This window comes from Fundulus heteroclitus, chromosome 22 (genome assembly GCF_011125445.2).
Source record: "Fundulus heteroclitus isolate FHET01 chromosome 22, MU-UCD_Fhet_4.1, whole genome shotgun sequence".
Taxonomy (NCBI): Eukaryota; Metazoa; Chordata; class Actinopteri; order Cyprinodontiformes; family Fundulidae; genus Fundulus; species Fundulus heteroclitus.
In genome coordinates, this window is record NC_046382.1 from 4,393,080 (window position 1) to 4,465,168 (window position 72,089).

General features: G+C 42.4%; 2 protein-coding genes across 2 annotated transcripts; one reads left to right on the forward strand and one right to left on the reverse strand.

The window, feature by feature from the left end:
- Positions 1-8,958: 8,958 nt before the first annotated feature.
- On the reverse strand, positions 8,959-30,947 carry LOC105925120 (G-protein coupled receptor 4-like). Its single transcript, XM_036125910.1, has 3 exons — positions 30,741-30,947; positions 9,650-9,819; positions 8,959-9,546 (listed from the first exon to the last, which is right to left on the reverse strand). The coding sequence occupies exons 1-3, from the start codon at positions 30,945-30,947 to the stop codon at positions 9,000-9,002; spliced, it is 924 nt and encodes a 307-aa protein (XP_035981803.1). The 3' UTR covers positions 8,959-8,999.
- A 10,132-nt stretch (positions 30,948-41,079) lies between these two features.
- Positions 41,080-41,923, forward strand: LOC118557034 (proteinase-activated receptor 2-like). Its single transcript, XM_036125911.1, has 2 exons — positions 41,080-41,273; positions 41,377-41,923. Exons 1-2 carry the CDS (start codon positions 41,080-41,082, stop codon positions 41,921-41,923), a joined length of 741 nt encoding a protein of 246 aa, XP_035981804.1.
- Positions 41,924-72,089: the final 30,166 nt, after the last annotated feature.

Genomic DNA, 72,089 nt, shown 5'->3' on the forward strand with positions numbered 1-72,089 from the left:
CTTACGGAATTCCCAGTCACTCCTTAAAACGGTCCGGCAGAAGACCGCCATGCTGAGCCTGGTTCTGCCAGAGGTTTCTTCCCAAAGGGGAGTTTTTCCTCTCCACAGTCGCTTCATGCTTGCTCATCATGTACAGTTCATGCAAACCTGTGTTTATCAAGTTGGACATCTAGCTCAAACAGTTCATCATATGGACTGAACAAACTTTGTTTATCTCCACTCCACCACCAGTTTCAGACCTGGGGGGAAATATCCCTATTCTCATACGCCTGCTTATGCATATTGAAGTATAATTCAGCGTGAATTTTCCTGCCGAGGTCTGAGCGCCAAACTCTTAAAATATTGTATCAATAAAATTATTCTAATTGCCTTTTCTTTCTGTGTGAGTTTTTCAGATTGAATTCCAAGTAATATATTAGAGTTCCTAGATTTAACCCCCCCCCCCCCAAACTACTGTCTAAATCATACAGGACACTGACTAAAATAGATGATTCAGTATCTCTTCCTATTATGAAATGGGAAGAGGATTTATCAGTTAGCTTTGAACAAAATTTCTGGGCTCAGATATGTCTAAGAACTTTCAAATTGACTAGAAACACCAACTTACAACTAATACAATACAAAATCCTTCACAGAGTACACTACACAGGACAAAGATTATTCAAGATGGGTTTGGCACAATCTAATATCTGTCCACACTGCATAGGCAATCATCCTAATAATTATATTCATGCGTTATGGTTATGCACAACAGTCCAGAGATTCTGGACACAGATATGTAAGGACTTATCAAAGTGCTTGAGCTGTAAAATTTCACCTTCCCCATCAGTTTGCTTGCTTGGTAATTTTGAGGAAAGCCCTCTGGGGAATAAAATAGTTTACATGGTTTACACTGCACTATGTATCGCAAAGAAAACTATCCTCATGAATTGGAAAAGTAAGGAGAATCTCAGTATCAATCAGTATAGAGATCTTTTGTCAACATGAATGTGCGTTGTCAAACATTTTGACAACGCACATTCATGTAGGCCACGATATGGGGGGGTGGGGGGAAGACGTCTGGGGGGGCTTATGTTGTGTGAGCATCTCTTCGGACGGCTCCCTTCACCCCTTCTTGCATTTAGACATTGAGGGTTCTGGGTAGTTGCTTGGAGGGGTGTGCTGGCACCAGGTTCCTTCCGGAGGGGGGTGGGCTGTGCCGTGCACCCCCTTCGGTGCTCCCAGTTTTAAACACACCTGAGATCAACATGCAACAACACAACATCTGAGCGGGCGTAGGGAGGATCGGGGGTCTTTTGTACACCCCCGATCTCCAATCGCGGCACGGAGTCCGGGGCCTGGAGGAGGTGCGGGCCACTGGGTCCGGGGTCTTGGCGGGGGGCTGCTGCGGGTAGCCAGCGGCTTGCTGGGTCTGGGGCTGACGCCTCTGCTCTCCCCAGTAAGGGATGCGGGGCAGGGGTGGCTAGGGTAAGGTCGGGTGGGAGGGGGTTTATAAGGTATATGTGGGACTCAAGTCTCCGATAGGTGCGGAGCCCATCCCCCCACGTCCTGCCCTCCTTCGCTGCGTTGGCGGGCGCCTTGCCCCTATGGCGCATTGACGGTCCTCGGGTTTGGGGCGGGTTCCCGGGTGGGCGCCGGCCCATTCCCGGGGGCGGCTTCACGGGGCCTGGCCCCCCCGGGGGTGGCCAGGACCACTTCAGCGTGGCTGGCTGCCGGTGGAGCCCACGGGCTCGTCCCTGCGGCTCTTGAGGGCGTCGGCATTGCGGTGGCTGGGGGATTTCCTTGGGGTCGTCTCTCCTCTTTCCTTGGGGGGGGGGGGGGTTGCAGATTTCCTGTGATGGCCCCTCTCGGGCGCACTGCTTTGGGGGCCCCTTTGGGAGTCCGGGGTTATGGGTCCCCTGACCCCTGCCTCTGTGCTCGGGGAAGGTGGGTCTTTGGTTCTCCACAACCACTATCGAGCTATTTCCTTCTGTATAATTTTCATCTAAACTAGTGCACTCTCACAAACTCCCACAAGTGCTGGGTCCCAGGTATTAAATGTTCACTTATATACAGAAAGCCTATAATTAATTTATTTATATTCTTTCACTTTCTTTTTTAAGGTATCACATTACACATGTCAGCTTAAATAATAATACATATGATTTAGCAATGGTATCAAGGTGTTACTCGATTGTATCTGTTGCTTTATGTCTGTTGGTTGTGCTGTTCTTTTTGCGTCTCTTTCCAGGTGATGGAGCAGACAGAGGACGTTTTATCATTCTCTTCCTTTTATCTCTTCTTTCTTTCACCTCTTCTCTTTCTTTTTTTCTCTCTTCTTGTTCTTCCTTTACTCTCCCACTTTCCCATTGTAGTGTCCATATAATTTGAAATTCTCCCTGCAGGAATCACAATAAAGCTATTTACATGCACAAATCAAGCAGAGCATTATGGCGAAAGCTGTTTGCTCCACTTGTGAAAGCAAAATCTGTCGAGCTCTATTTGGCATTTAGACATCAATTCTTATTGCCACATTGCTAGACAGGACACTGGGGGGGGAAAAAAAAAAAGAAATACTTCAATAATCCCAGAGGGAAATTGCTGTTTCAGTACAACCGCCATCACAAACAAACAAACATCACAAACATTTCAGGGGGAGACAATTTACTGAGGCCTTGCTGCCAAGGACAACCGCCTTACATAGTGCCCACTCTGTGAAAAGATAGAGGCCAAAAAAGAAAGGTGGGAGGGAAAAAAACTTAACTCATACTTTATCCTATAACAGCATACAGTTTGAGATATCAAAAAACCTCTTGCATAAAAAGCACAAAAAGACGAGACATATATAGCAGAAGGTAAACATTTGAGACTAGTCGCGTGTAAGTTCATCAGTTTATGTGAGCATCAGTTATGTGTGTCTGTATGGGTAAAGTATTTATATTTCCATGAACACTCTCCAGAGGCCATTGTCCTTGATGTTATCAGCCGGCCAACGGTTCAGGAAGCATCCGCAGATGTCAGCAGGGGAAGAGGGAGCAGGGGAGAGTTCTGAGCAGTCTCAGCCATAACAATCCAGGAGTAGAGATAGGGAGGGCATAGACAATAAATATGTTATTTGTTATGAGACAAGCTGCACTGACTTTCCTGTCAGCTTTAAGTCTTTTTCTGACTCCAAATGGTGAAATCCAATATTCCAAATTGTTGGGCTTTTCCACGTTACACTTCCAGATTTTATCCCATCTCCCCTTGAGTTCAACCACCGAAGCCAGTCTGCGTTCCAGCGCATCCAGCTTTCGGCTCTGCTCCTCCACCTTCCAGATCTGTCCGTTCACCGCCTTAGTGAGCGCGTCATATGCAGCCGGCAGACTGATCAAGGCCAAATGTCTACCAACATCTGCTGTATTTGCTGATATATCAAAAATCCACCAAATCCAATAAGTAGAAATCCAAGTGTCCTGAATCCAGACATGCAAACGTTTCAAACGTCCAGGAATGACCAAGCTGAAAGACACACTGTTTTCCATCCAAGAATTTAGGGTGTATCCCACAAAATGAGTCAATCAGGACTGGACGGGTCCCACTTTCGTTGCCTACCCGTCGAAAAAATGTATCAATAGCATTGAGAGACCAGCTTACCAGATCCATGTTTTTCAGAGTTCAGTTGATATGAAGAAAGTGCTCAGAAAGACAAGACATAGCAAAGCAGGGGAGGGGGAGGGGGAGGGGTAGGGGGGGGGGTGGGCGGAAGCTGGAGAGGAGAGAAAGACACGGCCGACGTCAAAGAGAGACAGAACGGAGGGGGGGACTTACAGGACGCACAGGAGTACACAGGATACAAACAGCCCAGGATCAGGAACAGGCTTCGACCTGAGGCTGCAACACAGAATCAACAGAGCGACCCGACAACAGGGAAACAAACCGAGAGAACTTAAATACCGCTGGGAATTAAACATCAACAGGTGACTCCGATCAACTAATTAGGTCCACAGTCCAGGGATCCTGACACATGATTAAAGGTGTTTCTTAGGGACAGTATTTGTGTTTATGGGGCTATAACTGACATTTGGTCAAAACCACAAAGTTATTTAAAAAGTCTACAAGAAACGGTTAATAGTCTTTCATCTTCACTTTTATCATTATCACAATAGTACAACAATATGTCATGTTAAAATGTATAGTTTATATCACCCACCCCTAGTTTGTCCTCCTAAATATCTGCCTTTTAAACAGGACTATAGTAATAAAAGTTAACTTAATGATTTATCTGCACTAAGCTTGCTTAGAGTTAAAATCATTCTGTCATATAACTGTAGGCTTTGATGGACGCAACTCAAAAACTGTCAAGAAACGGGCACAGATGGATCCAGTATTCAGCCAGACAAGCAGGGTGAGTGAAAAAGCAGGTTTAATGGAGGCAGACTTGACAATACAGGGAAAGGCAGGCTCAATGGTCAGTATGGCAGTCCAAAAAACAGTACACAAAAAGCAGCCCAAAAAGAGGCAGGAGTGCAGACAGGGATAAGGCAAGCTCGGATAATCCTAAGGCGGATTTGTAATGATGTTACGTGATGTGCCGAGGCTTCGAGGCGTGTGTCGAGTAATGGAGGGGGCGTTTCCGTAAAGCGCGTATCGAAGCTTGCTTCATTTAGGGGAGGAGCCGAAAACGATGACGTCCGAAGCCTCGCTGCCCGGCTGTACCACGTGACTGCTTCAGGAAGTGGCTCAGAGTTTGCCAGATGACCGGTTCATTCAGAACCAGCCATGGCTGCACGGTGGATCATAAAACAGTTCTGCTAACCAGATGCAGTTTAAAACGCCACTTGGTCTGTTTATAAGTTTCATTTTTATTAATTCTGCATTTTTTAACTACATGCACCGTATTTCTGTGCCTCAGCGCTTGCTCCTCTTCCCCCCTCCTTTCCCTCCGAGCAGGTGCTTTTATCACCGTTCACCATTCAAAACGTGAATCACTACGTTTAATGTCCTCACATCGGTAGCAACGTGTGCCAGTTAAAGTCAATAGGAGATTCTAGCTGTGTTTCATGCTCTTTTGTTTTTAACAACATAGAATCAGTGGGTCTTCGGTGGGCTGCTGCCTCGCGCTTTAATTCAGGTGCTGGAAGTAAAACTGAAGCTGATTGGATGGTGACTTGAGAAGGGGAGTGACAGGAAGACAAAAGAATGCTGGCAGGTGAACTGAATAAATATATACTACTACTATATTTATATCACTACTAATCTGAATAAATAAAGGCTGGTGACAAAAGTGTTCAGAGCAGGCCAGAAGAAACTGATAATATAAAACAAAGTACAAAATCAAACCACATTAAAACCCAAACTATTCCATTAACCAAAACTAATACAGAACCTAAACCTAAGACAGAATCGATTACATGAAGAAAATCACTAAACCAAAACAGAACTTAAACTAGACTAATCCAGAACCAAAATCACCATAAAGACCAAACCTACGACTAAACAGAACATAAGCAATTAATAAAAACCAGAGCTAATACTAAAACAGGAGAGTGAACTAATTAATTAAACAACAAACATAAACCATAACAAAACCCAAATCATGACAAAAACATATATATAAAAAAGTGTGTTTTATCATATTTAGTTGTTATTAGCAGTTATTTATATATCTGGTTGATATTTATTAGGTTGATAGAAAGCAGTGAAAAATATGGGTTCACTTTTCAAACTGTGCTGCAGATTACTTGCTGCAGTATTTCAGATGCAGCCTATGAGTTTGAATGTGAAAGGTGTCAGGGTTCAGTTTGTGCCTGTTTTATTTTGGACAATTTTCTAGACTTTTCCACCTCTCATCCAGCCCAGTTTTATTCACTCATCACTCCACTCCAGATTACTGCCACCTGCCGCCTCTGATTAGGTGAATCTCAGTCCACCTGTCAACCAGCCTACTTAAACCCTCCTCAGTCTGCTCATCCCGGCCGGAACGTCTTTCTTCCATCACCTTCCTTCTTCCCTCGCCGTCTCCTTCGCCTAACACCTGCTTCACTCTCCCTCTTTGTGCCCAGCCTGCTTCTCACCAAGTGCCGAAAACTCTGGCTGCTGGGCTGCTGGTTCCCTGCGACCCCAGCGCTCACTCGCCTGCCCAGGAGGCTTCCTGGCTCCCTTGGCCTACCCGGCTCCGCAGCTCATCACTCACTGTCCTCCTGCTCCTGCCGTCATCATCCACCTGATCCAGTCCGGTACAGCTCCCTGGTTTTCATCCTTCACAACCCATCACCTCTCAATAAAACTCTTAAACGAGGCTCTGTGTGTGGCTCAATTCAGGTTCACCAGATCAGTCCCTGTCAAAAGGTACCCATCCCTACATTAAATACACACACATAGTTTTATCTGTTAAAAAAGTGTTTTATCACGTTCTGCTCCTGCAGGGCGTCGTTGCTGATCTATATTTAAGCTGATGTGACCGACAGTCCGGGGCACTCACTTCCTAATTTTACCTTTTCCTGCATCGCCCCGTGATCAATATAAGAGTCCAGTAGTGAGCTGTACTATTTCTCTGGCTTGTTTGGATTAAATATGTTACAGAATAATTTCTGTCTCAAGACTCATTGGGAACATTGAGTCTGAATGGACCATGTTCCACGCCTTTATTGTTAAGGTGAATAGTCGGAGCTGTGGCCGCAAGGTTGTCAGTGCATGTCGCTGGTGGACACCAGCGGCGAGGGAAGCCGTCAAGCTGAAGAAGGAGTCACTATCCGGCGTCTCAGGAGGGGGAAGCAGTGCAGTACCAACACTGTTTATAGTGGGGGTGGTGTGCTGCTGACTTCGACTTGGGCCGTCGTGCGTTGGTGGGCGGAATACTTCGAAGACCTCCTTAATCCCACCAACACGTCTTCCATTGAGGAAGCAGAGCCTGAGGACTCTGGGTTGGGTTCTCCCATCTCTGGTGCTGAGGTTGCCGAGGTTGTTAAAAAGCTCCTCTGTGGCAAGGCCCCAGGGGTGGATGAGATTCACCCTAAGCCCAACAACTCTGGGTGTTGTGGGGCTGTGTTGGTTAATGTGGCTCTACAGCATTGCGTGGAATTCGGGGGCAGTTCCCCTGGATTGGCAGACTGGGGTGGTGGTCCCCCTATTTAAAAAGGGGGACCGGAGGGTGTGTTCCAACTACAGAGGAATCACACTCTTAAGCCTCCCTGGTAAGGTCTATTCAGGGGTTCTGGAAAGGAGGGTCCGTCGGATAGTCGAATCTCGGATTCAGGAGGAGCAGTGTGGTTTTCGTCCTGGCCGTGGAACACTGGACCAGCTCTATACCCTCAGCAGGATTCTGGAGGGGGCATGGGAGTTTGCCCAACCAGTCTACATGTGCTTTGTGGATCTGGAGAAGGCATTCGACCGTGTCCCCCGAGGGATTCTGTGGGGGGTACTCCGGGAGTATGGAGTACCGGGCCCTTTAATAAGGGCTGTCAGGTCTCTGTACGACCGGTGTCAGAGTCTGGTCCGCATTGCCGGCAGTAAGTCGGACTCGTTTCCGGTGAGAGTTGGACTCCGCCAAGGTTGCCCTTTGTCACCGATTCTGTTCATAACTTTTATGGACAGAATTTCTAGGCGCAGCCAAGGTGTTGAGGGGATCCGTTTTGGTGGCCTTAGGATTGCGTCTCTGCTATTCGCGGATGACGTGGTCCTATTGGCTTCATCAGGGCGTGATCTACAGCTCTCACTAGAGCGGTTCACAGCCGAGTGTGAAGTGGCCGGGATGAAAATCAGTGCCTCCAAATCCGAGACCATGGTCTTGAGCCGGAAAAGGGTTGGGAAGTATGTGTTACCCCTAGTGGAGGAGTTCAAGTATATTGGGGTCTTGTTCATGAAAAAGGGGAAGATGGAGCGGGAGATGGACAGGCGTATTGGTGCGGCGTCTGCTGTGAAGCGGGTGCTGTATCGATCCGTTGTGGTGAAGAGAGAGCTGAGCCAAAAGGCGAAGCTCTCGATTTACCGGTCGATCTATGTTCCTACCCTCATTTATGGTCACGAGCTTTGGGTCGTGACTCAAGGAACGAGATCCCGGATACAAGCGGCTGAAATGAGTTTTCTCCGTAGTGTGTCTGGGCTCTCCCTTAGAGATAGGGTGAGGAGCTCAGTCATCCGGGGAGGACTCAGAGTAGAGCCGCTGCTCCTCCACGTCGAGAGGAGCCAGTTGAGGTGGCACGGGCATCTGGTCAGGATGCCTCCTGGACGCCTCCCTGGTGAGGTGTTCCGGGCACGTCCCACCGGGAGGAGGCCCAGAGGAAGATCCAGGACACGCTAGAGGGACTATGTTTCTCTGCTGGCCTGGGAACGCCTTGGAATTCCCCCGGAGGACCTGGCCCAAGTGGCCGGGGAGAGGGAAATCCGGGCGTCCTTACTGAAGCTGCTACACCCGCAACCCGACCCCGGATAAGAGGAAGAAGATGGATGGATGGAGGGAAACTGCGGGTTAAATGATTAAAAGAACTGTAGTTATTAATTGGCCTGGGACTAATTAATAAATCAGATTGAAACATGGTTGCCACTCCTCCTCCTCTTCCCACAGATCTGGGAATATAGAAGTTTAAATAACTGGAAGGAGTGGACTCATTTATACTAACGTGGTCCTCTTGTAGCCAGGTTTCTGTGAGACAAAGTAAATTACAAAGTAAATCTGACTATCGGAAATCGATTCATTAACTAACAAAGTCTTTGGAGGGAGAGACATTATATTTAATATACCACATTTAATAGTTTTATTTTTTGGTTAAAGGTGAGCTGTATTGTTTTTTATTAGATTTTTATGATTTGTTCCTTATAGATACGTTTTTGATCTGTTAAGTTTTGGCCGTGGGAAAGACACCGTCTCAATAGGATAATGGGTGGGTAACAGTACAGAAGCTGCAGAGAGGTGTGTTAAACTACGACTCTGCTTCCTGGTCTGAACCCTAAACAGTTATTATTGTTTACAATTCCATCCACACAAGGCTACCCAAAAATCAGCTACAGTAGATTGTTGTAGAGGCTCCAGATATTAAACCCTAAACAGTCTCAGTATGTGGAGCAGTCGTGCTTTCAGTATCCTTGCTGCTCATCTCCTGATTGTCTGATGCTTTACAAGAACAGAGTGAACCCAGAAACTTATCCAGGAAGCTTTTCCGAGTTAACAAATACAGAGTTGGGTCTGCAAGGGGACTAAGTAAAAGACAAACTGGGAACAGTATATCAGGAAATAAAATAAATTCATACACCAGGAAAGAAAGAATCATGGGCAGGAAAAGAAGAGTGTAAATTAGCAGCACCACAACCTGAATGGCTGCGATTCGTCTTTTTTCTTCTGCTGGGACACTGAGGGCTGCAGACAGAGCTTTAATAGTCCCAACCAAGGATAAGATGAAGAACGGAAAAGGCAGAAGGAGCAGACTAGATATGATAGTTAGACTAAATGGAGTAGCAGTAGGATCAGTTGTCAGATACAAAGTTAGTTGAACAATAAGAGGAAGTGTCCAGACCACAACACAGACCACCACATAGGTCTTGATGTTTCTCCTGAATCTGTACCACAGTGGCTTGGCGATGACCAAATACCTGCAATAACAGATGGAGCTGTTTAGTCCATGGAGACTATCAGGTACTGACTAACGGGATTATATGAGACAATAAAGAATCTTAAAGGGAAAAACATAGTTACCTTTCCAAGGAGATACAGACCATGAATCCAACACTGGCTATGAAACCAAAATATGCGATACCACCACCGATACAAGGCCTAAATAAAGCCATAATTCTGCCGCAGAACTGAATGAGATCAGAAAAGAGAAGGTTGATGACGTAGACTGGGGCACCCTGATCCTTTTTCACCTGCAACAAAGACAACAGAGAAAAAAGTAACTAATGACACCATAATATTATTAACATGTAAAATGTTTCCTGTTTCAAACATTTCAGTGATTTCTAAAGGTAAGAAAAGGTAAACTTACACCTGAAATGAGAGAGAACCGTTATTTAAAGAGCAGACACAAAGTCAAACAGCACATTCATTGCTGCTGAACATTTTAATGCACCATGCTGGTGAAGATTCTCAGTCATCCAGGTCATGGTCATTCCAAAAAAAAGTAAAAAACAAAACAACTGGACTGTTTTCCGTAGTTTGAAGACGTTTCGCTTCCTATCCAGGAAGCTTTCGAAGATAGGAGATAAGATAGGCTTTATTGATCTCACGTTGGAGAAATTCACTTATCACATCGGCTCAGTAGTCAGTAATCAGAAGAAGGTGCCAAAGTAAGAAAAGGTGCATCAGTCATATACATTGTATCTTCATATATACAGTGGATTAAAAAAAAACAGAAAATGAGAAAAAAAGACTAAAAATACAAAGAAAACGGAGTAGGCAGATGATGTCTTATGTACATTCACACTGATATATATATATATATATATACACACACACACACACATATATATATATATATATATATATATATATATATATATATATATATATATATATATATATATATGTATTGACATATGTTCAGGTGGTGATAGCAGCAGAAGTCACCTCTTTCAGGATTATTGCACGGTTATAGTACAGTGTATTAAGTAGATTATTGCACATTAGTTATTACAGTTATAGTTACAGTTACAGTGCAGCATTGTATAATCTGGTAGCAGCAGGAATGAATGACCTGCGGTAGCGCTCCTTTTTACAGACAGGATGTCTAAGTCTGGCACTAAAGGAGCTGCTCAGCTCCCCTACAGTCTGGTGCAGGGGGTGGAAGGTGTTGTCCATGATGGATGTGAGCTTGGACAACACCCTCCTCTCAGCTACTTCCTCCATAGAGTCCAGAGGGCAGCCCAGGACAGAAGTGGCCTTCCTCACCAACTTATTCAGCCTCTTTCTGTCCCGCTCTGTGCTGCCAGGAGCCCAGCAGACGACAGCGTAGAGGAGGGCTGAGGCCACCACAGAGTCATAGAAGGTCTTAAGCAGGGGCCTGCTCACTCCAAAGGACCTCAGCCTCCTCAGGAGGTGGAGCCGGCTCCGGCCCTTCTTATACAGAGCGTCGGTGTTATGTGTCCAGTCCAGTTTATTATTGACGTGAACACCCAGGTATTTGAAACTCTCCACAGTTTCTATGTCCTGCCCCTGGATGTTCACAGGTGAGTGAGGTGGGGGTCTTCTCCTGAAGTCGATCACCATCTCCTTGGTCTTACTGGTGTTTAAGCACAGATGGTTCTTCTCACACCAGTCCACAAAGTCCCTGATGACCGAGTGGTACTCCAGCTCGTTCCCCTCAGACGCACAGCCCACAATGGCCGAGTCATCGGAGAACTTCTGAAGGTGGCAGCTGTCCGTGTTGTAGGTGAAGTCCGAGGTGTAAAGGGTGAAGAGAAAGGGAGACAGAACGGTGCCCTGGGGGGCCCCGGTGCTGCAAAGTGCCACCTCTGACTGACAGCCGTGCAGCCGCACGTACTGAGGGCGGTCAGTGAGGAAGTCAGTGGTCCAGTCAGGAAGATGTTTGTCCACCCCAGCGTCCTCCAGCTTCCCCCTCAGTAGCACCGGTCTGATGGTGTTGAAAGCGCTGGAGAAGTCAAAAAACATGACTCTCACAGCGCTCCCGGTGGTCTCCAGGTGGGTGAGCGCCCGCTGCAGCAGGTAGATGATGGCATCCTCTACTCTGATGTTGGGCCGGTAGGCAAACTGCAGCGGGTCCAGGGTGGGGCTCACCACAGTGCACAGGTGAGCAAGGATGAGGCGCTCCATGGTCTTCATCAGGTGGGAGGTCAGAGTAACTGGTCTGAAGTGGGCCGGTTCCCTGGCTTGCGGTGTTTTTGGAACCGGAACCACACAGGAGGTCTTCCACAGGGTGGAGACCACCCCCAGGCTGAGGCTCAGGTTGTAGATGTAGCTGAGGACCTCACAGAGCTCCTCTGCACAGGTCCTCAGCAGCCTGGGGGGGATGCCGTCCGGTCCAGGGGCTTTCCTCTGTTTCAGCCTCGTCAGCTGACCTCTCACCTGCATTGGTGTGACTGTGAGGGGGGAGGAAGGCAGGACAGACGGTGTGGATGGGTCGGGGGTTAGTGAGGGTGGCTGCAGGGGGGATGGTAGGTCTTTGGGTGGCTGGTGGTTGGAGACGTGTGGATGGTTGATGGCAGGGAGGGGGCCAGTGTGGGGGAAGTCAAACCGGGTGAAGAATGTGTTTAACTCATCTGCAAACCTGGTGTCACCATCTGCAGCCCTGCTGGTTCTCTGCCCAAAGCCGGAGATGTTCTTCAGACCTCTCCACACATCTCTGACATTGTTCTGCTCCAGCTGCTCCTCCATCTTCTTCCCATAGTCCTTCTTTGCTGCCCTGATCCTCCACTGGAGCTCCCGCTGGACTCTACGCTGCTCCTCTCTGTCCCCTGAGTAGAAAGCCCTCTTCTTCTGGTTCAGGAGGACTTTCAGCTCAGGGGTCACCCAGCCGGGGTTGTTTGCAAAGCATCGTAGCCGTCGTGTAGGCACAATGCTCTCCACACAGAAGTTCATGTAGCCAGTGATGCATTCAGTCAGGCTGTTGATGTCATCACCATGAGAGATTTGGAACATGCTCCAGTCTGTCATTCTGAAACAATCCCTCAGTCTCTCAGTGGCCTCATCTGACCAAACTTTCACTGACTTCTCCTCACCAGTGGAATGTAATGGGGGAGCAGGTAGACGAGGTTGTGATCCAAGCATCCGAGTGGGGGGAGGGGGGCGGAGGTGTAGGCGTCCTTAACATTAGCATAAAAAAGGTCCAGTGTTGTATTGTCCCTTGTAGCACACGTGACATACTGGGAGGGTGGAACGGAGAGATGCATGGTTGAAGTCTCCTGTGATCAGCAGATGAGAGCGGGGGTGCTGTGTTTGCAGTTTGTTTACCGCCGCATTAATCCGCTCAGACGCGGCGGTGCCGTCCACTGAGGGAGAGATATAAACACAACACGATCACGTGGCCAAACTTCCGCGGCAAGTAATAAGGTCCTAAAGTTACTACCAGAAGTTCAACATCTGAGCAATATATCTGCTGCTTCACGTGACCGTGACCCGCGCTGCACCATCGCTCATTCACAAACACCGCCCCCGTCCTCTCTTTTTTCCACTATCCGCCAATGTTCTGTCCGCGCGGATGAGTTTAAAGCCGTCTTGTGAGACTACCGAGTCCGGGACATTTTCATCTAGCCACGTCTCTGTGAAGCACATAATACTAGCGTCTCTGTACCTCCTCTGGAAACGGGTTAGTGCAACAAGCTCCTCGGTTTTGTTGCGGGGAGATCTAACGTTTCCGATGACAACCGATGGTAGGTAACTCTTCCTCCACCTTGTCCTTCCGCCCCTGCAGCCTCTACGTCTCCTCCGTATTTCAGCAGGTATCTCAGGTTTCTCAGCATGTTGATGAGCAGGGTCGCAGCGCGAAGAGTCGCGTAGTCCGAGAAGCTGAGACCCACGTGTAAACAATGGGCTTGGAGTCGCGGACAAAAGATTCTCCCTTACCGCTTCAAAAAGTGTCAAAAGTAGCAAGAAACTCAGCACTAAAGTCCCAAAATTATGCCTCTTCGGTGCACATAGTCCTGGAATGCCAGATACGGCATTCACTAATATAAAAACACCCCAAAAACACTATAAAGAAGAGAAAGTAGGAAAATAGAAGACACAGCCGAAGTGACTGGCAGCTGTACACGCAGCGCCATTTTGGAAAAAAAAAATCTCAATTAAAAAAGTCTAGAGTATTGTGGAGTATCAAGCTTTATACTACTGTCCAACAAAGGCCATGTAATGGCTTAGATAACATGCAAATTCAACAGAAACAGGTCCACCCCTTAGTAATGGGCGGTAGTTAAAGACATTAAACCAGCAGATTGGACCGAAACTGGTCCACACCTCTGTAACAGGGAGTTATTAGGGTCGTTATTGGCTTGGCTTAAAGGAACAATGTTTTGATCACCCAATTGGGGGTTAGAACTGAGGTGATGATTGGCCAGAATTAATCCTATAGCTGTGTTGTAAGTTTTTGGAAGTTGGAACCTAAGGCCTCCTCCTCTGTTTGAAATTGTTTTTTCTCTTTTAACGTAGATGGCTTCCTTCACACCCCTTTCAAACCATCTGTCTTCTTTGTCCAAAATATGAACATCTTGGTCCTCAAAAGAGTGTCCTTTGCCCTTTAGGTGTAGGTGGACAGCAGATTCTTGACCTGAGGTTTTTGAGATGAACCTGAACACAACCACACACATAGAGCTCAGTTTTGTGAGTTTATTGAAGATGCTGAATTGTGGAGGATGATGACCAGAGTTCAGATCAGGCTGGATCAGGAGGCTGTTAGTGGCTGGAGCTGGCAAGCAAGATGGAGCCGGAGCACGGAGGCAGCTAGACCAGCAGTATGGCAGAGTGGAGACTTGGAATCTGAACCACAGCAGGATTAGCAGTACGACTGGGAGAATACTTGATTTCGACAAAGGTGTTGTCCACATATCTAAACCAGTGGCTTGGTGGTGTTCCTCTGAAGGTTCCCAAAGCTCTCTTTTCCATTTCTTCCATCTAAAGATTGGCTTCAATTGGTGACACTGGAGATCCTATGGCACAACCATGCTTCTGTCTGTAAAAATGACCGCTGAACTTGAAATAAGTTGTAGGAAGACAAAGGTCCAATAGGGTACAGATCTGGTCCGGAGTGAAATTAGTTCTGTTGTTTAGGTCACTGATGTAGGTATGCAAGTGAAAAATTAAGTGACATCGAAAGACACCAGAGTTTCTCCTGGCGCTATCTTTAAATGTTTGACTTTTTTTTCAAAGTCTGTAGAATTTTCTATGTATTGTGGTGTGTTTCCCACCAGGGGGGCTAAAATACTAGCAAGCTGTTTAGCAATGTTATATGTTACTGAGTTAATTCTGCTGACAATGGGTCTGAGTGGTGTTCCTTCCTTGTGAATTTTTGGGAGTCCATATAAGCATGGAATGTCTTCCCATGGATATAATCTACAATAAGATGAACGATTGATTACCTTGTCCTTTTCTAGTTATTGGAGGCAGTCCGTGATTTTCTGTGATTTGTTATGTTTTTTACTTTTTTTTGGAATTTTAATGCGCCATGTTTTGGACCTGATAATTTAGACAGACAAAGAGCAGATTTAAAAGATTTATTAAACAACAGGTGTAGCTGGTGTGGGAAACTTCTGGAATGGGCTCAGGAACCACTGGAAGGTAGAGGGACATGTTAGTGACAGAGAGGCAGAGTCAGGAAACGTCCACAGGTCGGTGTCCAGAAACTGAGAACCAACAGGAGAGTCTGACAGGGACGAGGAAACAGGCAGGAATCCACAAAAGATCAGAGTCACTGACAGGAAGGCAGTCTAGGAACAATGGAAGGTCTACTCACACAAGGTAATCAATAATCTGGCACCTGGACTCTGGAGGAGACAGGTATAAATGGGGCGTTCTTCAAATTATGTCACATTACTAAATTTAGAACAGGCAGTGTGTCTGCGTCACTGCTGGACAAGCTGTGTAGAGGTGAAGCAGACAGCTCTGTCCTGAATATAGCATCAGCAAATATAACAGTAACAATGAAACTCTGCTGCTTCAGAGTCTGTTGGAGTGACTCTCCATGTTACCATGGTGACCATATGACAGGAGTTTGTTTCATTCCCTTTACTAAAGCCTGAAAGAATGCAGAGAAATGCCATCGCTGGATAAGAGCGTTTAAGTGGGAGGGCTTTACAGTTCAGCTATAACTTTTCATAATAATAATTGAACTTTATTGATCTCACAATGGAGAAATTCACTTCTGCATCTTAACCCTTCCCCTTGGGGAGGAGTGAGCTGCCACTGTGCGGCGCAATCTGGGGTTAAGGGTCTTGCTCAGGGACCCAGAGTGCCGGCACTGGGGATCAAACCGGGTACTTGCATCCTTCTCTGAGTGCAAGCGCACTGCTCTAACCACTAGGCCACGACCTCCCCTACAAGGTAATCAATCGTTCATCTTATTGATCACAAGGGATATTTTATATGATCCATTCATGCAGGTCTGTCTAGAAATAAAAATGCATGAACAAGTAGACAGCTGTGAGGGACTCAGGAAGGGGGATTTTTGGTTTCAGCAGACAGACACATGATAATCTAGTAACACAAAGCAAATATTATTTTTATTTGCTTTGTGTTATTGACGGATCAGTCAAATATAAAGATATGAGATTATCCATTAGCCAAACGTTCTCGTTCTTTTCAAACAACCCTGTACCGATGTGTTAAATCTTCAGGTTTAACCCATTAACTCAACGATAATGTAATGACCCTCTTCTTTTTCTCCTCTAATAAAAATAAAACATCTCTATTTTCATGTATAGATGAGACACAGAATCACAGCAGAAGAACGTTTAAGAAAACATTTTACATTTTTGTCTCACCTGTAGAGAAATTGCAACTATCACTGTTAGAGTCAAAGGAAGTCCAATGCTAGTAGTGATCAAATCCAACATTTTTAGGTTTTTGGAAGGTAAACATGAGTTGTTTTGAACTGAGTTGTTATGGTCTGTGAAGTTGTAGCTGGAACTGATCATGCTTTCTGAAGTCGTCGTGTCATTCAAGACTTCCATCCTTCAGTGAAGCAGAACTTTGAGGACAGTGGCACCTATAATCATAAGTGATGATGGTTAATGGACTGATCTTATAGCGCTTTTACAGTCGTAACTCATAACTTTATAATGGCGGGTTAAATTGGAGGCAACTGGACTTTTGTTCAGTTCTTTCTGAAAATGTTTCAACACTTATCCAGGAGACTTTGACAATTTTGGTGGTTCGCAGTTGAGTGACAGTGGAGAGGAAAACTCCCCTTTAACAGGGAGGAAAACCAGCACTCAGAACTTTCTATTGGCAGACAGGACTGTAAACCAGAGTGAGGTGGGACTTGAACATAATTAAGAAAAAGAACCACACACGTACATGGGTCAAAAAGATGCCAATTTAAGTTCTTTTACCTCATGTTAATATTCAAACAACTGGATCACAAGTACATTGCATCCGGTTGTGCTATGCTGTGCTGTAATGACCTCAAAACTGAAGTAAATTACTGGACTGAGAGATCTCTCTGTTTCCTTTGTGTTCTGACCAACACACCAGGGTCACAACTACAAATAGATAACTGTCACCTATACAGTCCACAGTTGGTCAACTAAACTCCAACTAATCACTATGAGCTACTGAAGCTAACCGTCATTAGCGGGTTAGCGGTTATTGTTCCCACTCGACCCCTTTGTTATGCGGCCTGTTGAAGTTACCTACCGTTAGCTTGTTAGTTTATTGATTTAAGAAGCTATTTCTAAACTACATTTTGTGCCTTAGTCCAAATTAATTTCAATACTGTTTCATCATACATCATTTTTAATTAAGTGAGGTTTAAGACAGAAAATTACTTAAAAACTGCCACATACACGATTAATATATTTTGCTGATTTTTCCTTTGTGTTGTGTTTATTTCAGTAGTTTTAATGCATCAAAGTATATCATCAAACAGAATAATTGCTTTAAGAGGGAATTATTGTTTGAGTTTTATCTAGTTAAAATTATTGTTTAAATTTTAACTAGATAAAGTGCGGTTGTAGGTGGTTATTTTCATATCAGGGATATACTTTTCTCTGATGTTAACTAGATCTTCTCTTTCAGAGTTAACAACAAGAAGGATTTTCTTTTTCTTGTGGTTAATGATTAGCGATTATTAATTCCAATTGTTATTTTGATTGAAGGCTAGTAGACCTTAATCACAACCATTTGATTTTTTTGTTATTGTTTCCTTTGATTAGAATTATACATTATTAATTCTAATATCCAGTTATAATAATTAATAATGTTAATAATAAAAGAGGTACAATTGCATAACAAAGATGATCATGAGCATGCAGACTGAATTACATACTTTAAGTTATTTAATGTTTGATCATATAACTCAGTTTGTCAGGTATTGTCCTGTGAATATCAGCTCAATTGGCTTTGATATTTGGACAAAAGGGGGAAAGATTTGATCACTAACATTCTTCTAACGGCAAACTCTGCACACAACTTCTCTGCAAATATAAGAATTTGACAGAAATAAATGTGCATCCAGTAAACATTACTATATAAAGTGTAGCAGCCAAGCCAATATTTTAAGTCGCTGAGGTGCTGCACCGGGGTAATAGAGTTGACGTGCTGATTGTTACCTTTTTGGGATGAATTAGAGTCCGAGTTGTCAGGGCATGTTGAACACTTCATCCATTTATTTTCCTCTTTGCATGTCAAATGTCCATCAAACACGAACAAATCTTCAGGCAACATAGAAAGCAGACTTGCTTACTTGTATTTATCTTTTTTGCGGTCAAAAACTGTTGGGCTAATTACCCAATCAATGCATTTGTGCTCCTACATAAAGTTTGCCTGAATTAAAAAGATCTTTCTTTCTTTCTTTCTTTCTTTCTTTCTTTCTTTCTTTCTTTCTTTCTTTCTTTCTTTCTTTCTTTCATTCATTGCATGCTGGGAGTGTGTTGGTGATAGTGAGGCTGCATGTGGTGAGTCTGATAGAGGAGTGGAAGAGTTGTCTGTAACAGTTTTTTTCTGATCTTTTCTTTTTATATGTTATTTTTCTAATATTCTTTCTTGTGCTGATTCTACGTATTGGGGTTATTTTGGTTTTATTAGAGCTAGCAGCGCTGTTTGTTTGCAGGGATGGCGTCTTTCGGGGCACCGCCCCTGTCTTTGAGGAACAGAATTTGGATTCAGCCTGACCCGTCAATCCCAGTTGAGACAGTTCTCCTGGCTGTTGGAGACATTGTGGGTCACATCAATTTAGGTTATGCTTCGCGAATGAATAAGGGAGTTGTGGTGTTTTTGAAAGAGGAGCGTTTTGTTATTCAATTGTCAGCGGAGTGACATAAGGTGGAGAGTCTTTACAGGTGTCCCAGCGTAAAGTGCCCTCCATCCGGGTTAATATTTCCGGTGTGCCAAGGTTTATTCCGAATGGCTTGTTGGAGAAAGAACTCCAGCGTTTTGGGAAAATTGCTAGCGGTTTCAAAACAGTGATGTCATGGTTTTCAATTGTTTGACCCACATGCAGAGCACACACACAAAAAGGAGAAACAGGAGAACAATTTAACAGATTTATTCAGGTCTAAGACAGTGAGAGCACAACAGGGCCAGAGCTAGAGCACGCGGGGGCACCGCATGGCCGGGTTAGACACACTATCTGCGGAAGAGATTAGAGAGTTAGTGTGGGACAAGGAGAGAGAAGATGATCAGCTGGTCGTGGTCCTACCGTTCGCGTAGAGTGGACTCAACCTGGGGGGAATGAGGAGGAGTGGACTCAGCGGGTTCTCCTAGAGGTGGAGCTCCCGAATACGGTGGCTAATTTACGTGAGGTGGTTCTGGAGGGGACGTCGCGGGTGGACAGCCAGACTCGCTGACCTGGCAGTAACAGGGTGCAGGAGTTTGCTTCCAGTCAGCCAATCAGTGGTTACGCTGGGCGGTCTGGTGGAGAGCCTGAATGGTTCCCCACCAGACCTGCCAGCAGCGACGGATGTGGTGTGCCAAAGAAGGAACCGAGATCTGCCTCTCGTCCGAGGGGAGGAGAGGAGGAGAGGAGGTTGGTACCCTAACGAAGCCTCAAAAGGTGAGTAGGCGGTGGCGGTGGAGGTGTGCGAATTGTGCGCGTACTCAACCCCAGGGGAGGAATTTACTCCAGTCCGATTGGTTGGACGACGTGAGGCAGCGGAGGGCCAACCCGGGAGGAAAATTGGGGAACCTGGTCAGACAGGATGTCTAGTAGAATGCCGTGCAGGGAGAAAACTTGCTTAACCAAGAGCTGAGCGGTTTGGAGAGCTGATGGCAGTTTACGGAGTGGGATAAGGTGCCAGGCTTTAGAAAAGCCATCAACAACTGTGAGAATCATAGTCATGCCTTGGGAAGGCGGGAGACCGGTAACAAAGTCTAAGGCCAAAAGAGACCAGGGGCGTTCGGAGATAGGCAGCGGCTGCAGGAGGCCCGCGGGGGCTTGGGTAGAGGGCTTGTTCTGGACACAAACTGGACAGGCTAACATATATTCCCGAACGTCCCTGTACATGGACGGCCACCAGAATTGTTGGGAAATGAGTGTGAGGGTTCTGCTAGCACCTGGATGGGTGGAGAGCTTGGATGAGTGGGACCAGTGGATCACTTGAGAACGTGCAGAACTGGGGAGATGAGTCAAATTTGGGGGGCCGGTTCCATGATCGGGCTCGTCGCGCTGCCTCTGGGAGATGATGTCTTCAATCTACCAGCGCAGCTCGCTGAAAGTGCAGGATAGAGGAAGAATGCGAGCAGGTTCTTCTTCTGAATTTTGAGGAGCAAATTGATGAGACAGGGCTTCCGGTTTTAGGTTCTTCGAGCTGGGGCAGTAGGTGATAGATGGAATAAACCGGGAGAAGAAAAGAGACCATCAGGCTTGTCTGGGGTTAAGGCGTTTGGCATTTTGCAGGTAGGCTAGGTTCTTGTGATCGGTCCAGATTATAATGGGTTGTTCGGATCCTTCTAGCCAATGGCGTCACTCCTCTAGCGCAAGCTTGACGGCCAGTAACTCTCGGTCTCCCACGTCGTAATTTTGTTCAGGACTTAGGTTTTGGAACCTAAATCAAACCTAAGTCCTCTGTTTAAGGTTGTTTTTTCTCTATTAACGTAGATGGCTTCCTTCATACCCCATTCCAACTCTCAAAAATGTATTATACAGCTATAGGATTAATTCCGGCCAATCATCAACTCAATTCTCACCCTCATTCGGGTGATCAAAACATCGTTCCTGTAAGCCAGGCCAATAACGACCCTAAGGACTGGACCGGTTTCAGTTTAATCTGTAGGCATACAATGATCTTAATGACTCCCCATTACTAAGGGGTGGACCTGTTTCTGTTCAATTTGCATGTTATCTAAGCCATTACAAGGCCTTTGTTGGGCAGTAGTATAAAGATTGATGCTCCACATTACTGCAGACTTTTTTAATTGAGAAAGCTCCCTGGAGAGGAAGCGAAACGTCTTCAAACTTCCAAATAAGTCCAGTTGTTTCGTTTTTTACTTTTTTGGAATGACAATAACCCAGATGACTGAGATCTTCACCAGCAAGGGTTCTGGTGGTTAATAACTTGGCTTCTTCGGCCTTTGGGCATAACCTGACAGTATTAACACAACTGACATCTTTCATACAAGGTCTTCAAAGGACTGTAGTGGATTTTTTCTGCTCTGGACAATATTGGGTGAGAGTTTCTGCCCTGTACTTACCAGTGGAGGAGGGAGGACAAGGACTCATAGACATCACGTCACGGATTGCAGCTTTCAGGCTTCAAACAGCGCAGAAACTGTTGTATGCTACTGGATTACCATGGTTGGATACGGCACATTTTCTTTTAAGGACAGCAGGATGTATTGGATATGATAAACATCTCTTTTTGTTATGACAAGGATCCTTGAACTTAACTGGTCTTACTCCATTTTACCAATTTGTAATTGATGCCTGGCAGATTTTCATTTTAGAGAGGACGGCTGATACAACACCAGGGATGTGGATCTTTGTAGAACCTCTGAAAACAATTTCATCTGAGATCTATGTGTTTCCCTCCATAATTGTCTCTCATGCAGTGGATCAATGGCGTGATGAGCCAGAAAAGCTGTTGTCCTTCCAAGTTTTGCCACTAGGTAATTTTGAAGGCTTGGGAAAGAAGGCCTTGTACAATATTTGTGTAAAGGTTCTGAATTTACATTCTCTGGCAGAGGTGAGGGTGTCGAAGTGGACTGAGATTTTTGACACCAGCTCTACCCCAAGAGGCTGTTAACAGTCCATGTATAAACCCCCTGTTGAAAAATGGGTGGGTGACCTTCAGTGGAGGATTGTGTTAACTGTTTTATTATTTGCAGGAGGAAACTTTGCATAATATTTTTGTTGAATGTTTAAAATTGAATCCTCTTTTTGTTCTTTTGGATTGTTTGTTTAGTGGTTTTGGTGTACAGTTTTCTAACTGTATATTTATTTATGGTCCATTGCACAAGGAAGAAATCTGTTCATTTGCTTTTAAATTTCATTTCTGGTATGGCAAAACTAGCAATATGGATATCCAGAAAGAACAAACCTAATGCTCATCAAACGGAATATGCTCTTGTTCTATTTCAGAGACTGATAATTGCTTGTGTTCGTGTGGAATTTGAGTTTTTTAAGTTAACAAAGACCATAGATTTCTTTGTAGGTAAATGGGGTGTTAATGGTGTTTTGTGTTCGGTGGATGAAGGTGGATCTTTAGTTTTTAATTTTTGATTTTTTTTCTTTTCTTTTATTAACATGATTTAGTTGTATTGATTGCTGTAATGTGTAATAAAGGCGATTTTAAACTCTTTCTTTCTTTCTTTCTTTTTTTCTTTCTTTCTAGGAATCCTAGAAGATTTTATTTTTCATTTAGGCTACAGACAGGGACTTCAGGTTTCATTGGATCCAATGATACAATCAAGACAGCTAACTAAATGCCAAAAACGTTTTAAGTTTTTCTTTATGGTTTTTCTGATAGATGTTGATGCTCCAAATTGTCATGATCTGCGATTTTGTTTCTTTCTTTGGATTGACGGATCCTTCCCATTTCTTCTCTCCATATCAGCGTCACCTGCTGCCACTAATTAACACCAAGTAATTTCTCTTGTGACTCTGCCTACTTATACCTGCCTCACTCTACCACTCCCTGCCAGAACGTCTTCACTCACTGTCTGCATGTGTTTCCCTGAATCTGCTCTATATCACCTGTTGATCCAGTGTTCCTGTGCTCCTCCTGCTTTGTCCTGTTGCTTTTTGGACACACTGCTCCTCTGGAAATCTCACCAACTTCTATTCTGGTCAGCCATTGCCTGCCATCACCAGCTGGTTCTACCTTCATCTGCCTGTCTCGTCAATCATCACACTCTCCAATAAAACTTTTCAAAAATAACCACACAATGTTTGGTTGAATATCGGGATCCCAGATTATTATTAATGATTGATTAAATAACTGCAATTACCAGTATTAAATAATTCTTATTCATGTCTAAAACAAATAAATTTCATGTATAGAATAAAATAGATTTTTACCTTAAAAGTTGAGTTTTTAAATGTTAAATCGTTCTGTGCAGCTGCAGTGGAGATTTTGTTCTCCGCGTTGTTCATTTATAGTTCATGTAACACATGCAAATATTTTCTATGATAGACATGTTTCTGACACGCCTGCTTTGAGTTTTTTTCCAAAGGGGCGTTGCTTTTCAGTTCATCAGGTAAGAAGTCTCTAGATCCTCCTTTCCATGCAGCTGGGAATTTAGAATCGTATCAAAATACCACTAATGTTCATAAAGCATTACACAAACTAGACTTGTCAGGATTTGTCTTTGATGAACCCAGAACCACACACACAGGACTAAAGTTGAGGAGTTTTATTGACAGGTTTGATGGGATGGTGGGTGATGTAACCAGTAATCCAGGAATACACAGGTACAGGGGTGCAGATGAAGGCAGGAGCTGACAGCCTGGAGAGAGAGAGTCCAAACGAAGCTGGGAGGTTAGCAGTTATCAGGAGACACCAGGACAAAAGGCAGAGCTTCACCAGGAACTAGCAGCATAAACAAAGTCTTTCAGAGAGACTGGCAGGACTGACCTTAAATGAGAAAGCAAATCAAATCAAATCTTCCAAAGCAAAAAACGAGGACTGGCATGGAGAGGGTGTAGAATGATGACGGACCGGCAAAGGAGTGACAGCAGAGTGAGGCTTAAGTAGGGAGGCTGGCAGGTGAAGTGAGTCTGGCTAATTAGTGGCTGGCAGGTGTGATTAACTGCAGTGGAAGGGAAGGGTGAAGTGAGGGGAAGGAGAAACTAAAAACAATAAATAAAGTCAAACCCTAACTAAAACTAAAACAAGGTGGAAAAACTGAAAACCAATGGCAACAAAAGCCGAATCAAAACTAAACCATGACAACACTATTTAAAAAAATGACAAAATACTCTATGGCTTATTTTTGAAAGATTAACGAAAAATCCCAAACTTTCACACAATCAGCTTCACATCTTTGATGTAATCAACAACTACACAGATATAAAGAAAACAAAAGAGACTGAAGAAATTATTTTGACCACATAAACACATTTACTAAGACACTTCATGATGAGTTTAATTACTGTTTAAATAATGAACATTCATGCTGAACTAACTATTCTGAGTCAATCTCACTACAGTGTTCAGCAGCACTTAGATATCAACAGAGAATCAACAAACACTCAAGGTAAGAGTGTGGCATCATCCAGAGAAGACGGCTCACCCGCTACTACCATCTAATGTAGAACAGATTACTAGATCAATGTGTGCTTCTGTGCTTGTTTGTCTCTCTTGTTGTGTCTCTGTTCTGTCTTCTGTAACCCCAGTCGGTCGAGGCAGATGACCGTTCATACTGAGCCCGGTTCTGCCGGAGGTTTTCCTTCCCGTTAATGGGTGGTTTTTCTTCCCACTGTCGCTTCATGCTTGCTCAGTATGAGGGATTGCAGCAAAGCCATGTACAATGCAGATGACTCTCCCTGTGGCTCTACGGTTCCCCAGGAGTGAATGCTGCTTGTCGGGACTTTGATGCAATCAACTGGTTTCCTTATATAGGACATTTTTGACCAATCTGTATAATCTGACCCAATCTGTATAATATGATTGAATTTGACTTTGTAAAGTGCCTTGAGATGACATGTTTCATAAATTGGTGCTATATAAATAAAACTGAATTGAAATTGAATTAAAAGAGAGCCAGAAATATGCTGTTATTCTAGAATTTATGGTCTGAAGATTTGATCAAAATTAACTCTTGTGTTGAGATCAGCCTACTTCCAATGCTAATACAAAACTAATTATTTATAATGTCTACACAAAATAATAGTATGGATGCACACATACTGATTAAAAACTGGTTAAATTAGCTGTATGAAGTTGTGATTTGCTGATATTTTGACCATAATGTATAAATCGGATGTATCTACATTTTATTTAAGCAGACAACATCTTTTCCTGGTTGTTTCTCTGTGTTACCCTGTGATGGACTGGTTAACCCTGCCCCTAACCCAATGAAAGCCAGCCCCCTCCTTTTCTACATTAAGACACATTTAAGTAAAAACATTTGCCCCTGTTTTATTTTTAAGTAAATAACTTTTTTATGGGACATCAGAGAATACTAAAAAAATACCATCTGTATTTGCTTTCTTTTGATGTTCATGTTTGCATAATTTCAAATTAGGCTTTTGACAGGAACCATGCAAATCCTTTTTGTTCAGATAATATTCAAATAAACTTTCTGAAAAGTCTATGTTTAGCCATTAGAATACATGTTATCATAACTGTTATGCAAATTGTTTCAGTACAAACAAAAAAACAGTCTGTAAGTAGAGAGGAGGAAATGTAATTTCTCAAAAACTAATTAGAGCTTGTTCCACATATTTCTAGGGAAAGGCACATAAATAAATGTAGAAAAAGTGCATAAAAATACAAAAACAATCAAGAGACTGGATGCACCAGTGACACAGGGGTTGTGCCAGCAATCCATGTATGGAGGCCTTAGTCCTTGATGTGGCCCTCCTGGGTTCACCTCTGACCTTTGCCACATGTTCTCCCTCTCACACCCAGTTCCTGTCAACCTACTTCATTAAAGGCAACCAGTGCCACAGAAATGTTTTTAATCTCATTATTATGTTATCGATTGAAAGTTTGCGTATGCCCAAAAGTTGAAAATAGTGTATGGCAGAAAAAGATCCTGATTTATAAAACATGCACACCAGCATGCAATTTCCTTTTATGAGTGACAGTTGTATCTAAACGTTTGTGTTGTGTTCCACTTAATGTTATGCCTTCTACACACACAGATTCAGTCATAAATGGTCAATACAAACCACCTCATGCATGGCTATGTGCAAATGAGTCAGCTGATTGTTGTTATTTCATGGTTAGCTTTGCAAAAACGGAGAAAAGAGCAAAGAAACTAAAAAAAAAAAACAAATAAGTGAAATAACTGAAATAATTCAATTCAATTTTATTTATATAGCGCCAATTCATGAAACATGTCATCTCAAGGGTCTTTCCAAAGTCAAGTTCAATCATATTATACAGATTGGTCAAAAATTTCCTATATAAGGGAACCAGTTGATTGCTTCAAAGTCCAGACAAGCAGCATTCACTCCTCCGGAAAGAGCGTAGAGCCACAGGGAGAGTCGTCTGCATTGTCCATGGCTTTGCAGCAATACCTCATACTGAGCAAGCATGAAGCGACAGTGGGAAGAAAAACCACACATTAGCGGGAAGGAAAACCTCCAGCAGAACCAGAACCAGGCTCAGTATGAACGCTCATCTGCCTCGACCCACTGGGGGTTACAGAAGACAGAGCAGAGACACAGAAAGCACAGAAGCTCACATTGACCCAGGAGTACTTTCTATGTTAGAGAAGACAGAGCAGAGACACAGAAAGCACAGAAGCTCACATTGACCCAGGAGTACTTTCTATGTTAGATGGTAATAGTGAATGATCTGCCTCCCCTGATGATGTCACAACTATCAGAACGCCAAACCAGGTGTACCTTCTATTGTTATTGGATTATTAAACTTTGTATCCTGAAGTCACTATAATCTGACGCCACTTCAGACATGTGAGCACTGGAGACACAAGAGCTGCACATCAGCTCTGCTGCCCGCTGTGTAAATAACAACAAGCAACAGTAAAGGCTGAAGCAGGTTGAAATTAATCTCCTGGGCGTCGTCATCTTCCAAAATGATTAGTACTGAGGTTGTTGACACTGTAATTTGCACTTTTCCTGTCCGACCAGCCAGAAAACCAGCTGTCTTGGGGAAAATGTGACATCATTTGAGAAATCCCCCATAGAATACTCACAGTAGACATTTCATTTGACACTCCATAGCATTTTGCAGACCGCCAAAAACCTCTAGAAAAAGATGAGAGTTGCTGATGATAAAATGGCCATAGAATAAGATGTCCTGCTTGCTTCAAAAAGATGCTGCAGCCATTCAGACGCACAGAGACTGACAGACTGTAGGCTTATGAGAGCAGGGAGGGCCACAGGGAGGGTGCTGTGATAAATAGGAACAGCGATCAGTGTCTTTCTCTGTGGTTTAGTTCTTGAAATCAAACAATATTGACACAAATAAAACAGTTAAATTTGGATGACCAAGATTACAGCACAGGTGTGTCTCCTTTACCTTTTTCCTCCTCTTCTCTGCTCAGTTTCAGTTGTTTGTCCTAGAGCTGGGCCTTTATCATATCATTTTATTGTTATCGTGAAAAAGTTCTTATCATGATAAGAGTTTGGGTTTTCATTCAGAATGATAAATTCCAATTGGCAATGTTTAAAAAAAAAAAAACTGCCAGTATTGTCAGTGATTGCTGTTTTTGCTGTTTTCTCCACTGTTGATTTCTTGAGACCATCAATAAAGTCAAAATAACAATAAATAAATGCAGTTACTGCTGGCAGTATGGTGATAAAAATCTAAATTTCTTCTTTTAACAGGTGTCCCGATGATGGTTTGCGAGGGCGAGGCAGGTGCATGGTGAAAAAGACTTTCAAAATCAGAATCAGAAATACTTCAATAATCCCAGAGGGAAATTGCTGTTTCAGTACAACCGCCATCACAAACAAAAAAAACATCCCGAACATTTCAGGGGGAGACAATTTACAGAGGCCTTGCTGCCAAGGACAACCGCCTTACACGGTGCCCACTCTGTGAAAAGATAGAGGCCAAAAAACGGAAGGTGGGAGGGAAAAAAACATAACTCATACTTTATCCTATAACAGGATACAGTTTGAGATATCAAAAACCTCTTGCACAAAAAGCACAAATAAGACGAGACACATATAGCAGAAGGTAAACATTTGAGACTAGTCGCCTGTAAGTTCATCAGTTTATATGGGCATCAGTTATGTGTGTCTGTTTCGGTGAAAGTGTTTATATTTCCGTGAACAGAGGCCATTGTCTTTGATGTTATCAGCCGGCCAACAGTTCAGAAAAGCATCCGCAGATGTCAGCAGGGGAGGAGGGAGCGGGGAGAGTTCTGAGCTCATTTCTATTAACAATCCAGGAATAGAGATAGGGAGGGCATAGACCAAATATGTTATTTGTTATGAGACAAGCTGCCCTGACTTTCCTGTCAGCTTTAAGTCTTTTTCTGACTCCAAATGGTGAAATCCAATATTCCAAATTGTTGGGCTTTTCCACATTACACTTCCAGATTTTATCCCATCTCCCCTTGAGTTCAACCACCAAAGCCAGACAGCGTTCCAGCGCATCCAGCTTTCGGCTCTGCTCCTCCACCTTCCAGATCTGTCTGTTCACCACCTTAGTGAGCGCGTCATATGCAGCCGGCAGCCTGATCAAGGCCAAACGTCTACCAACATCTGCTGTATTTGCTGATATATCAAAAATCCACCAAATCCAATAAGTAGAAATCCAAGTGTCCTGAATCCAAACATGCAAACGTCCAGGAATGACCAAGTCGAAAGACACACAGTTTCCCATCCAAGAATTTAGAGTGTATCTCACAAAATGAGTCAAATCAGGACCGGACGGGTCCCTCTTTCGTTGCCTACCCGTCAATTTTTTTTTATCAATAGCATTGAGAGACCAGCTTACCAGATCCATGATTTTCAGAGTTCGGTTGATATGAAGAAAGTGCTCAGTAAGACAAGACATAGCAAAGCAGGAGACGGGGAGGGGCAGAAGCTGGAGAGGAGAGAAAACACGGCCGACCTCAAAGAGAGACAGAACGGGGGGGGGGGGGGACTTACAGGATGCACAGGAGTACACAGGATACAAACAGCCCAGGATCAGGAACAGGCTTCGACCCGAGGCTGCAACACAGAATCAACAGAGCGACCCGACAACAGGGAAACAAACTGAGGGAACTTAAATACCGCTGGGAATTAAACATCAACAGGTGACTCCGATCAACTAGTTAAGTCCACAGTCCAGGGATCCTGAGACATGATTAAAGGTGTTTCTTATTGAAAAGAATATAATGTAGTATACCTGATATGAAACAAAATTACCTGTTCATGATAAAATATATCAAATAACATAAAATTATTTCCTTTAAAAGTCATTGTCAACGTTTCTTGTGAATTGTATAGTTTTTCTCAATTCTGTGCACTTGAGGGGCACTAAGTTTGTTCTGGGGGGTCAGGGAAACATTGTCCTCTTGAGTCACAGATTCTGATGGGTATCAGAAAATGTGTTACTCTGGACTCTAGTGACATCACCATCACTTCTTTATCAGCCATGTCTCTGATGTCCTCAAAACATGCAACAGTCTATTAAAGGCCTTTCTGTCAAACTTAGAACAACAGCAGTCTGTAAAACACAATTGAACAGCAACAATGCCCACATTGATGATTATAAAGTTAATAATAAAGTTAATATTCGCCATGGTAACTGATGTGCTACTGCTTTTGTGAAACTGAGTCAACGCTAAATTCAGCCAGGATATCTGGAAAATCCTGACTTAATCCATTATCCTAGTTTTGGGAAACCGCCCTCAGCTCTCTTAAAACAAACCACTATTTTTACCTTCAAGCAGTAGCAAAATATTGCCAACCAAGTAGCTGCTCATGGAAATATATAAAGTACAAATAACAGTGAAACATGTAACTTAGAGGAAAATCCAGGTAACAATAAATCTAAACAGGCAATAAGAAAAATGTATTAGCACAAATAAAGCTAGAAACTTATCCAGGAAGCTTTTCCGACTTAACAAATACAGAGTTGTGTCTGCAAAGGGACTAAGAAAAAGACAAACTGAGAACACAGCATGAAGAATTAAACTGTATTCCTTCAACAGGAGCAAGGTAATAATGGGCAGGAAAAGCAGAGAGTAAATTAGCAGCACGACAACCTGAATGGCTGCAATTCGTCTTTTTTCTTCTGCTGGGACACTGAGGGCTCTAGACAGAGCTTTAATAGTCCCAACCAAGAAGAAGATGAAGAAGGGAAAGGGCAGGAGGAGCACACTAGATAAGATGGCTAGAAAAATAGTATTAGCAATAGTAGAATCTGTAGTCAGAAAAAGTGGTAGCATAATTGGAAGAGGAAGAGTCCAGACCACAACACAGACCACCACATAGGTGTTATGATATTTGTCTAGGATGAACCCGGACACAGCACGCACACACAGAGCTAGTTCTTAAGAGTGAGTTTTAAATCACATCAAAAACATCTGTTCAGACAGGCCTTTTACTCCTAGCCATTCAACTGTGGTTAACTTGTTTATTTTGTGGTTTTATTTTTCTATATAACTCTTACAATTTTTTTATTATGCTGTTATGCACTTTTTAGTCATCTTGTCATTTCCATTTATACATTTTATATTTGATCTATTTTGTCTCAGCATCTTTTTGTTTGTATTTTAGCTTGTAAAGCACTTCGTGCACCCTATGGACTGTTAAAAGTGCTATATAAATAAATAACCTAAACTATACCACGACTCAAATAATAGATGTAAATACTTTTGACACCACTGGTTGTTTTTACATAAATCCTGGGGCTTTCAAGCAAAAAGTAACTAATGACCCCAGAATATTATTAACATGTCAAATGTTTCCTTTTTCAAACATTTCAGTCATTTCTAGAGGTAAGAAAAGGTAAACTTACACCTGAAATGAGAGAGAACCATTATTTAAAGAGCAGACACAAAGTCAAACAGCACATTCATTGTTGCTGAATACATTTAAGTTATTTTGTCTCACCTGTAGAAAAATTGTCACTATCACTATTAGAGTCAAAGGAAGTCCAACGCCCATGCTGATCCAATCCACCCATTTTAGGATTTGGACATCTGAAGCATTGCCACTGAGATTTGAGTAAATTGGTAGTAAATAAATGGTAATACGCTTGCTGACGTTGAAGCTGTTGTCAAAATTGTTTTCCTCTGATGTCCTGTTCAACTTTTCCATCCTTCAGTGTTGAACCAGAATTTTGAAGGCAATGGTACCTGTAAGTATAAGTGATGATGTTTGTGTAAATCTTAAGAGAAAACATTTCTGATAGTTTTTCAAGTCCAGCATGCACATTGGTAAAGATCACGAGATTACAGATGCTGGAGCTGCAGGAAGCAGTTACTGGGAAACAACAGATAACTCACGGACCCTTAAGATTCAGAAACTGACATATTTAGATTGGAAAAAATGGACTGATTAATGAAAATGGGTCAGCTTAGTCACTTCCAGAATATGGTGAGATATTCTCCAGCAATGCCATGTGAGGAACACTGATGTCATGTGGGTACTCTCCCTTGCACAGGAGTGTACATTTTTGATTCTATATAATGCTGATGTAAATGATCATTTGGTGCTCTCACCTCTTGACTTTACCTTTTCATGCATATTGATCGATATAAGAGAATTATGGCCGCAAATATTAAAGATTATCAGATTACTGATGTTGGAGCTCATCGTGTTTGGAAGCAAGCACGAAGCAAAAGGACGATATTTCTGCGGGAGTCACAGTAGAGTGATTTTGCAACATATAACAAACTTCTCAGCAGGGGGCGATTGAGTTTAGCTGATGGAAGAGGGCAAAACAGTGTGTTGCCCAGCTGAGTGGGGTCGGTGGAGATGCATCTGGCCCTTCTTTGGACTTGTTCTGCATAAGTTGAGTCCAAATCCTGCAGATGACAACCAACAATCCCCTGCACTGTTCTCACTACCCGTGCTAGGTCCTTCCTGTCCTGGACGGTGCAGCTCCCATACCACAGTTATGCTGATACATAACACACTTTCTATGGTAGCGCTGTAATTTTGTTTTTGTTGTTTAGTGGAAATTCCAGTCCTTTTTAGTGTCCTGAGGAAGTTAAGCCATTATTGGGCTCTATTTACCAGGTGATGGTAATCACAGTCCAGGAGTGGTCAGAGGAGATGTGAATGCCCAGGACAGTTTGGGCTCAAAACCCAAGTAAGGGGCGGTGCCTGGAAGATGTATAGGACGTGTGCCTATACTTATAAATATGTATAATACTATTGCCCCTTCATCTGAGAGGGTGGTGAGTGATACTGGCGTGCTTGTCTCCGCCCCATCTACCCATTCTATTCGACCCCACCTCCCTCTCTCAGTTGACTGAATTTCCTGCAATATAGACTCAACAATCAGAGACAGATGGATTGGCGTCAAGGGGGAGAGAGGGGCACGTTTCAATACCTTAATCCCTTAAACCCAGAGGGTTTCAGGAGCATTTTTGCCTAAAATTGCATATGTGATTTCAACCAAGTACAGCCTCAGAGTTATAAAGGGGAAATGTAAATGTTTTTGTGGACTTCCGGGTATGGCAGCGCATTAGTTGGATGCATGACTCCATCCTCTGTGATTCTTTGACAATAATTCCTGTTTAAAATATATCCTTATATAACATCAAGTTGCACACAATATCCTCGTTAAAGGTTGCCTTAGTCTGATTAGAATGAGTAAAGGTCGTGGTAAATCTTCACAAGGGAAAATTGACTTCAGGGCATCCAAAGAAAGCAGAGAAGCTAATGCTAGCGTAAATATAGAAGACCCAACAGGGGAGATACAGTAGGGGTTGAAGAAAACCATGCTCTACACCTAGAGGCCATTAAAGACCTAAGAGCTGACTTCTCAAACAGATTGGCTGTAGTACTCAGTGCAACAGAAAGAATGAGAACGGCGGTCGAGAAATGCATGGAGTGTTGTTTCAATGCTGAGACTCGCATTTCTGATACTAAGGACACATTGAATAATCTCCAACCAAAACTTCAGAGTTTGGTACACAAAAAACATGGTCATGAAAGACAAGATAATAGATTTGGAAACCAGATCTAGAAGAGCTTTTCTGAGAGTGGTGAACCTGCCGAAAAAGTGGAAGGTGTGGATCCCTGCACTTTTCTAGAATCTAGGTCCCGGAGATGCTTGATATTCCCAAGCTCAAGTCAAAAAAATTCCTGCAACGAGGACAGCACATAGACGCCAGGTATGAGCCTAACACTCGTCAAAGAACACTTATTATGAAGTTCCTCAGTGACAGAGACAAGGCATTGGTGGTGAAAGTTCTTAAAATGAAGAAGCAAGCCCTCTGTGATGGTAAGCTGGCTTGACTTTACCCGGACATGGCTGCTGAGTGTCATAAGAAACAGAAGGAATTTGAATCAGACAAACGACAGCTCTGCAAAATGGGGATAAGACACAGCATACTCTTTCCAGCCAAACTGTTGGTGACCTACAAGGATAAAAGCCAAGCTGGAGAAAGTGGAGGCTTTGGTACATCAGATCTGATAGGAAGTTAACGCAGGATAAACAAAGACATGGTGATGGTAAAATACTTACTGACAGTGCACAACTGCAGTAAGTGAGATCTCTGGTTACTACAAATGAGCCGAACTTCTGGGTTATTACAGACTGACCCCCCCAACAAATAAACTAAAAACCTCTCTTTTTTATTGCTGATTATTCACTTACTTTAGTTGGAATTTCATTTTTGAAGTAGATTTAATTTAATGTTTCTATGTGGGGAATCTCAGTAAAATATAATTTTACTTTGTTGGGCCTGCAGGAAAATTGTAAAATTATATATTTTTTATTTTTCAAGGGGCATCTTTTCCTTTTTTCACCTCAGGAATATCGCCAAAATTAGAAACATTCTGTCCAGATGCTGAAAAACTAGTCCATGCATTTGTTACTTCAAGGCTGGACTATTGTAATTCTTTACTATCAGGAAGTCCACAAAATGCAGTTCAAAGCATTCAGCTGATCCAAAATGCTGCAGCAAGAGTTCTGATGAAAATCAATAAGAGGGATCATATTTCTCCAATTTTAGCTTCCCTTCATTGGCTTCCTGTTAAATCAAGAATAGAATTTAAAATTCTTCTTCTAACGCACAAAACCCTTAATAATCAAGCTCCATCATATATCAGAGCTCTGATTACCCTGTATGTTCCTAACAGAGCACTTCGCTCTCAGACTGCAGGTCTGCTGGTGGTTCCTAGGGTCTCTAAAAGTAGAATGGGAGGCAGATCCTTTTTTTTTTTTTTTTTTTTTTTTCCCAGTGTCCTGTCTAGCAATGTGGCAATAAAAATTTATATCTTAATGCCAAATAGAGCTCGACAGATTTTACTTTCACAAGTGGAGCAAACAGCTTTCGCCATAATGCTCCACTTGATTTGTGCGTGTAAATAGCTTTATTGTGATTCCTGCAGAGAGAATTTCAAATTATATGGACACTACAATGGGAAAGTAGGAGAGTAAAAGAAAAACAAGAAGAGAAAAAAAAGAGAAAGAAGAGGTGAAAGAAAGAAGAGATAAAAGGAAGAGAATGATAAAACTTCCTCTGTCTGCTCCATCACCTGGAAAGAGACACAAAAAGAACAGCACAACCAACAGACATAAAGCAACAGATACAATCGTGTAACATCTTGATACCATTGCTAAATCATATGTATTATTATTTAAGCTGACATGTGTAATGTGATACCTAAAAAAGTAAAAGAAAGTAAATAAATTATAGCCTTTCTATATATAAGTGAACATTTAATACCTGGGACCCAGCACCTGTGGGAGATTGTGAGAGTGCACTAGTTTAGGTGAAAATTATCCAGAAGGAAATGGCTTGATAGTGATTGTGGAGAACCAAAGACCCACCTTCCCCCGAGCACAGAGGCAGGGGTCAGGGAACCCATAACCCCGGACTCCCAAAGGGGCCCCCAAAGCAGTGCGCCGAGAGGGGCCTTCACAGGAAATCTGCAACCCCCCCCTGAGGAAAGAGGAGAGACGACCCCGAGGAAATCCCCCAGCCACCGCAATGCCGACGCCCTCAAGAGCCGCGGGGACGAGCCCGTGGGCTCCGCCGGCAGCCGGCCGCGCTGAAGTGGTCCTGGCCATGGGCCCTGGGGGCCAGAGGCCCCAGGGGCGCCCCGCCCCCGCGGCAGGGGCCCCGGCCGCCCCCCGGGGGGCCAGGCCCCGCGAAGCCACCGCCGGGAATGGGCCGGCGCCCACCCGGGAACCCGCCCCAAACCCGAGGACCGTCAACGCGCCAGAGGGTCAAGGCGCCCGCCAACGCAGCGGAGGAGGGCAGGACGTGGGGGGATGGGCTCCGCACCTAGCGGAGACTTGAGATGATCTTGGGAGAGGGAGCGGACCGAACCCAAACCTGGAAAAAAAAAAAAAAAAAAAAAAAACACTCATTCACACCATCCCTCCCTTGTGCCCCACTCGCCACACACAGACACCAAAAAAAAAAAAAAATAAATAAAATTAAAAAAATAAAAAATAAATAAAAAAAGGACGCTTTACACACATTCCCACATAGCATTCACATCCAAAAATCCCAAGTGGGGGGGGGTCACCACAATTCAACAATACATCTGCCTGTGCCCGACCCCCGGCCCCGCCCCCGGACCAGGCGCCCCCGGACCAGGCCCCCCAAAGAGGGGGGGCCGACACGACCCGTACGGGCCATCCGACCAGAGCCCCCCATCACCCACTATATACCTAATAAACCCCCTCCCACCCCGACCTTACCCTAGCCACCCCTGCCCCCCATCCCTTCCTGGGGAGAGCAGAGGCACAAGCCCCAGATCCGGTAAGCCGCCGGCCAGCCGCAACAGCCCCCCGCCAAGACCCCGTACCCAGTGGCCCGCACCTCCTCCAGGCCCCAGACTCCGTGCCGCGATCGGAGATCGGGGGTGTGCAAAAGACCCCCGATCCTCCCTACGCCCGCTCAGATGTTGTGTTGTTGCATGTTGTTCTCAGGTGTGTTTAAAACTGGGAGCACCGAAGGGGGTGCACGGCACAGCCCACCCCCCCTCCGGAAGGGAGCTGGTGCCAGCGCCCCCCCTCCAAGCAACTACCCAGAAGAACCCTCAATGTCTAAATGCGAGAGGGGGTGAAGGGAGCCGCCCGGGGCGAGGCTCACACAACATAAGCCCCCCCCCCCCCAGACGTCTTCCCCCCACCCACCCCATATCGTGGCCTACATGGATGTGCGTTGTGAAAATGTTTGGAGTGAAAGTGTCTAAAATGCATGATAAAATTGGGGAGAGGGACGTCACCAAAAGGTGGCAACCTCCAGTAACGCCCTCTCCCCAAGGACCTACATGTGTGGCGGTGTGATGGAGCAGGCAGAGGGAGGAGTCCGGGGATGGGGAGCAAAGGACTGGGGAGCCAACCCAGGGAGCCAGCTCCCCTACTGACTCCAATAGGCACCCCCGCTCCCCGAAAGCCCCACCCGGAGAAAGGGGCCCCTCCAGCGGCACCACCATAGCCCGGGGGCTGGGGAGAGGCCGCAGGGCCCGCCAGCCAACCACCCACCAGGACCAACACCTCTACCTCCCCCAGGGAGGCAGATCCTTTAGCTATCAGGCTCCTCTCCTGTGGAACCAACTCCCAGTTTTGGTCCGTGAGGCAGACACCCCGTCTACTTTTAAGACTAATCTTAAAACTTTCCTTTGTGACAAAGCTTCTAGTCAGAGAGGCTCATGTTACCCTGAGCTACCTTTATAGTTATGCTGCTATAGGCTTAGGCTGCTGGAGGACATCAGGGTCTATTTCTCTCTCTCTGCTGAGTTCTACTGTTCTCCAGTTTTGCATTACACTGAAATGACTGTTGTCATTTCAGCTTTTAACTTTTTGTTCTCTCTCTTTTTTCTTCATATTAGGCACACCTGGTCTGGTGTTCTGTTAGCTGTGACACAGATTACTGGATCAATGCGTGCTTCTGTGCTTTTTTGTCTCTCTTGTTGTGTCTCTGCTCTGTCTTCTGTAACCCCCAGTCGGTCGAGGCAGATGACCGTTCATACTGAGCCCGGTTTTGCCGGAGGTTTTTCCTTCCCGCTAATGGGTGGTTTTTCTGTCCACTGTCGCTTCATGCTTGCTCAGTATGAGGGATTGCTGCAAAGCCATCAACAATGCAGACGACTCTCCCTGTAGCTCTACGCTTCTTCAGGAGTGAATGCTGCTTGTCGGGACTTTGAAGCAATCAACTGGTTCCCTTATATAGGAACATTTTTGACCAATCTGTATAATCTGATTGATTTTGACTTTGTAAAGTGCCTCGAGTGCCTCATGAATTAGCGCTATATAAATACAATTGAATTGAATCTCTATAAAAATTACTTTATTTTTTAGGGGAGTTTTGCTTAAAAGGTTCAATGGATTAAATGGATGGAACCTTTTTCAATGGATTGAACCTTTTGCATGTAGCCACTCAATGTCAGTCTTAGAAACTTCTTTAACCAAAAACCCTTACGGGAAAGGTATGATCTCCAAAATGTATAATTTGCTGAGGTCATATCACTGGATCACACCCTCTCCATGACACACTGACCCAGCAGATGAGCTCCTTCAGCAGAAGACTCCTATTACCCAGATGCACCACAGAGCGCCACAGGAAATCATTACTGCCTGTAGCTATCAATCTCTACAACGCCTCCCTTAGTTATTCTAACACCCCCCCTCTGTAACTGACATTTATTCAGTCTCTGCACCGTCTTGCACAATGTCACTATTCACTTTTTTTTGGACATTTAGTTATACCTGTGTATATATGTTTACGTGTGTGTGTATATGTATGCATGTATATGTATATATATATATATATGTGTGTGTGTGTGTGTGTGTGTGTGTGTGTGTGTGTGTGTGTGTGTGTGTGTGTGTGTGTGTGTGTATGTACAGGGGTTGGAGACTGAAACTGAAACACCTCTCATTTTAGTGTGGGAGGTTTCATGGCTAAATTGGAACAGCCTGGTGGCCAATCTTCATTAATTGCACATTGAACCAATAAGAGCAGAGTGATAGAATGATAGAGTTAAGTTTAATTAACCCCTTTATCCTGGAAAGAAAACCAACACAAACACAAGTTTAGACTCTTCCACCAGAAAGAGGGCAGACGAACCAGGAGCATGAGGCTTGTTCTATCACAAGCTTGAGTTCAACTGCCCTGGTTACCTCTGTCTCTTTGCCTTTATTATCAGACATCAAAGAAGGGGCAAGAGGAGTCAGGAGTTCACAACATGGGGGTTAAGAAACAAAAGAAAAGGCATGGGGGGGGGGGTTTACAACATGGGGTTGGCACACAAAGAGGTGTAGGATTAACATATACAGCAAGCCATTCCTTGTCTGGGAGAAACATATTTCTTCCTGTGTGAAGGTAAAACAGTAGAACATTCCTTAATAAAAAGAAAATGATTACATTCACATTTCTTTAACAATGAAGGTCCAATTAGCAGGGTAAGAGCACAGTTTTGCTCAAAATATTGCAATGCACACAACATTATGGGCGACATACCAGAGTTCAAAAGAGGACAAATTGTTGGTGCACATCTTGCTGGCGCATCTGTGACCAAGACAGCAAGTCTTTGTGATGTATCAAGAGCCACCGTATCCAGGGAAATGTCAGCATACCACCAAGAAGGACGAACCACATCCAACAGGATTAACTGTAGGCACAAGAGGAAGCTGTCTGAAAGGGATGTTCGGGTGCTAACCCGGATTGTATCCAAAAAACATAAAACCACGGCTCCCCAAATCACGGCAGAATTAAATGTGCACCTCAACTCTCCTGTTACCACCAAAACTGTCCGTCGGGAGCTCCACAGGGTCAATATACACGGACGGGCTGCTATAGCCAAAACTTTGGTCACTCGTGCCAATGCCAAACGTAGGTTTCAATGGTGCAAGGAGCGCAAATCATGGGCTGTGGACAATTTGAAACATGTATTGGTCTCTGATAAGTCCACCTTTACTGTTTTCCCCACATCTGGGAGAGTTACGGTGTGGAGAAGCCCCAAAGAAGCGTGCCACCCAGACTGTTGCATGCCCAGAGTGAAGCATGGGGGTGGATCAGTAATGGTTTGGGCTGCCATATCATGGTATTCCCTTGGCCCCATACTTGTGCTAGATGGGCGTGTCACTGCCAAGGACTACCGAACCATTGTGGAGGACCATGTGCATCCAATGGTTCAAACATTGTATCCTGAAGGAGGTGCCGTGTATCAGGATGACAATGCACCAATACACACAGCAAGACTGGTGAAAGATTAGTTTGATGAACATGAAAGTGAAGTTGAACATCTCCCATGGCCTGCACAGTCACCAGATCTAAATATTATTGAGCCACTTTGAGGTGTTTTGGAGGAGCGAGTCAGGAAACATTTTCCTCCACCAGCATCATGTCTTGACCTGGCCACTATCCTGCTAGAAGAATGGCTTAAAATCCCTCTGACCACTGTGCGGGACTTGTAGATGTCATTCCCAAGACGAATTTACGCTGTATTGGCCGCAAAAGGAGGCCCTACACCATACTAATAAATTATTGTTAGGATATCAAAGAGGTCAAGTGGAACGAGCTGTTTATCCCAGAACTGCATGGCACACTTAGATAGCACTGACCCAAAAGATTGGCACATATCTATCAGATACCACCCCGAAGGTGACACAGTTTCTCTACTGATGTCACAGTTTGGATATGTACAGCCCTTGCATGGGTGTGTACCTAGATCCCTATATAATGTTTGTGTGATGGTATTGGCTGACGTCACTTCCTGTTTGCGGTAAGGCGTATTGTGTCACTTCCTATTTTCACTGCGTGAGCAACGGTTTGTTGCTCCAGATTCTCTCACTTTTACCTTTGCTGTAACATCTGTTTCTAACACATAAGCACTTTTAAAACATTTTCTGTTGCTGCACATCACGCTTGGGAACTCCTCGTGTTTCACAGTTAGCTCTCTTGGCGTGGTAGAAGGGCGCTAGCCTAGCTTTAGCCTAGCCTAGCTTTAGCTCCACAATGGCTTCCTCTCCTACTATTACTTCAGCTTCTCTGTCTCTGACTAAGTCTCCCCTTATCTCCTGCTCTCTGTGTCAGATGTTTAGCTATTCCTCTGCCTCCTTTAGTGATAATGGTACTTGTAATAAATGTACTGTTTTTGTAGCTTTGGAGGCGAGGGTGTCAGAATTAGAGACCCGGCTCCGCGCTATGGAAAAACCAGCTGATAGCCGCCCCTCTGCTAGCGCGGAGCCACATAGACCTAGCGTTACTTCACTTAGTGGTCCTCCAGAAGCACCCGAGCAGCCGGGTAAGCAGGCCGGCTGAGTGACGGTTCGTAGGACGCATAGCTCTAGATTTCAGCCCCCAGTTCACCACCAACCCGTCTGTGTTTCTAACAAATTTTCCCCACTCAGCGACACATCCTGGTGATTGGGAGCTTAATAGTCAGAAACGTGGCACTAGAGACACCAGGGACCATAGTTAAATGCCTGCCAGGGGCCAGAACGGGCGACATAGAATCTTACCTGAAACTGCTGGCTAAGGATAAGCGTAAATACAGTAAGATTGTTATTCACGCTGGCGGTAATAACACCCGGTCATGCCGATCGGAGGTCACTAAAGTTGGTGTTGCTTCGGTGTGTGAGTTTGCTAAAACAATGTCGGACTCCGTAATTTTCTCTGGTCCCCTGCCTGATTTGACCACTGATGACATGTTTAGCCGCATGTCATCATTCAACCGCTGGTTGTCTAGGTGGTGTCCTGAAAACGACGTGGGCTACATTGATAACTTGAGAACTTTCTGGGGAAAACCTGGTCTGATCTGGAGAGACAGCATCCATCCTACTTTGGATGGTGCTGCTCTTCTTTCTAGAAATCTGGCCGGATTTATTAGTTCTCCTAAATGCTGACAAACCAGGGTCCAGACCAGGAAGCAGAGCCGTAGTTTAACACACCTCTCTGCAGCTTCTGTACTGTTACCCATCCATTATCCTATTGAGACGGTGTCTTTCCCACGGCCAAAACTTAACAGATCAAAAACTTATCTAAAAGGAACAAATCATAAAAACCTAATAAAAATCAATACGGTTCACCTTGAACCTAAAAATAAAACAATTAAATGTGGTCTATTAAATATAAGGTCTCTCCCTCCAAAGACTTTGTTAGTTAATGAATTGATTTCTGATAAACAGATTGATTTGTTTTGTCTCACAGAAACCTGGCTACAAGAGGACTACGTTAGTATAAATGAGTCAACTCCCTCCAATTATTCAAATTTCCACATTCCCAGATCTGTGGGAAGAGGAGGAGGAGTGGCAACCATGTTTCAATCTGATTTGTTGCAGGTGAAAAAGGATCAGGGTGCCCCAGTCTACGTCATCAACCTTCTCTTTTCTGATCTCATTCAGTTCTGCGGCAGAATTATGGCTTTATTTAGGCCTTGTATCGGTGGTGGTATCGCATATTTTGGTTTCATAGCCAGTGTTGGATTCATGGTCTGTATCTCCTTGGAAAGGTAACTATGTGTTTCCCTTTAAGCTTTTTTATTGTCTCATATAATCCCGTTAGTCAGTACCTGATAGTCTCCATGGACTAAACAGCTCCATCTGTTATTACAGGTATTTGGTCATTGCCAGGCCACTGTGGTACAGATTCAGGAGAAACATCAAGACCTATGTGGTGGTCTGTGTTGTGCTCTGGACTCTTCCTCTTATTGTTCTACTAACTTTGTATCTGACTACTGATCCTACTGCTACTCCATTTAGTCTAACTATCATATCTAGTCTGCTCCTTCTGCCTTTTCCGTTCTTCATCTTATTCTTGGTTGGGACTATTAAAGCTCTGTCTGGAGCCCTCAGTGTTCCAGTAGAAGAAAAAAGACGAATCGTAGCCATTCAGGTTGTGGTGCTGCTAATTTACACTCTGCTTTTCCTGCCCATGATTCTTTCTTTCCTGGTATATGAATTTATTTTATTTCCTGATACACTGTTCCCAGTTTGTCTTTTACTTAGTCCCCTTGCAGACCCAACTCTGTATTTGTTAACTCGGAAAAGCTTCCTGGATAAGTTTCTGGGTTCACTCTGTTTTTGTAAAGCATCAGACAATCAGGAGATGAGCAGTAAGGATACTGAAAGCACGACTGCTCCACATACTGAGACTGTTTAGGGTTTAATATCTAGAGCCTCTACAACAATCTACTGTAGCTGATTTTTGGGTAGCCTTGTGTGGATGGAATTGTAAACAATAATAACTGTTTAGGGTCCAGGGGTCCGTTCTTCGTACTTCGCTAACTCAGTTAGCAGGATTTCATTGTTGACGATTTGGCATGATCTTGGATCGTTTGGTTCTTCGAAAGACATCCTGCACTTGTTGTCATAGCAACATGTGCGCCAGCTTAAGCCTGCTCGAGAGCAGGCTTATTTCATGTAAACAGGATTAGATCACGGCTGTATAAGCGGAGGAGATAGGGAAGTCTGTCGTAGCCATGTCCATTTTTACGACTGCAATCTGTTGCGGAAGGTGCAAGAATAATTTGCAGAGTTTTTCGAATTAATCGCGTATTGCGCAATAGACAGGAGCCTTCAGCGCAGCGCGACAGTGTAATTGTAGAGAGATTTTTCTTGGTGGCTGTTATAAACAGACAAACACATCATTTAACAGTGGCTTTTAAAGAGGAAAAAGTTGTGTTGGAGCCATAAATATAAAATATTTAAGTTATTTGTATGATGGTTTGCTTTTTATTTTTATCCTATTCAGTAAGAAGATTTGTTCAGGCCATTTTATTGTGAAGTTTAGTTTACTTTGAAAGGCTTGCTTCCTGTCGAGTCGTATATTGTATTAGAAAAAACTATGGATGGATTATCTAGCCACGGAGCAATACAGTTTTACCGTGTAAACTGTGGATAACTTGGAAAAGGAAAATTTTAATTTTTTTGGGATTAAGATTTATTTATTTTTTGTTAAAATTCCCAGTTTGCGCGCGTCCTTTACTTCCCATGTCTAAGGAATGACACTGAAATTTGGATCTCTTGACATAACAAGTGGCTTTTTAAAATAAAGTATAATAATTAAAGGCTACCATTTTGTAGAATATTCTTGTATTTCACTTTTACTTGTCCCCATGTTCTAGTGAGTCCCGTGGAGGCTCTGATATAAAAGAACAAATAATATCAAATTATTAAAATGCAAAAATTCATACTGTAGAAAGTGATAGAAACATCTACCATGGACAGTATTTACGCATTAATTTGTCAGCTACTTTTTGCCAGCCCTCTCTCCTGGCTTTAACAGATTTTTAGGTGTTTTAATTAATGACTCAAATTCGGCATAACCTTCCATTAAAAGCTCTTGTTCTGCTTGGGAGAAAAACTGTGCGCGCTCTTTGGCCATGCTGAACAGCCAATAGCAGCGTTGCTAATCATTGTTTCTACTATCGATACATTTCCCCTTTTAAACAAACGCATGAACGCGCAGTTATCTCAGATAACTCAATCCAGCCATACTAATCATAAACAACAGGTGTGTTTGAAGAACCCAATTAGCCGGATCATGATTAGCCGGATGAAGTCATCTTGGATGTGTCATTTGATCTCGGATGTTTTAAGCAATGTACGAAGAACGGACCCCAGACCAGGAAGCAGAGCCGTAGTTTAACACACCTCTCTGCAGCTTCTGTACTGTTACCCACCCATTATCCTATTGAGACGGTGTCTCTCCCACGGCCAAAACTTAACAGATCAAAAACTTATCTATAAGGAACAAATCATAAAAATCTAATAAAAAACAATACAGCTCACCTTGAACCAAAAAATAAAACTATTAAATGTGGTGTATTAAATATAATGTCTCTCCCTCCAAAGACTTTGTTAGTTAATGAATCGATTTCCGATAGTCAGATTTACTTTGTAATTTACTTTGTCTCACAGAAACCTGGCTACAAGAGGACCACGTTAGTATAAATGAGTCAACTCCTTCCAGTTATTTAAACTTCTATATTCCCAGATCTGTGGGAAGAGGAGGAGGAGTGGCAACCATGTTTCAATCTGATTTATTAATTAGTCCCAGGCCAATTAGTAACTACCAGGGCTTTGAACAGGTTCAAGGAACGAAAACGAAAACCGGGAACTTTTTGTATTTTACAGGGAACAGAAATGAAACCGGAAACGTTATTGTTTTTTATGTTCTGGAACTGGAACACTTATTTAAAAATAATGGTAACCGGTTAATACCGGTTTTATTTCGTTCCTCAAAGTTTTCGTTGTCTAATTAACTAAAAAAATGTTTTTATTATTTTCCTGCGCATGTTACCATCATGGCTGAGGTTCACTTCCTGTGTGACATCACATCACACATTCGCTGACTGAATGGAGAGAGAGCGGTGTCTCCACTAGAGCTACACGTCTTAAATAAGAGATAAATTACGATCCATCATTAAGTAAAGCGCTCATTCCAAACACAATATCAATAGCTGGTTTAAGCTGGATGAGAAAGATGTGACATAATTCTACAGCAGGGTTTCCCGCAGCGCTCCCTTGGTGAGGCGGCCGCCTCGCCAAACTCACGCTACCGCCTCGGCAACATTACAAAAAAAAATAAATAAAAAAACTAAGTTGATATGCTGTTTATTTGACGGTAAACAGGCGTTTTTTTGTTGTTGCTTTCGCACGTGCATATAGTGAATGGCAGGAAAAAAACACAGGCGCTCCGCTCCGGTCGTCCGCGCAAACCTTGTTTCTCCACCCCCCCCGCTCTGCAGGTCGTCCACGCAAAGCTCAGTCCCCCCCGTTTCCCCCAGGGGTATTCCTGGGGTAAACACTGTATAGCATTAAACAGCTGACAGGAACAAAATTAACCGTTCGGGGAACAGTATTTTTTTGTTCTAACCGGTTCGGGAACGTCAATTTATTGGTGGAACTCATAACCGGAAACGTTATGATTCCGTTTCTGTTCGGAACGAACCGATTGGGGGAAAAAAATCGGTCCAAAGCCCTGGTAACTACAGTTCTTTTGAACATTTAACCCTCAGTTTCCCTCATCCAAACTGCAAAGCAATAAAACCTCTTCTGTTTGTTGTTTTGTATTGTCCACCAGGCCCTTACTCTCAGTTTTTAGATCAGTTGTCAGACTTCTTATCTGATTTGGTGATAAACACTGACAAAGTTATTATAGTGGGTGATTTTAACATTCATGTTGACACAGAATGTGATAACCTTAGTGTAGCATTTAAAGCTATCCTAGATTCAATTGGTTTTGCTCAAAATGTGCATAAACCGACGCACTCTTGGCTCCATACTTTAGACCTTGTGCTGACATATGGCATTGATTGTGAAGAATTAACAGTATTTCCTCACAACCCTGTCCTATCTGATCATTTTTTAATAACATTTGAGTTTAATCTAACTGAGTTCTCCACCCCCAAAAGAGGGTTCCATTATAGTAGATCTTTATCGGACAATGCTGCATCAAACTTTAAAAAGTCTGCCCCTCTTAATATCGTCAGTATTGCAGAAATACCCTGCAGATAGCAGCAATGTTGTTTTTTTCCAATTCACAAATAGATGTCTTTGTTAACGGTATGACTTCGTCATTGCATTCTGCATTAGACAATGCAGCTCCCTTGAAAAAGAAGGTGATTATTCACAGGAAGCTGGCTCCTTGGTTTATTTCATAGCTGCGTTCCTTGAAGAACAATGTTAGGAAATTGGAGAGAAAATGGCGCTCTACACACCAAGAGGAATCCTACCTAATCTGGAGGGACAGTCTATTGTTGTATAACAAGACCCTTCGCAGAATTAGAGCAGCATATTTTTCATCATTAATTGAGGAGAATAAGAATAATCCTAGATTTTTCTTCAGTACAGTTGCCAAACTTACACAGGGTCATAGCTCTGTTGATCCATCCATTCCCTTAGCTCTTAGCAGTAATGATTTTATGGGATTCTTCATAAATAAAATTGATTCCATTCAAAATAAAATAATTGGCATCCTCCCAAACATGATTACCTCGTCCTCAGTAAGTGAGGCAGCATTGGAGGAATCCTTAGAACCTGCGCAGTGTCTGAACTGTTTAAAAGCAGTAGAGCTTTCTGAGCTATCTAAAATTTTAGCTTCATCTAAACCTTCTACCTGTATGTTAGACCCAATCCCAACCAAATTGTTTAAGGAGGTATTCCCTCTGATCAGTGGTCCTATTTTAGACATGATTAATCTATCCTTGGTAAATGGATATGTACCACAGGCTTTTAAAGTAGCTGTTATTAAACCTTTACTTAAGAAACCATCTCTTGATCAAGATGAGTTAGTAAATTACAGACCTATATCTAATCTTCTTTTCTTATCTTAAATTCTTGAGAAAGTAGTTGCTAATCAACTATGTGAACATTTACAAAGTAATGACCTACTTGAGGAGTTTCAGTCAGGCTTCAGAGCTCATCATAGCACTGAAACAGCTCTGGTGAAGGTCACTAATGATATTCTCATGGCCTCAGATAATGGACTTGTGTCTGTACTTGTCCTGTTAGATCTCAGTGCTGCATTTGATACAGTTGATGACAATATTCTCCTACAAAGATGGCATTAACTTGGCCTCTGGTAATAAAGTTAAAAATCTTGGTGTTGTTTTCGACCAAGACATGGCATTTATATCCCATATTAAACAGGTTTCCAGAGTTTCCTTTTTTCACCTCAAGAATATCGCCAAAATTAGAAACATTCTGTCCAGGGGTGATGCTGAAAAACTATTCCATGCATTTGTTATTTCAAGGCTGGATGCTTGAAATAACAAAATGCTGCGGCAAGAGTTCCGATGAAAATCAACAAGAGGGATCATATTTCTCCAATTTTAGCTTCCTTTCATTGGCTTCCTGTTAAATCAAGAATATAATTTAAAATTCTCCTTCTAACGTATAAAGCCCTTAATAATCAAGCTCCATCATATATCAGAGCTCTGATTACCCCGTATGTTCCTAACAGAGCACTTCGCTCTCAGACTGCAGGTCTGCTGGTGGTTCCTAGGGTCTCTAAAAGTAGAATGGGAGGCAGATCCTTTAGCTATCAGGCTCCTCTCCTGTGGAACCAACTCCCAGTTTTGGTTGGTGAGGCAGACACCCCGTCTACTTTTAAGACTAATCTTAAAACTTTCCTTTTTGACAAAGCTTATAGTCAGAGTGGCTCATGTTACCCTGAGTTACCTCTATAGCTGTGCTGTTATAGGCTTAGGCTGCTGGAGGACATCAGGGTCTAATTTTCTCACTCTACTGATTTCTACTGTTCTCCAGTCTACTGTTCTCCAGTTTTGCATTGTATTACATTGAAATGACTGTTGTCATTTCAGCTTTTAACTTTTTTCTTTCTCTCTTTTTCTTCATAGTAGGCACACCTGGTCTGACGTTCTGTTAACTGTGACATCATTCAAGGAACACCGATCACCCGCTATTACCATCTAATGTAGAACAGATTACTGGATCAATGCATGCTTCTGTGCTTTTTTGTCTCTCTTGTTGTGTCTCTGCTCTGTCTTCTGTAACCCCAGTCGGTCGAGGCAGAACCGTGAGCCCGGTTCTGCCGGAGGTTTTTCCTTCCCGCTAATGGGTGGCAGACGACTCTTCCTGTAGCTCTACGCTTCTTCAGGAGTGAATGCTGCTTGTCGGGACTTTGAAGCAATCAAATGGTTCCCCTATATAGAAATTTTTTTACCAATCTGTATAATCGGACTGATTTTGACTTTGTAAAGTGCCTCGAGATGACATGTTTCATGAATTGGCGCTATATAAATAAAATTGAATTGAATTGAATTGATGAGCAATCGGGGCTTCTTGCCGATCAAGAGCCCATGTGACTGTAACTGTTTCTTTGTCTTTACGTAGATAAAATGTAACTAAAAGTATAGTTGTCTGTTTTATGCGTCCTACATTCAAGGTAATAAGTAAGTGGGGGTCGCCTGACTGGGTAAAAAGAGCTGGGTCCACTTAGGGTGTTTCACCGTAGACGGGGTACGGGTTATTTAACAGTATTAAATAATTTTTTTTGTCATTTCTAAAGCAAATAAATATAATGTTTAGAATTAAAACTGAAATTTGTACCTAACAAGTTGAATTTTTAAATGTTAAAGCGCTCTGTACAGCTGCAGTGGAGATTTGGAGATTTTGTTCTCAGCGTTGTTTATTTATATTTCATGTAAGGCATGCAAATGTCTGTATGATAAACATGTTTTTGACACACCTGCTTTGAATTTGTCCAGAGGGGCGTTGCTTTTCAGTTAATTAGGTAAGAAATCTATAGATCCTCCTTTCCATGCAGCGGGGATTTAAGAATTATCTAAAAATACCACTAATGTTCATAAAGCATAAAATAAATTAACTGAACTGTAAAAAAAAAAAAAAAACACAAAAAACTCTCTGTTTATTTTTGAAAGATTAAATGAAAAATCCCAAACTTTCACACAATCAGCTTCACGTCTTTGATGTAATCAACGACCACACAGATATAAAGAAAACAAAAGAGACTGAAGAAATTATTTTGATCACATAAACACATTTACTAAGACACTTTATTATCTGTTTAATTACTGTTTAAATAATTAAACATTCATGCTGAACTAACTAGAAAAGACGAATCTCTTATTATTCTGAGCCAATCTCACTGCAGTGTTCAGCAGCACTTAGATATCAACAAAGAATCAACAAACACTGAAGGTAAGAGAGCCAGAAATATGCTCTAATATTAGAATTTATGGTCTGATTTGATCAAAATTAACTTTTGTGTTAAGATCACCCTAATTCCAATGCTAATGGTTACAGAAACTGTTAAATACAGTGGCGGATCTAGGGGGCGGCTACTTGGGCTACAGCCCCGGTTGTTTCCCAATGAGCCCCGGATCTCGCTTCTGAGCTGATATGTTGTAAAATGTGCAGTACTGAAATTCACCAGAGAGTGGCAGCATGCGTGGGGAAGCAGGCTGTAGCCTTCCAGTGCAGAAGAAGAAGTGTTTTCTTCCTTCCAGTGCAGAAGAAGAAGTGTTTTCTTTCGTCGCTGCCAGCTTTTAGAAGTAGAGCGCCTCCGCGGTAAAATTTAAACGGATAGGCCAGTGGCTGATAATATCAATGGATATCAGAAGCTTTTTCAAAAAGCCGACGGCTGCACCAGCAGCACCACCAGCAGCAGCGCCAACAGCTGCTGCAAAACACACTGATGTACCAGGTATGTGAAGCTTTGACTGATCCTGAGACGTTGTTTGTCCCGTTTATTTATTTTTATTTTACAATTTTGTAAACAGCTGCCGATTAAACTGACTGTTACAACCTTGACATGATTATATGAGTTGTTTTACCGAGAAATCAATTAGAAGCGCCGGGAAAACGGCTGCAAAGCGCGTTCCCGACACAGGGGAAACAGATTTTCACGGGGGAACAGAATTGCGCACACCTGTTGACTGTCTCACCGGTAAAGATAAGAAGCTTTTATACAACAGTTCTACAAACAGATTTTATTAGTTAACAGAACAAAAAAATGTGATTTGTTTGTTGATTTAAATGTTTTTTGGCTCCGCCAACACAAACAGTTCATCAGGTGGAAGGAAACAAGGCTGTTGCTAGGCAACATGTCAACATTTTCAGAACAATGTGTCTCCACACACCAGCGCTGCTTTGTACCATTTGCATCTACACATCAGCACCTGATCTGATCTCTGGTATCCAGGCCTCCCTCCTTCCTTTGTCCTGCTCTGAGTCTGATTAAATGTTGGTTTTGGAAGTTAAAACAGATGGATTAACGGTAATTAACGGTCCTTAGAACGCCTGTGAACTGTCCCAGAGCAGTTATCGGTAAATGGTCCATTCGTTTATCCATCCGACTCGGACGTCCGAGGATGTTGAAAAGTATCCAAGTCAGACGATGGAAAGTTGAATAAAACTCTCAAAGTGAGAACGTGGTGTCATATCCAAGGTCCAAGTCGGCTCGGAGCAATAGTACTCGTTGGAATGTCTCTTGTTCAATCAAATTACTCTGTAATTTGTTGTATACTGTAAACTGTTGTATGATTTTAAATATAGGTCAGCTGCCATCCTGCAGTAAAGACATTGGATTTATTGTATTATTTTATTGTTCTCTTATATTTTTTTTGTCTATTTTATAATTTTATTTATTTATTTTTATTATGTATTTTAAATGTGCAGCACTTTGAGGAACATGTTTCTGTTTTAAATGTGCTATATAAATAAAGTGGATTGGATTGGATAAGACGGTTCTCCGTGCCTCTCTGCTGTGGTGAGTTGAAGTACAAACAAATTTGTAGTTTTGTTTGCGAGGCAGCAAAAAAAAAAGACGGAACAAAGTAATCAGCATTTGCACCCTCAGGGCTAAGCCCCTGATCTCCTAGAATCCTAGATCCGCCCCTGGTTGAATACAAAACGAATGATCTGTAATGTCTACAGAAAATAATTGTATGAATGCACTCATACTGATTATGTGAAGTTGTGATTTGCACATATTTTGACCATAACGTGCAAACTGGATGCATCTATATTTTATTTAAGCAGGCAACATCTTTTCTTGGTCTTGGTCTCTTTAAATTAACATATAAAAGCTTAAAGTGTCCATAGTTGTTTGTCCTGTGTTTCTGTGTTGCCCTGTAATGGACTGGTGAACCCCGCCGCTCACCCAATGACTGCTGGAGATTTGCTCCAGCCCCCCCCCCCCCCTTTTCTACATTAAGAAACATTTAAGTAAAAACTAGGGCTGGGCAAGTTAACGCGTTAATTCCGCGTTAATTCATTAGACTATTAACGGCGATATTTATTTTATCGCGCATTAACGCATGTTGCTCACATGCTTTCAGTCAGTGTCAGTCAGGCAGCACTCTCCCGCTCCCCCTCCCCTCTCGTACATGGCTCAGCGGCGCCAGCCAATCAGCACGCAGGCTCAGCCTGGCCCGCCCACTCAGCTCTCACACAAACTTAACAAAGAAACAGCTGAGAGAGACCGCAGCAGCGAAAAAACATGAACAGGGGAAGTAGCACCGTTCGGCTTTATATTAATACCGTAAATGAAATCAATCTGTATGTTTTGTAAAAAGCCGGTTAATTTCAGTGGAAACACAACAAATTTATCTAAGCACGTGAAAAAACATGAAAACGTCGAGCCCCAGAAACGGAGAGAGGAAACGAAACTTCTCTCACTGCCGACAGACCCACAGACTGACGTCTGTGACTGAGGCGTTTCAGTCCTCCAGGGAACATCCAGGTAGATCAGTGGATGGATGGATGGATGGATGGATGTTACTGGAGCCCACACATAACATGTAATTAGGACCTTGAAAGAACCCAGTACATATATTAAAAAGTGTTATTTAAGATAAGATAACATTAGCTAATCCTTTTTTTATCCCACGACGGGGAAATTTATAGGATTAAAGCAACAGGCAGGTGCACACAACACAGACAAAATTACATAAGGATTGAAATATATAAGAGGTGGATTAGCGAAAAAACACTGAACATAACATTATTATTATTATTATTATTATTATTTAATTGTAATAAAATAAAAACCACAAAACCCAAAAGGTCAACAGTTTCATGATACATCAAGCTTAGGGACTGGCTAATATACAGCAGGTCAAAAAAGGCCATATTTTGGCTGCAGTGCTGCTGTTCTCTTATGAAGAAAAGATCAACTAGTGCACTAAATTCAATAGATGGGTTGAAAATATCCAGTATAAAATAAGTGCTACAAATGTTACAACACTTTTGTTCATATGGCAGCAGAACATTAAAATAAAAGTGCTCTTTACACTACTTTTGAATTCATTCTTGGAGTTTGTAAATACAATGCGATTAATCGCGATTAATCGCGATTAATCAGGGCGATTAATCGCGATTAAATATTTTAATCGTTGCCCAGCCCTAGTAAAAACATTTGCACCTTTGTTTCCAAGTATATTTTAAATTTCAACTGTTTTATGGAACATCAGAGAATACGGAAATAATGCTATCTGTCTTTTCTTTATTTGATGTTCATGTTTGAATAATTTCAAATTAGGCGTTTGACAGGCACTATGCAAATTGTTTTTGTTCAGATATTCAAATTAAATTTCTGAAAAGTCTTTGTCTTGCCATTAGAATAAACCTCATCATAACTGTTATGCAAATTGTTTCAGTGCAAAAAAGTACATAGGAGGAAATGTTGTTTCTCAAAAACATATTGGAGCTTTTCCCATCTATCTTTAGGGAAAGGCATGTAAATATATGTAGAAAAGAAAAAAACATATAGATAAAAAAAACAATGAAGAGACTGGATGCACCAGTGACACACGGGTAGTGCACACAATCCATGTATGGAGGCCTTAGACCTTGATGCAGTCCTCCTGGGTTAATCTCTGACCTTTACCACATGTTCTCCCTCTGACACTCAGACCCAGTTCCTGTCAACGTACTTATTAAAGGCCACCAGTGCTTTGTAAATTTTAAATGTCAATTAAAGGTTTGCGTATGCTCAAAAGCTGAAAATAGTGTACAGATTTTTTTTCCTGATTTATAAAACATGCACACCAGCACAATTCCCTCTTATGAAAGGCACTTGTTATCTGGAGGTTTGTGTACCAGGCTCCTCATGTTATGCCTTCTATACACACAGATTCAATCATAAATGGTCAATGCAAACCACCTCATGCATGGCTATGTGCAAATGAGTCGGCTGATGGTTGTTATTTCATGGTTAACTTTGGCGACTACGAATTAAAGCGCAAATAAACTGGTAACAAATAAGTTAAAGGCATGTAATGAATGTGCAAAACAAAGGTAAGTTGTTCACATTAAAAGAAGCTTTTAAAAAGTGAGTCAAATTACTTTAGTCACAGCTTTTTCATCAAAACGTTTTATTTTCTAAAAATAATACCTCCACAGAAAGTCTAGATTGGTGCAATATAAAAGTGTATATATATTAAGGAAAATAAATATATAGCTCTTATATATATAAATAACTCCCTACATATTTAGACTGGTACTCAGAAACCACATGGAGGTTGCTGCTTTCCTTCTGAACAGATAAATTAAATGTTTGCTAAAGCTAACCTGCGGACCTGGCAACTGACTTGCAAACAGTACAACTGAAGGTTGGAACCAGAGCAGGTGAGTGAGTGTGCCACCTACTGGCTGGGAGGAGCAGAACTTGTAGCCATCTCCTTTAAATGTTGGACGACATTTCAACTCAAATTTCCCCACTGCTGGACAGTAAAGTAATTATTATCTTAACACATGCATGTATAAATTCATCTTGTCTTGGAGGAGCCTTTGTGTCTGGATTGTCAAGTAGAACAGAAGCAAAGGGGGGTGAGGGTTTTCTCCTAATGATGAAGAGTACCCTCCTCTGTGTTCTGTAGATTGGAAAGCAGGTTAAGACCCAGAGGGAGTAGACACTGTCCCCTGTAGGTTTTAGCAGGACGCAACTCTCTAGGGAGTATAAATAGGCATGTTAGTGTTGTGCCTCAGCCATGATGAATATAAATAATAAACTGTAACTAACAGCTATAGGAAATATGAGACTGTAGGACCTTCCTTGGAGCGTCCTGTAAAAGGCCATTGCCCCTGTTAGTAGTAAGAGACCTCTGCATCCTGTATGGTCCTTTTACCCCGGATAAGTAATCAAACATTGAATAACTTCTCCTGAAGGAAATTACTCTCCGAACAGAAACTAAACTAACAAGCCAGAGAAATGGTTACAGGTTCATCTGAGGCTCTAGACGGCTATTGGCCTGGGAAAAAGGGAAGAGGGAGCTTAGGATGCATGCAAAGATGTTTGCTCCTACCATTGTCGTCAGCAGAAACTGGTCCCCTCTCAGGTATTATCTGATGTTTTGTAACAACATGTAACAACATGGTGTCCAAAACTGTCCAAGTTTACATGCTGCCATGAGATAACTGACCATTTCCCTTTGTCTACATCAATGTATGCTACATCTGTGACGTACCCAAATATCTGAGTCAACTGTTACTTTACCAATAACTGCTTTCAACAGCTCCAGCTACATGTAGCTTCCTGTAATAACTAACAGCCCCCCCCCCTGGTGATGTGCCAAAAGGGCACATGACAACAAAACAGTTCTGATAAATAAAATGTGAGCCTGACAAAAATCAATGGAAGCATTTAACAATAATCAGCATGAACTTTTCACAAGTCAGTTGTCTTTACCCAAGATCATAGTTTTCACATTTATTTACAATTTTAGGTTCATCTGATTAAGTAAGGGCTATTTTAGGTTCCTAGACACACATTATTTTAATTTACATTAGAGTAGGTAATCTAAGCCTGTGTACTAATATGGTCATATATGTCTACTCTAACTGCCTGCCTCAAAGCCTCCAACCTGTAACTCCACACATCCAAGGATGAATATCCAGCACATCCAAATTTACAAACTCAAAACTTACAGCAGGGAACGTTACAGGTTAGGCTGGGCCTTTTCTCCTATGAAAACATCACCCTATCTAAAACGTAGCAAAAACCCTCTCAGGCACAGAGGAATCCTGCTCTAGAATAATCAGAGCAAAAGACCCTATTTCTAAATCTGATAATTACTATTACCATCAAATTTAAGAACCTCAATCAGGTCCTAAGTCATCCTATATCAGGCTGAAGTTACTTATAACATTGATATTGATGTGAATCTGGAGCAAACTGTTTCCATGTTTCATCATAATGGTCAAAAATAATTAAAACCTCATAGTATGACTGTCATGACAAATTAAATTAAACCAGATCATGTAAGTCAGTCGAATAGAGAAGTTAAATATTGACTGAAGAACCAGAAGACTGTACCAGGCTGCAGCAGAGGGATGGTGGAGATGGTGGAGCTGAAGCTGGCAGATGCAGGGAACCTAGGCTTGGCAGATGAAGGCAGCACAGGCAGGTTGACATGAGGCAAGGCAAGGATGAGGTACGTATGCAGACGATCTGGCGGGGAATGGCAGACTGAGGGGAGCTTATGTAGAGGGTTTGGTAGGTGGAAAGAATCTGGCTTGATTACTGAGACAGGTGGAACTGATCAGGCTTGAAGTGAAGACTGGAGGAAACTGGGCTGAATGAGTGGTGGAAGGATCTAGAAGTGTCCGGAAAAAGCTGACAAAACTGAATTCTGACAAAGACTAATATGACAAATTGTAAATAAGTCAAGATGCCACAAAATATTTGAGCCATGGCCAAATGGCAAATAATGGACATAATCATGCATAAAGTATTGGCTATGGATTCCCCTGGTGTCTCTGTTCAATATCAGAGTGTTGTGCAATGAAGCCATGAGGAATAAAACCAGACTGAGTTGGAAACAACATGAAATGTGACACTGTTACAGGTACACAGGGAATGGCTTTTACTGTGGTGTGTGTGTGTGTGTGTGTGGGGGGGGGGCACTGTATAAAGACTTGCTGTCCACAGACAATCATGCACGCTGTTCCTCAGCAGCAGCGTTGGAGACAGACGCCTGGGTCCTAACGGATCTGGACACCCACGAACATTTGCAGTGCTGGTCAGGCTAAGCAGTCTGTTGTCTAAGAAACCAACATCAGAACTTACAGGCAACTGCCCTGGAGACGGTCTGCCTGTAATCTTTCTCAGCTGTTGCATGAAGGATGAGTTGAGACGGCACGGAGTGATCTCCTCCTCTATTACCAGACCAAGCTGAGAGGAAAAGCTGATCTGAAGTCGCCCGCTGCAACCGGCACAGATCCCCACAAGAGCATCTATGCCAGGGAAGCTGAGTGGAGGTCCCTGCTTCCACCGCCTGAACTCACACATGCTGCAGCTCTGAGTTTTCTATGGCCTAGGACCTGTAGCTGCCCCCTGACAGCCACACATCAAGCTAGCCGCATAGCAGGCATCGCTAATCAGACAACCTTCACCCTGCCTGCTTCAAACTGGATGCTCAAAGTGAACCGAACTGACTCAGAGGCAGACTGTCACACTCTGGGGGCTGGGTGCAGGCTGGCCTCTCTCTCCTCCTCTGCAGGGCGTGACGGGCAGGTGCTCTCCATCATCACTGATTGCTGCTCTTCTTAAGGAGCAGCTTTCCAGCAGGAGGGCGTCGGTTCTTACTCGCTGCGTGGTACATGACCAGCCTTGAATCTAGTTCCTAGTATCTTTCCGAGCCTCGTCTAACTCCATGCTTTGCTCCTTGCTTCATCTATAATCCTGGACTCCCGAGTTACCGCACTTCCAAGTCAGATCTCCTCGAGTCAAGATCAGAACTCCCAGACGTCGCTCATGGTTAAGTCCTCCTGCTGTGCTCACCTGCCTGTCCACCCTCCAACACCGCAGAACCCAGAGAGAGCTCACCAGACCTGCACCAGACATCACCCTCCCTGGACTGAAACCCAGCCAAGAACTCAGTGAGTCCCTTTCTCTGACACGTCGGCACCTTCCTCTGCTCACCAGTTTCCTTGTTCTGTCTCCAGTGGAACCCGCCGAAACCAACCAGCCAGAACCACACTCAAGCCTACACCAGTTTTTTCAATAAACTTTCTAAACCAAACTGTCTGACTCCGTGGTTGCTTATTCCGTAAAACATGACACAAACAGGTTTGGCAAAGTGGAGCGGGGCAAGTTAAATGGTTTGTTTAAAATGCTTTTACTCTGTTGTTTTATGGTTTGACTGGCTGAAGTTTGTTCTTTCAATCAGGATTTTCTCTGGAAGAGATTCATTTTACTTGCTAGGTTATTATATTAAATTTAATAAGCTGACTACATAATTTCCTCACCTCTATAGAGACTATAAGGGTTAAGCTAAAAAAATTCTTCATTGTCCTAAAATGGAAACATTTTAGTATGACAGTTACAAAAAACATATGGAAGGAGATATATAACAAGGACTTGTGCCTGTGTTCACAAAGAATGCTAATACTAAAAGTAGCTCTTATTAATGTCATTTTACAAAAGTCTGAGAATTTCCCTAATTCTAAGACTTTTCTTCTAATTTTACCTTGTTAAATAAAAGCATCTGAGACATTCAGAGAGCTCAGAAGGGAAAGAAAAAATAGAGAGGAGGACTTTTAGCAAGCCTCAGTGTGTGAAGCAGGAAGATGGTTGAAACAGAGAGATCTGATTGGCTGATCCCTGAACAGAGGGAACTGATGGGTAATCCAACAGCTAAACAGTGGAGGAAATTAGCACCTAAACTTCTATAACAATTGTACAATTATAATGTGTAGATAAAATGAGCTTGATCTTCACCATAGAGGGAAATAAATTAGTTATCACGCCCCGGTGGGTTAAAGGTGCGGGTCTGGTAACGTAATTTTATTGAGGCTAAATAAATAACAGTAAAAATTCAATAATCATGAATAAAAGTGAAGGAATTTGCAAAGAATATTTGTAGGTAAGAAAGTATTTTCTATATTGAATATGATGCAGTAGTCTAAATGGTCATCTGGTTTGCTTGTGTGATGCCATCTCCTTGCTTTTGATTGGTGCACTGATCGCTTCTCACTGGTGCATTAAAGCACCAAGACGTGTTGAGGCTGATCTTCAATGATTGGGTCCCCTGTGAACAGGACAAGCTAAACAGATTTGGTCCCCAAAGAAAGAAGATCAAATCCTTCACATAATCTCTCCAGACACCCAGGATGCACAAAGACATTTGTAATAAATAGAGAACTTATGCTATTAAACCTGTGATGGACTGCTGACCTGTCCAGGTGAACCCCGCCTCTCGCCCATTGACAGCTGGAGATTGGCACCAGCAACCCCTCACGACCCCATGAGGGATAAACGTGTTGGAAAATGGATGGATGGGTGCTGTTAAACTTTTCCTTCGAGACAATACTAATGCGGTACGTGCACGTGACGTCACCGTCTCAAGAGCAACGCCCCTTTTGCCGCTTAGGTAGGGCATACAGGAGAGAACGCACGGATAACCCAGCTATTACAAGCGCAACAGAAACAGCGATATGACCGACTTTACAGCCGTTAAACTTTCCCAAGACGATGTCCCAGGCACACGGATTACTGGTCGCACTGTCGAAGAACACACCAACCTTCAGCTCAAACGATAGCTTGAGGTTTGAGGGCTTAAAAAGACTGGAAAACTGGCCGAGTTGATGAACGGTAAGCTTTGTTTTTTTTTCCTGCGCGGCGGTCATGGCAGCGTCGGCCGTTTTTTTTTTGTTGTTGTTTGCAATCACCGTCCAGGAATGGGTATATTTTTAATGTTTGTCTCATTTGAAATGTTTTTGAGTAAGCCTGGTAGCAGGCTATCATGTTAGCGCCTGCTACCATGATAGCCTATATGCTATCATGGTAGCAGGCGCTACTTTATTAACATGTCGGCCACCAAAATACTCTTACCTTGACTTGATGTCGCTGGAATTGGGTCAGGATGTTCTTCGGTTGTGCCCTTTCCTCCGACAAAATGCTTGCTACATATGTACTTGAATTTGGTAACTTTTTCCGGGTTGAACTGTTGTGTAGGCCGACCGCCCCGGTGTTCCCAGCGCACACATTTCTCCTTGGCAGTCTTGAAGAAAACATCCTTCATATGCGGCCGATCAGCGTAACTCGAGTCGCTGTTGCACGTTCCATAGCAACAATGTTTAAAAACCATGGTCTTAGATTTGGAAAAAGCAGTCGTTTACCGAGTAAAACCTAGGCTAACGCACGTCTCTTTTACAGCAAAGCAGCGGCGGGTTTCCGGAGTTTGCCCCACTGCGTACCACGTGATGTGACGTCATCGTGACGTTGTGTTTCTAAAAATAGCTCGCGCGCGGTACCCCATTATTATTTAAAATAAAGACAAAAAGGTGGTTTTGCTAGAAGACGTTCTGTAAAAGAGAAGAAAATGTTTTTGTATTGTTGAATACAGTGTAAAAAAAACTGCAAATGTGAACATTACTGGGTCATCCTAACAGGTATAAATTATAATTGAGTTTAAAAAATTATTTAACGTTTAATAAATAACTGTTAGGTATTGTCTGGTGCAAACAGCTGAAATCAGGACAATAGTTGAAAGAAATGAATCGAGCTCTGATGTTCTTATAACACAAACTCTGCACACATATAGAATAAATGAGTGACAACTTCCCTTCAAGTTCAAGAATTTATTAACAGAAATAAAATGAACATCCAGGGAACATCACTATATAAAGATTATCTGAATTAACATTATATTACAATCAACAAATCCTCTCTGCTAGGCTAGTGAAACAATAAAACTAAGGAAAATTAACATAAAAGGCAGCTAAGGAACTATGTACTCCCAGAAGAAACAAACAACATAAATAAATTAGAAAACCACCATCAGAATGATTCAGTGAATCACTGCAGAAAAATCAAATAAATGCTCAGAGAATTAAATACGTTGTTTTTCAGTAGCTGGTTGCTCACATTTTATTGTTAGTAGATGTTTCCCCAAGAAATTATTTCAATAAAACTCTTTGAAGTCTTTGAAATTTATGTTACTAGGCCAATCAAAAAGCAGCTACAGTAGATTGTTGTGGAGGCTCCAGATATTAAACCCTAAACAGTCTCAGTATGTGGAGCAGTCGTGCTTTCAGTATCCTTGCTGCTCATCTCCTGATTGTCTGATGCTTTACAAGAACAGAGTGAAGCCAGAAACTTATCCAGGAAGCTTTTCCTACTCAACAAATACAGAGTTGGGTCTGCAAGGGGAGTAAGAAAAAGACAAGCTAAAGCAACGATGGTGGATTATATTTGATCTATTGAACAGGAAATAAACAAAGCCAGGCAAGAAAAGCAGAGAGTAAATTAGCAGCACCACAACCTGAACGGCTGTGATTCGTCTTTGTTCTTCTGCTGGGACACTGAGGAAGGGGCTGAAGATGCAAACATGGTAAGAAGAGATAATGAATTGTATAAGCAGTAGTAGGATCAGTAGTCAGAAAAGCAGTCCGTGGAAGAGAAAGAGTCCAGACCACGCCACAGACCACCACATTGGTCTTGATGTTTCTCCTGAATCTGTACCACAGTGGCTTGGCGATGATCAAATACCTGTAATAACAGATGGAGCTGTTTAGTCCATGGAGAATATCAGGTGCTGTGTTCTGCCTTTTGTTAAAAGACAGCAAGAAATTCATGCCATGAATAAATTACATAAATAAGATATAAAATAAGTTAATAGTTTCAAATTACTTGGAGGAATTCCATGCTGAAAACAGTTATAATGGTTTGGGGTTTATATTTGATCCGAGTGAGACATCTCACCTTAGATCTGTTTGTGATTTACGTGAGCTAGTGAGTGCTCTCGCCCTCAAAATACCTTTGCCGTATTTTTCTGGGGGAAAATGTGCGTTTAACAAGTAAGCTAAAGAAACTGCTCATGTTGGATTGTGGATTTGTTCTTCACGCTTCTGCTTTGGGAAACATTTCTCTTTGTAAGTATTTCTTTGCTTAGAAATCGCTTTAACATGCCTTGAAAGTATTTTGCATAAAGACTAGGAAAAATTTCTCATTGGTATATTTGCGCTAAAACTAAGCTAGCTAACTGTGAAATGTACATGTGATATTCTGACATGGTGATTAGTTTTTATGTATATTTTAGTTACAAAGAACATTAAACCAGATTTGTGAATAAAAGTTCTTTAGAGAACTCAAGAAAAGGAAGCCTTGTGTGGGGAACTTTTTAAATTTTGTTCACTGGTTGTTTAGCAGCACATGGTCAGGTGTTGTGAGGACAGCACATACTGACTAATGGGAATATATCAGACAATAAGGAAACTTAAAGGGAAATTTATAGTTACCTTTCTAAGGAGATACAGACCATGAATCCAACACTGGCCATTAAACCAAAAGATGTGATGCCATAGCCGATATTAGGAGTATTAAATGAATCTATAATTCTGCCACAGAACTGAATGAGATCAGAAAAGAGAAGGTTTATGACGTAGACTGGGACACCCTGATCCTTTTTCACCTGCAACAAAGACAACAGAGAAAAAAGTAACTCATGACACCAGAATATTATTAACATGTAAAATGTTTCCTGTTTCTAACATTTCAGTCATTTCTGCTATATCTCATTGTTATGTTAACTTTAATGCTTTTTAAAAAAATCACTCCAGAGCGCCAAAAAGTCCACACACCCTCAATGCATTTTCAATGGGAGATTCTTCAAGAACCGCACCTGAATATTAGAAAATGCACATGTTTTTGCATTGTTGCTTCTCCTAAACCGTTGGATGTACAGACATGAGCCTCACACACATTCATCTTCACACCCTTCTGGCACTCACAAAAAAGGAATTTGTTGGATATCTATTACTGGTTCTCTGGTGCGAGAACAATTTGTTTGGCAGTAGCCAATCTGCAAATCGCTGAAAAACGTTTCGACCGAAAAGGTTCACAATTCTCCACTTTTTTACATCGTACCCACACCTGCACCCATTTTTGTACATACATAAAAAAAGCATGACTGTTCACCAAAGCCAGCCAATACTGACAGTGAAAGAATTATTTTGCTATCTCTTATACTTTTTCAGTTATAGCAAGTTGTTTGAGACAAACTTTGTCACATTTTTGCTTTTCCTCAAACGTCCCCCTTTATTTCATGATTGTTTAATTCTGTTTTTGTTGTAAATATAGTACTAATGGTGTAGATTATTGTTCCCCTATGCGTTCTGAAAAAAATATTCCGGAGATATTTGGACTCGTTTGGGGAATGTTTCTCCACCGTTTAAACAGACGTGTGTACTGAAACATATGTTCACACATACAACCAGGTCTGTATGTCTACTGCTTAGCTCAGAGGTTCAGGGTCCCAGGTTTCATGCAGAGGTTGTGGGTTCAAATCTCAATGGTTTTGTATTATTTTTTTTAAACCTTTGTGCTCTTTCACAGCTTACCGCTTCAGTATGGGTTCAGCTACAAACTTCATTTTTCAAAAGTTTCACATAAGACTTATGCTGACTTTTACAATTTTTTAAATGTTTAACTTTTTGTGACTGTTTGCTCTCTTTTAAATGAATGACAAATTCTTCAAAAACGTTCTTCCACATCTAACTACTCCTGCATACTTCAACCGATTTTAACGATTTTCGTACCAAAACGTTCGGCTCGTTCTCGACATTACTGCTATATCTCATGGTTATGCTAACTTTTATACTTTTTATAATATCAGTACGTTTTGTGCGTTTTTTGCTCCCATTGAAATCAATGCAAATTCCTTTAAATTCTTCAAATGTTTTCACTCTTTTCTAATTCTTTAAATTCTTCAAATTCCTTCAAAAGACTACTACTACTACTACTACTACTAATACTACTGTTACTACTGATACTACTAGTACTGGTGCAACTACTACTAGCACTACCCCTGTAACCAAACATAATACCACACAGGTGTTTACATGTGTATTGTATAGTGCAGTGGTGAAATTGTCAGGTTACCATGCTGGAGGTTTGGGTTTGTCTCCTGTTTCTGTAATATTGTTTTTGTTCAAAAACTTTGTGCTTTTTCACAGGTTACTGCTTCAGCTTGGGTTAAACTGGAAACTTCATTCACATTTTAAAATGTTCACATCAAACTTATGCTGACTTTCATAATCTATGTAATATATATATATATATATAATACTTTTTGAGACTCTTTTGCTTTGATTGAAATGAATGGGAAATTCTTCCAAAACAAGCATACTGCATACTTCTTCCCATTTCAGCTATTTTGCTATCAAAACGTTCAGCTCCTTCACAACATCACTGCTATATCTCATGGTTATGTTAACTTTCATATTTGAACATGTTCAAATATCTTTCAACTATCTTCAACTAGTTTAGCTTTTTCATTTCAGCTAGAAACTTCATTAAAATTTTAAACCCTGGTTGTAGTCTTTGTCTTAAAATGTAAAACAAATGAATATAATTGATACTAAAACATTTCATTTTTATTTTGTGATGGGTTGTCATTATGACAAATACTGATTATACTAGCCGCTGTGGTCTTTAACATTGACAACTGTAAAAAATAATTTGCCGTATAAGGACCTGGCATGCGTCAACCGAGTCCAACAACAGATGTCTGCGAATATTGATCCTCGTTAGCTGTTCCCAGCCTCAGCATAACGTCAGTAGCTTAGCAACCGTGACAGTATGAAGCAGGGAGCTGTCAATCCCTGTAAATGGTGGTTATTTTGCTCTTTACTTGTTTTTATAAACTGATAAAGTTTTTTTTTTTCTTAAAATTTTCACATTTATTTATATATATATATATATATTGTTAAACATGCACCAAGGCTAAAATGAGGTTGTTCTTAACCTCAGACATAATTAAAAATAATTCAAGCTTTAATTGAATAACCTAAACAAAGAAACCCAAGGCTGGATGGCACACGGAAAACAGGATGGTTAGAATAAACAAATATTAACCCAAAAACACAGAACTAAGAAACCCAAATTGAGAATTTAACAACAAAAATAAAGCAAGACAGTAACAATAAAACAAAGCAGCAGAGTCTCCAGCAGGCTGCAGCAGCTTTATCTCTGCAATCAAAGTACAGGTTAAGAAGTGATTTCAGAAACTGCAGAAAGTAAAGGGGAGTCAGGCCACCTACCCGAGCTGGATTATTCCGCCACAACCAAGGAGCCCCTTCTGGACCCGCAGCAGGAGGATCAGCATGCAAATACCTTCTATATACACATTTATATCAATAATTATCAATTGTGGTGCTATGAGGATGCGTGCGTGTGATAGAGTACCTACCAGTTTGGTGTCGTTACACTGCACTGGGGGGTCGTTTCATCCACACCCCAGTCCCAAACAAGAGATTTCAGGCACTTTCTAAGGTCAAACAATTTGAGTCAGCCACTAAAATTGTAAAGCTAATGCAGCAGGAGAAACATTACTTACTGGTGGAATTATTTTTCTTTGAGTGAGCCAAGCAATGTCCTCACTGCAACATGACCAAGTGCAGGCATAAAGCACCCAGATGAGGGAGACTCCCTTTATGCTCTCCACCCATAAGCTAATTGAACACCAGGGGCCTGTTTCAGAAAGGAGGTTAAGTGAAAACCCCGAGTATGTTAACCCTGAAATGAGGGAAACTCTGGGTTTTCTGTTTCAGAAAGGGAGGTAAGTTAAACCTGAGAAAGCAGAGTAAGTCAAGCCCGTTTCTGAAAGAGAGGTAACTTATACTCAGAGTCAGTTACCATGGCAATTTACTCTGTGAACCTAACCTGGTCAGGAGCAGGTTTTCTTGAGAAAACCCAGAGTTTATTTTGGTCTCCTCTCCTTTTTTAAAGAGGAAGTGGTGTTTAAACACCTCATTGATTCTTTGAGGACATATTCATTGCGCACATTTCAGTCACGCAGAGCGCATCAAACGGAATGAAATGGCATGTCCTTTTATGGATGATCTTGTTGACGAAGAGGCTGTATTACTTCGTAGGGAGTTACATTTACGTCGGGAAAGGATTTTGAGGCCCAGAGTGGATTTTTTGTCATATCCCTATCCTATCACAGCAATTTATATGGTGTTGTTCATCTGCTAAAAAAAAAGAAAACAAAAAAAAAAGATTTTAAAATAGTTTCAATACTTCCTAGAATTCACCTGTGACCATACACTCACCTCTAGCTTTAGTTTCAGAATGTCGATTTCCACATCTGCCTTTTGGATCTGGCGGTCCAAGTATACAAGTTATTTGCTGTTTTTTCCTATCTTTTTAATAAGAAGAAGTCTATATAACTCCTTAACTGGCAACTGAAAATACATTAGATTAGAGTTACATCATGAATGTAGTCTACAATTCAGAATGAAACTGGCATTTACTGTAAATCACTGAACTGTGTCCATCTGTGCACCAGAAGTTGATGGACCTTCCTCCTGCTGTTCTTCCACACTCTGGGGGGTAGAGATAAGAATGACCATTTATAGATATAAACTTGGATTCTATAGGCTACTCCACATATAAATGTCAATGTTTGATGTGTAGACATATACAATTAAAATTACCTCTGTAGGCCTGTCTGTGGTAGCAGAAACAGTTTCTTCATCCCCATAATCCTGTGAAGATGAGTATTTCATAGAGTACACTTTATAATACTATTTGTCATAATTGATGGTGTATGGAGTAGGCTACTGACAACTGCATGGGGTCATGTTGGGACAGGAGGCTCCAAGAGGCAGATATTACCATCCGAATCTGTTGGAACCAACAAAAAACCCAACCCAAAGTAATCTAAATTGAAATATCACATCTAGTCTATATAAAAAAAATAACACTGTAGGTAGACCTCTTACATTTTCTGAAGGCACTTAAATCTTCTGGAGTGACTGGCTCTGATGAAGTCCCTCCAGGAATTCCCTCAGCCATTGGCCTTCCAGCATTTAGGCTCAGGGCCTTCTCTTCTGCATTTGTCAGGGGTGGGGGTGCAGGTCCTCCCCCTGTTTTACGAGCCTCTACCTTCTTTCTGTTGCTGAGTAGAAGTCAAATGAGAATGAACATTTAGACCTATGTCAAAAATGCTGCTGCACTGCTAGACACTGAATGCCATTTAGTCATTTAATATGTCAAATGTTTGTAAAGCCAGGTAGCTACTCTACTCCTATGATGTGCTCAAAGCTTGCCTGCTTGAAGTATGTTTTTATATTTCATTTTCAGCTGCTGCCATGTTCTTTTGATGCCTGCAGGATTGCACCTATCCATGAAAATTAAATTAGGTTTAATAAAATACTGTTCTTCCAGTTTCACCTCTGATATTATAACAGTTGGGTAAGTTACTCTAAAATAGTTCTTAATTACTAACTACAAATTTTATCTTCAACAAGTCTAATTAGATTAATGTAATAATTACTGTCTCTAGAAAGTATTGGTCTACTTACTAATTTGTTTTACTTACTTATTAATTACTTTCTAAATCCCAAATCAACCTCAACCACTTGAACAATACAAGGAGAGACAAGAAACTGCACTTCTAATGCTTTCAAATAAACAATATTCAATTGCATGAATTAATCCTAAATTTACCAAAGGGAGAATGTTAAATTAAAAATATACCTTTTAAAATTTGATATTAAATCCACTATTGTTTTATAGTCTTTAATTACAGTATTTAGATGACTTAGTAACTTGTATAAAAGTAATTAAAATGTAAACTTACACATTGACTTGAGCAGCTATTTTCACCCAAGCTAACTCTCTCTCCTTCGCCGCTGCAGCCGTGTTGCTTTTTTTTTAAATACATGTTCAAATTCTGCATATGCTTGCACAAGCACATCCAGTTCTGCTGGTAAGAAATATGCACACCTTTTTTTGTCTGACGCTGTTGTTATGGTGACTCGTAATATCTGCGCTCCATTGATAATGGCTTTTTATAGTTGTGGTGCACGCGCTTAACTCAGAGTCAGTCAACTCAGAGTTGATTGAACTAACTCATTTCAGCTGTTCTGAAACCCAAAACTCAGAGTTTCTCATTTCAGGCTAAGTCAACTCATAGTTCAAGTTTTAACTCAGAGTTGGTTGAACCTCCTTATTGAATCAGGCCCCAGGTGTCCTCAATCTCAGGAGAGGCTTCATCCTGCTACAATAATAACAAACTTTGTTGCTCTTCGCCGTGGATAACCAGCTGTCTCATCCTCCATTCAGCTACCAGCCATAATGTTTGGGGCAGACGGGCCTTTGCTGTTAGGCCTCAGACAAATTGTCAGCTCTTGTTCCCTTTATTGAGCCATAGTATCTGTATTAGTTACAGAAATTTAACATACAATTGTAATGTTCTGTTCTGGTTTTTTATTTGGTTTAGTAGCTCTTTTTGCCTTTGGGTTTATTTCCATTTTTGGATTCTAGTTTAGCCCCTTTATTGTGTTAGTTATCTGGTCCCTGTTTTAGTTCTGTGCTTTGTTTAGTTTCATTATTATCCCCGGTCTTAGGTTTATTTTCCAGTTCATGTCAGATCTGTAATTGCTCCCACCTGCCTAAGATTAATTAGTTTGACTCCGCTCACCTGTTTGTCCGTTTATTTAAACCTCACTCAGTCCTCAGCTACCTGTCGGTTCTTTACCCTTTATCTCTCATGCGTCCACGAGAGCACTCCCTCATTTGGTAAGAGTTTCCCAGCACCTTGATTCCGTTTGGTAGTAATCTGTTCTGTCTGTTCTGCTCGTTTCTCTGTTCAAGTGTTGCCTGGATGTCTGCCTTTTCCCTCATTGGATTTTTGCTCTGTTACCGGCCTGTCTGCCACTCATCAGCTCCTTCAATAAATTTTGAGCATCATATTTTTGTGTTTGGTTGAATACCGGGTTCATCTCATCAGTGACTCATTACAGAAAGAACCGACTAAGAAATCATGAACCTGTCACCAACACACTATCTCCGATCAGGAGCTGCTATGCTTTTTGAGTCTGGGGTTGCGCCCAGCATGCGGGCTCGCTTGGTTCACTCACCCGTAGCCTCTGTTCCGTCTCCCTCTGAACGGTTCCACCCAGATCCGGACCTGTTCGTTGAGGTTGATGCGGAGGTGGTGCAACACATCCGCCCGGACCTTTTTTCGGAGACTGCTCGCTTCCCCTCTCCCAGCAAGGAGCCGCGGAGGTCGCCGCGAGCTGAAGCGGTCCCGTTCCCTCAAGAGGAGTCAGTCTCCCCGCCGAATCCAACGGCCCGCCGACGCAAGAAGAAGCGCCCCTCTGCCCGCCACCCCCCGCCAACTTCTTGCAGCGGGTCGATGAGCCGGACCAGTCGCTGTTGGTCGATGAGCCTCGGCTTCAGCCAACAGCCTCCAGCGCCTCGTCCCTCACTTCTGGCCCAACATACCAGAGCTCATTGTCCTCTAGGGCTGAGCTGCCCACAGCGCCTCCTGGTGGCGTCCGTGACGCGGAGTTTGTGGCCCTAGAGAATCAAATAAGGACTTTCGCCCCCATCATAAAGGACCTCAGACCCCTTGCATCCTGCCATTCATCATTTTTGGAAGAGAAACTGAGGGACGTAGAGGGCCATTATAGAACAGCCCTTAGGGCTTTTTACAGCCGACCTGTCCCTGAGTCCGTCTCCGAGGTTTCGGCCGACGCCTCGGCTCCTGAGTCTGTCCCCGTGGGTCTGGCCGACGCCTCGGCTTCCGTCAAGCCCAAGTCCAGAGAGTTGGTCCAGGAGGACTTGGCTTCACCCAAGTCACAGGAGGGGGTCCAGGAGGACCTGCTGCCGCCCACGTCCGACGTAGGAACCCAGAGAGGGTCCGTCGCAGACGTCCGACGTGGGAACCCAGAAGGGTCCGTCGCAGACGTCCGACGTGGGAACCCAGAAGGGTCCGTCGCAGACGTCCGACGTGGGAACCCAGAGGGGTCCGTCGTTGACGTCCGACGTGGGAACCCAGAGGGGTCCGTCGCTGACTAAGTCACCTGAATTTAAATTTTGAAAAACACATCTACAAACATGGCCTGTAAAGTCCCTCAGATTAAGGTTCTGATGGTTATCCTACGATCCACCTGTCAGAAACATGACTCAGCAGAATTACTTTTTCAGTTCTTCTGATGTGTCATCAACCACTTTAAGCTCTGGGATCATTAAGATCCATATTCCTGAAAGTCAATATGAGTATGTGTTTTCAAAGGACTACATCTGGATGGCTCTGATGTGACACAAGCAGCCAGGCTGACCTTAAAGCAGCCCATATACACACAAATGATGAGCAGTTAACACGCCACACCCCCACATATCTTGGCTGTTCTGAGTTTGTTTGAATCACGACTATTAAAAAAAGGCTCCATGAAAACACAGCAAACAGTTTATATCTGAAAGCTTTGTTCCGTTTTGTTCTACAAAGTAGCAGCTAAACACCTTTTCATAATTTGGACCATTGAAAAGACACTGAGCCAGAAACTGCTTCACTGAAAGTGTTTGATCATCACAGCTGTCTGACGGATGTCTCTGTGTCTTCCAGGTGTGCTTTGGACCAGCCTCCTCTTACCACAATCGGACATTTTCTTTCCTGTGTTTACCTTCCTTTTCCTGTTCCAACTCATCTGGAACACCATTTACTGTGCATTATCCTGTCTGTCTAATCTAATAAGGCGTTTCCATAAACCAGTTATCCCCATAGCTGTTCTGGTTTTTCCTTAATTCATAAACCTGGTCTACAGGTGACCAGAGTTTCCTTTCTTTCTACAAACCTGGTATTTGCTGATTACTCCCAACCAGTGTTTACTGTCTTTCTTCTATCTTTCTGTGTTTCCAGTTGAATCCAAATTTGATTTCATGTAAAAAACTATTAAGTGAAAAGAGCTTGATTGGGGTTTTAGACCCAGCTGCAGAAACAAATTACAGGGAGGGCATTCCATTTTTTTAGGGGGGCTCACTTTTTCAAAAGAACATTTTATATTCCTCAGGCTGAACAGTGGCTCTGTGACTACTTCTACAGTGCTGAGAAAGAAATTCTCAATAAAATCCCAAAATCTAAAAAATTGAACAAACAAAAAGCAATAGTGTATTCATTGTTGCCAAATTAGGCAGGTTTCCACCCAATTAGGCGTCTTTTGAACACATTGAGCTGGAACAAAAATAGCTTATGGGTATGTTGTAAAAATTTGGGAAGCTTTTCACAACATTTGTTGGGCTTTTATAAAGAATTACTAACAAAATACATCAAAATAGTTGTCAATGTGTGGAATAAAACTAAAACCATTTTAATAAAATGTCACCTCCTTGAACTTATTTTACTGGTCAATTTATTTTTTATATGAGTCAAATCTGTTGAATCTGACATCATCAGTGAATAATACAGTAAATAATAGTTATAATGAACAAAGTGTCACTATGAAATTGTATTTGTCAATGTAAACACCCCAAGAAAGGTTGAGTTCTACTGATCAACTTAAAATATTTCATGGCTGTTTGAAAGAGAAATGTTTGGCTGAGCTATACTCTGTAAAAGAAATTAAGTTTATATTAAGGTAGATTTACAACTCATGTTGGGAAGCTATTAATACAAGTTTTTTTTCCAGTTGATATATCATGATTGTTAAAGTGATCTTGTGTGTTACTTGGTTATCTAAATGTACATTTTGAGCAGAGCCCTTGTGTGCAAAGTTTTGTCTTTGCTTCAGCGCAGTTGTGTGCTAATGGCATGTTCTTATGTGTTTAATAGTTCTATGCTTTTAACACTACAGAGTTTGAGATCTGGGCTTACCTTTTCTTTTAAGTTGGGCAGGTTTTATGCTGGTTTGGGCTGGAGACTAACAGTGTTTCCCCCTAATGATGAAGAGTACCCTCCTCTGCACTCTGGGGTTTGGAGAGCAGGGGGGATTAGACACTGAGGGACCCAGAGGGATTAGACACTGTCCCCTTTAGGTTTTAGCAGGATGTAGCACTCTAAGGAGTATAAAAAGGCATGTTAGTGTTGTGCCTCAGCCATGAGGAATATAAATATAAGACTGTAAGTAACAGCTATAAGAAATATCAGGCTATAGGACCTTCCTTGGATCATCCTGTTAAGGCCACTGCCTCCGTTAGTGGTTAGAGACCTCTGCACCTTGTACAGTCCTTTTACTCCGGATAAGCAATTAAACATTGAATAACTTCTTTTGAAGGAAATTACTCTCTAAACTGCTTTGGTCTAAACAAGCCAAAGAAATGGTCACACATTCAGCTGAGGCTCTAGACAGGTATCGTTCTGGGAAAAAAAGGGAAGAGGAAGAGAGAGCTTAGAATGCCTGTCACATGAGTCTTTAGACAATCCAAGCCTTGCCTCCACGGATGTTCACTCCTCCCACTGTCATCAGTAGAAACTGGTCACCTCTCAGGTATTATCTGATAGATAACATCAATAACATGGTGTCAAATATTCAAATACTGTCCAAGTGTACATGCTGCCTCAAGATAATTGACCATTTTCCTTTGTCTACATCAGTGTATGCAACATCTGTGACATACCCAAATATCTTTAAGTGAACTGTTATTTTACCAACTACTGCTTCCAACAGCTCCAGCTACCTGTAGCTTCCTGTAATAACTAACAGCCCCCCTGGTGATGTGCCTAAAGGGCACATTACAACAAAACAGTTTAGATAAATCAAATGTGAGCCTGACAAAAACCAATGGAAAGATTTACCAAGAATCAGCATGAACTTTTCACAAGACAATTGTCTTCACCCAAGGTCATAGTTTTAGCATTTATCTACTATTTGAGGTTAATCTATTTAAGTATAGTGTTACCTGTGCTTTACTTAATCTTAGGGCTAGAACAGAAGATTCTCAAAGGTGGACTCTGGGAGCGGAGTAAGACACTGAACACCAGAAGTAGAATTTTGTTGGTACCATATATTGTGCAGAAAAAAACAAGAACAACAGACAGACAGATATCAAAACAATGGCCATTCAAATAATCAGTTCATCAGTTCAAATCCCATAAGACTTCTGCAGATTCTTCAAAAAGGTCCAGAGAAATCCAAGTCCCAGCAGCAGTGTATGCTACATGCACTATCCCGTTCAACGGCCCAGCAGACAAAAGTCCAACAGATTCAACGGAGGGGAGGGTTAATGAAGAAAAGACTTTGCCTGGATTACAATAGACTATTTTAGGTCCCTAGGCACACATTATTTTAATTTACATTAGATTAGGTAATCTGAGCCTAACATGGTAAAAAAAAATTCCTTTAACTGTCTGCCTGATGCCTCCTATCTGTAACTCCACCAGGGTGACCACCCGTCCCGCGCAGCGCGTGCGTGCACAGCGTTTGAAGCCCAATTAATGCGTCCCACAAATTGAGACCGTGTCACGCATAATCAATGCTTTCTCAAAAAAAGGTTGGTCGCTCTATCCACCTTATTGGCCACATCTAACGTACGAGGACATTTTAACCTGTTTTGTGGTGTCACTTGGTGCGGACGGCTCTGCAGTGCGACTTTACCGAAGCGAACCTCCGCAGTGAAAAAGTTGGATCGGTGTTAATAAATATCAACAAGGATAACCTGGTATTCATGGAGGCTAATGGCCGTTCAAGCCAAAACTAGTCCGACGTTCACTCTGCTGGATTCTGACTGCATCAACCGGCTCTACCGAAACGACCGGAGCGCTCTGGTGCTGCGGCTCCAGGGGAAGCCTTCAGTCATGCAGCGATGATCTTATGGAAGGTAGGCTGATGAATCATCTGATTCAGAAACATACTGGCTGTTGGCTCGTTGTGATTAGATTGCTGGTCAGTTAATTTTGTAATGTTTTGGATTAAACTGATGCTATAAGTGGACATCTAAACATTCTGCCTACTTCATGTTTTGGCTTGAAAAGGTTTGAGTCCTAAAGGTGACCCCAAAGTCCTAAAGGTGTCCCCAGAATGTTGAACAGTTTTTTTTCCTGCGCCTGCCTTTACCAACATCCAAGTTCACCATCCTTCCTCCCCCTTCTCGTTCTGTGGACCTC

What these genes read in the sequence shown, in the direction of transcription:
- LOC105925120 (XM_036125910.1), bottom strand. Translation starts at nt 30,947, where the DNA reads ATGGAAAAGTTGAACAGGACATCAGAGGAAAACAATTTTGACAACAGC. An exon ending in TAGTGACAATTTTTCTACAG is followed by an intron (nt 9,820 to 30,740) that starts GTGAGACAAAAT and finishes TCTTTGTTGCAG; the next exon opens with GTGAAAAAGGATCAGGGTGC. An exon ending in GTCTGTATCTCCTTGGAAAG is followed by an intron (nt 9,547 to 9,649) that starts GTAACTATGTTT and finishes CTGTTATTGCAG; the next exon opens with GTATTTGGTCATCGCCAAGC.
- LOC118557034 (XM_036125911.1), top strand. Translation starts at nt 41,080, where the DNA reads ATGTTTCAATCTGATTTGTTGCAGGTGAAAAAGGATCAGGGTGCCCCA. An exon ending in GTCTGTATCTCCTTGGAAAG is followed by an intron (nt 41,274 to 41,376) that starts GTAACTATGTGT and finishes CTGTTATTACAG; the next exon opens with GTATTTGGTCATTGCCAGGC.